At 45.1% G+C, this 72,089-nt stretch overlaps 1 protein-coding gene across 1 annotated transcript; it reads right to left on the reverse strand.

Annotated features, from left to right (window-relative positions):
* Positions 1-15,788: 15,788 nt before the first annotated feature.
* On the reverse strand, positions 15,789-53,415 carry lgsn (lengsin, lens protein with glutamine synthetase domain). The gene is made up of 7 exons (XM_041187356.1): positions 53,351-53,415; positions 51,692-51,784; positions 51,213-51,277; positions 45,063-45,145; positions 28,268-29,006; positions 19,859-20,031; positions 15,789-16,967 (listed from the first exon to the last, which is right to left on the reverse strand). Exons 1-7 carry the CDS (start codon positions 53,413-53,415, stop codon positions 15,789-15,791), a joined length of 2,397 nt encoding a protein of 798 aa, XP_041043290.1.
* Between the last annotated feature and the right edge of the window lie 18,674 nt (positions 53,416-72,089).

Consider the following 72,089-nt stretch of genomic DNA (forward strand, 5'->3'; position numbering starts at 1 on the left):
TGTGATCAGTGTGGAGATATTAAGAACTGGCCATCCCCCCGCGGAGCTCAGGGGTGTTAGAGTCTGAGTGCCAACTGTCACTGACACTGGTGCCGGCCAAGGGGGGAGGCGGTGTAGTTCCAAGTCAGGATGGTATGTGGCTTGGATGAGATCCTTCAGGTGGTGGTGTTCCCATGCATCTGCTGCCTTTGTTCTTCTGGGTGATAGAATTTGTGGGGTTTAGAAGGTGCTGTTGACAGAACATTGGTGAGTTGCTTCTTGAGTGTTGTGGGAGCTGCACTCATCCAGGCAAGTGGAGAATATTCCATCACACTCCTGACTTGTGCCTTGTAGATCGTGGACAGGCTTTGGAGAGTTAGGAGTTGAGATACACGCCAAAGGATTCCCAGCCTCTGACCTGCTATTTTAGCTACGGTAATTATATGGCTGGTACAACTAGGTTTTTGGTCAATGGTAACCCTCAGGATGTTGATAATGGGGGATTCTGTGATTGTAATGCCATTAAAAGTCAAGGGGAGGTGCTTAAATTCACCTGATAATTCTCTTTTACCCATGTTTGGTTTATTTAAGTGACATAAAACTAAAAGCAGGTAACAGAAATGTTATTGGAAGAAAAAGAGAGTGAAAAGGTCACATTGCCTGTGGCACTTTTGATGGTAGCTTATTGCATTTCTCTGAAAAAGGAGTAATGGAGATGAGAAAGATGATTTATGTAGCACTTTCTACAACATCATGATGACCCAAAGTGCTTTACAGAAAATTAAGTGTAGTCACTGTTGCAGTGTAGGAAACCACAGCAGCCCATTTGTGCACAGCAAGCTTCCACAAAAAACAAGATGATGAGGTCATCTGTTCTATTCATGTTGATTGGCAGGACCGTGGGGGAGAACCCCCATGATCTTCATTGACATGGTGCCACAGGAGCTTTTATATCCACCTAAGTGGGCAGAGGGAGCCTTGTCTCATCTGAAAATAATTGGGTGACTTTCATTTTAATCAGATTGGCTGGGTTCGTCCACGTGACAGAGATACTTTTTAAGCTCAAATAAGAATGTAATACTTCGAATAGTTCATTTCTCGAAGGATAGAATTGAAAAGCAGAGAAGCTATGTTTTACTTTTATAGAACCTTAGTTAGTCCTCACTTGGAGTACTGTGCACAGTTCTGATACCCATATTACATAAAAGGATATAGAGGCACTGGAGAAGCTGCAAAAGATGGAGAAGGGTGATGCCAGAACTGAGAGGATATATCTGTCCCGAAAGACTGAACAGGGTTCTACAAGTTTTAATGGGTTCAAATACATAATTAGTCAGCTTTGCACATGACCAGAATTAAAAAGTGTCATGTAGTTACAAAATAAAGAACAAAGGTAATTTGATAGCTTCAGCTGGAAGGGAGTGTTTGATGGTGCATGAAGTCTTTCTGTCTGTGCAGCTGTTGGTAATAATTTTTAAACAGTTCAAAGGCATTTTCTGCGAAAGCCCAAATGTGAAAACAGCTCCCAGGAAGAACTAGCACTTAAACTAGCTGTACTCGCATCCGCAGGACATCCCGGAGCGCTTCTCAGATAAAGAAGTACATTTGAATGTAGGAAACACAACTGCCAATTTGAAAACAGAAAGGTCACACAAGGAACCATAAGATAATGACCAGTTTATCTGTTTTGGTGGGATGGCTTGAGAGGTAAATATTGGTCAGGACTTTGGGGAAAAGTTCACTGCTCTTCTTCAAAAAGCACTGTGGGATATTTTATATCCCCTGAACAGGCAGATGTCTCATCCGCGCTGGTCATATCAACAACAACTTGCATTTAAGCAGCACCTTTCATACAGGAAAATGTCCTGAGCCACATAAGTAGATATTAGGACAGGTGACCAAAAGCTTGGCCAAAGAAGTAGATTCTAAGCAGCATCCTGAAGGACAAGAGATAGGTAGAGTCCCAAGAATGAATAAATAAATCTTGTGTTTGCAACATTGCCCAACACCGAAATTTGAAGATTTATTGAACAGACAGCTAAAGCTACTGAAGCAGAGTTTTTTCATTCCATGACCCTATCAGATTGACTGAATTGCTCTCTGCTGAATCAACCATTCAGCCATGAAATAAACTAATTCTACACCTATTTTCCCACAGAGACCTTGTTGAAAAGACAATCTGACCTGTTTTGTGATTGTGTGGGACTGGCCGGGTGGAAGGTATTCAGCGGTTAACAACTGAGTTCACCTATTGCCATTGAAAGTGTTCAGTAAACAATTAACAATGGATCCATGGCTGGAGGTAGCCTCACCTCAGCTCGGGAATGAGCTTGAAAAGCCAAGAAAGGCTGGAAATCTGATACAAATAAAACAGAAAATGCCGGAACCACACTCGGCAGGTCAACCGGTGCCTTGTGTACAGAGATAAGTCTACTTTCTGGTCTCAGCCGTTTGTCAGAACTGAAAGATGTCAGAGAAGGGGAGGGGAATATTACCCTCACCCTTAACCAAGAGCAGAAATTGAGGGGCCAGTAAAATATTTAAGTCAGCAGTTCCCAAACTATGGGTCATGACCCCAATTGGGGCCACAGAAATAACAAATGAGATTTTAAGTTCCCCATCCTTGAGCCTGCACCCTACAACGGCGCCAAGGGCCAGGCAGCATCTAGCCCTACCCTTGCCCTACTAGTCTCTTGGTCTCTCTCCCTCCAGGCCATGGGCTCCTGTCCTTGGCTGCTTCACTGAGTCTCAAAGATTAGCCCCCACCATGAACTCTACAGCAATGCTTCCGCTGCTGAATTGCGGCTTGTCTGAACTTAACCCCATCATCCTGGCACTATGGAACAACCTGACATCATGAAACCAGTTTGCAATCATCCGCTCTATCCGTCAATGGCGGGCCACGTTTTCCACCGTTGGACACTGGTAACCTCATTGTATTACATCTGTATATCATTATAAATCCAGCATGCTGCAATCATCTCCCCAAAGCTGGATCATCCGAGCTACGTATTTCACAACTATACATAAGCGACATGCACCTGGCGAGCTGTATTTCACCTTGGACCTTGAGATTTGTTTGCCTATTTTGCTTTGGGCAGCAGTCGCAGTCATCAGCACCAGCCTTCACAGAGAGCACCACACCACTTTTATGGGGCCTCTGGGGCCGATCTCTGCCTACCAGGCCAGCCATAAGGCAGGGATGACTTCTCAACAGCTGTGGGGATAGGGCTTGCTTGGAGAAGGGGGAGAAGTGGCCTCAGGCAAGGGAACAGGCTGCAGGGCGGGGGGCTGTAATGAGGAAGGGGGTATACCAGGATGTGTGTGGGGATACAAGTTGATCTGTGCAAGTTGCCTCAAGATGCTGAGGCTGAGGAGGCAGTCCTAAGAGGACATCAAACCAGATGGAGATGTGAGGTTGTGTGTGAGAGAGTGAGTTATGATGTCCCTTGAGCTGGCAGTGAGTGAGATGCCAGTGAATGTGTGATGGGCTTGTGAGTGTGTGAGTTTAGATTGATGAGATGGTTGTCTTACCCTTGTGGCACGGATGAGATCATTCATCCTTTTTCTGCACTGGGTGGCCAACCACTTCTGTGCAGCATTGGCACTGATCACCACTGCCATCGCCTACCAAGCCAGAGTGGTAATATTGCTGCCCCTCCAGCGGACAGAGTGGGGGTGGAGAATACCATGGCGGGCCTCCATGGTGTCCAAAAGGCACTCGAAAAACATGCCACTAAACCGAGGGGCTGCAGTCTTCTTGACTTTTGGGGCCATGTCTTCCATGCCACAGCCCTGGGCTGGAAGCACTGAGTGGTGTGTGCATAGCTGCATTTTAAATGTGGTGCTCGTTGTGTTGAAGCGGCGAGGTTATGGCATGACGGGCGAATCAGAGCCTGCCCATCGAAATGGCTTGTTTCCCCAAAATGCATGATTAATGAGGCGGGATTGGAATGATACGGCATGAAAAGCTGTCATTGTGGCCGATGGGTAAAATATCCTTTTGCCCGCCTGTAACCGCACTTAGTGCAAATCTGGGACCATTCCCCCCAAAGTTTATTGATGGTGGAAGTTGGGATGTCAGCCAGGAGACCACTGAAATATTCATATCTGGAGGTGACAATGGTATATATGACAGCTTCAATGGAAAATGGGCTGTTACAAAGGTGGGAGTAGGCAGTACCAGTGATAGAAGAGGATATGGAATTAGAAACTTAGCTCAGGGTGCTATTGTTGAAAATAGTCGGACTCAGCTGAGACCATGCCCTGTGAGAGGGGTGGAGCTGGTGCCAAGGGTGCTAAAGAGTTTGTGGTAAAATGAGAGACAAGTGATTCCAGTCTTTCCAATGCTTAGTTACAGATCATTCAAGACTGGATGTTAGACAAGCAGTCAGACAACACAAAGATAATGGAAAGGTGGTGGAGCAGTTAAACTGGGCATCAATTAGTGGATGATACAGTCAAGGGGCAGTGTGTAAATCAGGAAGGGAAAATGACTAAGGGAAGAATTTTCCATTTGGCGAGCGGGGACGGGGCCTGCTCGCAGGCACGTAAAATGATGCGTGATGATGTCGGGCTGAACTCCCAACGTCACCCCACCCCATTTCAATTTTCAGGTCGGCAGGGGCACAGCCGAGTCAGCTGTGCGCCTGCCAACCTGTCAATAGCCTACTGAGGCCATTCAAAAATCAATTAAAGCAATTAGTGGACCTGCCCGTCCAACCTTAAGATTGGAGGGCAAGTCAGGAGCGCCGACAGCCACCTGGAAAAGCATGAAGCCTCATCCATAGGCAGAATGAGGTTTCATGACTGGACTTAAAAATTAAGGTTCACTTCTATTTAAAGTTATGTCCATGTCCAAACTCATGCAACATTGTTACATGAGGCGACATGGATGGTAAATGAAATTTTCGACAGAATAACTTTTTCACTTTGGGAGCCAATCTCCCTGAGGCAGCACTTAGTCTCAGGAAGATCGGAGTGCTCTATGGCGCACATGCGTGAAGGAGTGCACCTCCGCATTTGGCATTCACCCCCACCCGCACAGGGAGTGCATAGCATTTCCATGCGGATGTCACACTGGGCGGGCCTTAATTGGCCCGCTCACAAAAAATGGCAGCTCGCCCACGATCGGGGTCGCCGATCGGAGGACCGCCCACCCACGCCCGCTCCCACACTTCCCCCCCAACGGGGGGTGTGGTGGGGGGGAATGTTGCCCTAAGAATGGGTCCTTAGGAAACCATGGAGAAGAGGAAAATAAGCCCATGAAAACCATTCCTTCCAAGTAAACCATGAATGATATGTACTACTGTGGTTTTTACTGACTTAATTACCTGAAGGAGTTCCAACAACTGGTGGAAAAATTGCCAAAAGATAGAAAAAAAACTTGTGAAGTCTCCTACAAAAATAGAAAATGTTGGAAAAACTCAACAGCATTTGTGGAGAGAAAAACGGAGTTAACGTTTCGTGTCAGTATGACTCTTCTTCAGAGCAGACTGCTCTGGAGACTCCTCCTGTGTCAGGCATGCATGGGTAGCATCTTTCCTCTGGATTCATATCCCGCTTCAGAGACTCCAACCTAGGTTGGCACTCCAGTGCATTGCTGAGAGAGGCTGCACCATTGGAGGTGCCATCTTCAGGATGCGATGTTAAATGAGTTGCCATCAGCCCTCTCTGGTGGGCTTTGATAGGTCTGGGAACAGAGGAGTGAGCTGGACTTGGTGCGGTATAGAATACAGGCAGCAGAGCTTTACAGTCTCATGGAAGCTTATGGAGGATGAGGGGTCAGCCAGGTACCCAATAGAATTGTGGAATTTGGAGGCCCAAAGACATGGGCGAGGGGTTCATCAGTAAATAGTCTGAGGGATAGAGGTAGGTGATCTTACATAGGTGGAAACGGGCCATTCTTGTGCTAGAGATGGTGCAGGATTAGAAGCTCATCTTAGGGTCAGATAGAATGTCAGGGTTCCAAACAGTCATAGAATCCAATAGAATGGTTACAAACCCGCCATTTTGTCAGTGAACTCCATGCCAACTCACTGCAAGAGCAACCCAGCGAGTCCCACTCCCCCCTCTAACTCTGTAATTCATTTTACCTTCAAGTATTGAATTCCCTGTTGAAGGCCATGATTGAATCAGCTTCCACCTCACTCTCAGGCAGTGTGTTCCAGATCCTAATTAACCATACACAGTGTAAAAATGTCTTTCCCCATGTCATCTTTGATTCTTCTGCCAATCATCTTAAATCTCTGATTCTTCTGGTTCCACCAATGCAAACAATTTCCCTCCATCTACTCTGTCTAGTCCTCTCGTGATTTTGAACACCACAATCAAATCTTCTCTCAGCCTTCTCTTCTCCAGGCAAATGAACTCTAGAACTGAAGTCCCTCGCTCCTGGGAACCATTCTTGTGAATCTTTTCTGCACCCTCTCTAAAACCTTCACGTCCCCCCTAAAGCGTGGTGCCGAGGATTATCCACAATACTTCAATTGTGGTTCAGTGAGTGTTTTATAAATGTTCATCATAATTTCCTTGATTTTAGACTTATGCCTCTATAAAACCCAGAATCCTGTATGCCTTATTAACTGCTTTCTCAACCTGCCCTGACACCTTATGGACAGAGAGTTTTCACCTCAACGGGCAGATGCGCGTCAGACCCGTTCGAGCATGAAATGACGTGCGATGACATTGGGCGAGCATCCCAATGGCAACACACAGTCGCGCGATAATTTGATCGATGGGCACGCACAGGAATCAGCCCCAGGCCTGCCGACAATTAAAAGGCCTTAATTAACTTAAATTTTTCACTGCCCATCCAACTTTACGGTTGGCGGGCAGGCAAAAAGACCAAGCGGCCTTTGCACTTTTTAGTAAACCTCATCCACGGATGAGGTTTCCAACAGCAAATAAAAATAAAATAAAAACATTCATAACAGGCCCTTGCTAACGTGACAGAATCACATGAAGGGAAAGGTATTTTAACAATTAAAAATTCTTTATTTTTGTTTTTCAGAACTCTTCACCTGAGGCAGCACAGGGTGAAGTTCCCCACTCGCCCTGCTCACCCTCCTCCCCCCTCCCTCTGCACAGACAGCGCTGAGCACTGCAGCAGGCATTTCACACCGGGCGGGACTTAATTGGCGAGCCCTTCCAACAAGGACAAAATTCTGCCCTATATGATTTGTGCACACATACCCCCAGGTCCTTCCACTCCTGCATCCCCTTTAGAATTGAATCCTTTATTTTATATTTCCTCACCTCATTCCTCTTACCAAAATTTATCACTTCATACTTCTCTGCACTAAACTTCATCCGATGCTTGTCTGCCCATTCCACCAGTCTGTCTATGTCCTCTTGAAGTTTATCACTAACCTCCTCACAGTTCATAAGACTTCCAAGGTCTTTTTTTTGTCACCTGCAAATTTTGAAATTGTGCCCTGTACACCCAAGTTCAAGTCATTAATGTATATCATGAAAAATAATTGCCCCTGGGACAACGCCTTTATTACCTTCCTCCAGTCTGAAAAATTACTTTCTGTTTCCAGTCAATTAACCAATTTTGTATCTGTGCTGCCATTGACCCTTACAATCCATGGACTCTAACTTCGCTTACAGCCAATTATGTGGCACTTTGTCAAACAACTTTTGGCAATCCACGTGACCTGAGTTGGTCCAAGTCCAGTGGAATGCCTGAGGTGGCGGCTGCGGCTAAGGGCGATGCGCCCTGCAAGGTGCTGAAGCAGTCATTGACTAAAGTCAGCAAGAAGCTGCCCAAGAAGTGAAGGAAATCTCGCAAGCAGAGCTATTCCACTTACGTGTACAGGGTGCTAACCCAGGTCCACCTTTCCACCAGGATCTCGTCCAAGGCCACAAGCATTATGAATTCCTTCGTTATCAACATTTTTGAGTGCATTGCTTCCGAGGCCTCGCACCTCATTCACCATAACAAGCACCCATGCCATCTCTCCATGGCAATGCCTCTCCCAATTAGAGTCCACTTGCCAACCAATCAGCACTCTCTTCTCATGAAGTATAAATTGTTCTTCCTCCGTAACTGTTGGTAATTTCTTGTGAGCTATCCTGATGAGTGCAAGACCACAAGCTTTGATCGCATGTCATTTATCAGCAATACTCAAGTTCTGTACTACCAACTGACTAGTTGTTAATTTTGTCCCGGATTATTTTATTATCAACCTGACATCTGCCACCTGCACCTTTTTTTCTGCTCCATCTTACTCACTATATCTTTTGTCATCCAGGGAACTTTGGATTTCTTTGCTCTATCTTTCCTCCTCATGGGAATGTACCTTGATTGTACCCAAACTATCTCCTCTTTAAAGGCAGCCTATTGTTCTAATACTGTTCTGCCTTTCAATTTTTGATTCCAATTGACTCAGGCAAATCTCAACCTTCCAATTAAGTATTCTTACTCTGGATTGCTTTTTCACCTTTTCCACAGCTAATCTAAACCTTATGATATACTATGAGCACCAATCACTAAATATTCCTTTACTGGCACTTGCTCTATTTGTCCCACCTCATTCCCAAGAACTTGATCTGACAATACCTTCTTCATTGTACTGGAAACATACTGATCAAGAAAGTTCTTCAGAACACACTTCGGAAATTTGGATAATCGAAGCACTCCATCATTGCTACTTTATAGTTTTTACATTCTCTGTAATCTCTCTGCAAATTTGCCCCTCCATATCTTTCCCACTAGAATACACCCAACAATGTACTGGTACATCTATTGTTTCTTAATTCTGTCAAAATAGATTCAGTCCTTAATCTTTCCAGGACTCCCTCTGTCTCTAGCACCGCAATATTCTCCTTAATCAATAATGTGAGCCCTCTTCCTTTCTCACCCTCTCACCCCCATGCCTCACCATTACCCTCGTCCCTTGCCCTCACCCCCTAACTTGCACTCACCACCTTCTCCCTTGCTATCACCCCCTCCCTCTCCCTTGTCTCTGCCCTTCTCCCTCACCCCTTCCTCATTCCCTCCTTGACCCTCGCTCCATCTCCATCACCCCCAACTCGCCCTCACACCGTATCCCTTACCATCCCTTCCCCCCCCCTCCCATTGCCCCAGTCCTGCATTCTGTGCCTTGTGGTGCTCCAATCTCCAGCCATTGTCAGCCAGTCTATCAGGATCCATCTCAAATCTGCAGTCACAGAAATGACTGTTTGTTCCTCTAACAATTAAATTCACAATCACTATTGCTTTCTCAATCTTCCTCCTGCCCCCCTGGACTGCCATGGAGCTGTGGACTTGGCTCTGTCTGCACTCCTCTGAGAAACCACCATTCTCACCAGTCTTCAGAGCTGAATACTGGTTGGAGAGCGAGATGTACTCATAGGACCCCAGCATTACTTGCCTGGTCCTCCTTGTCTGTCTGACAGTCACTCATTTCCTCTCTACCTGCACATCCTTAAGCTCTCTGGTGATTACCTCTAGAAACATGCCATCCACATAGCACTCAGTCTCACGGACGTGCCACAGGGATACTAGCTGCTGTTGAAGTTCTGAAATTTGGAGCTCCAGCTCCTCCAGCTGACGACGTGTCCTACACATGTGGTTGCCCAGAACATGGGAAGTATCGTGGATTCCCACTTGGCGCAGGATGTGCATTCCAAAGGACTGATGCGTTCTGCCATGCCTCTATTTGTCAGATTAAATTTTAACTAAAATGAACTAAAGATTTATTAAGGAGCAATATAAAAAACCCACCAGCTATTTATCAATCAGGACCTTTCCTTGCACTGATGTCACATTTAGTTTTTATTTTACCTCAATCCCTCTGGATTCCAGCCACTCTGCTGCACCTCTACCAAACTCCTTCAGGTTTGCTCTCCTGACCTCTGGATTCTCCAAACTTGTTTAATGAAAGAAAGAAGTACCTCTTGTTTACCCACCCTCAGAGCTCTACCTGCATACTTGCCGTGATGTCAATGTTGATGTCACTCTATATGAACACTGAGAATCCACTGATGTTTGAGCTATTTGAGTCCATCACTGCCGTTCCATTTTAAACTTGCTGGGCTCCCCCCTCAATGCTCCATGTTAACTCTCTTCAGTCTCCCCACTGATGGAGATTGTGGCTCATCATGGACTGGATGTTGGACTAGCTGTGGGGCAGCGGAGAGGTGGAGAGAAAGTGGAGACCCAGTGCTGGGTGTGAGCATACATTGGGAAGATGACCCTACATCTGAAGATCGTGTCGGCAAGATGCCGCAGAAGAAATAAAAGCTAACATGTTGGAAAAGCACAGCAGCAACAACTTGTATTTATATAGCACCTTCAATATAGTAAAACATCCCAGGGCCCTTTGCAGGAGCATAAATTAGGCAAGTTTGATGCCACGTCACATAAGGAGATATTAGGAGAAGTGACCAACATCTGGGCAAAGAGACAGGTTTTTTAGGGAGCACCATAACAGAGGTAGAGAGCTGAGAGATTTAGGGAGGAAATTTCAGAACTTAAGGCTGAGACAGCTGAAGAATGGTAGAATGGTGAAAATCAGAGATGTGCAAAAGTCAAGATGGAGGAACACAGAAAGTTGGAAGAGTTAAAAAAATCAAAACAGGAAATTCACAGCTTAGAAAGGGGCCATGTGGCTGGGGGAGGTTACAGGAATTTGGAGGGGGTGACACTATGGAGAGATTTGAAAACAGCGATGAGAATTTTAAAACTGAGGTGTTGTCAGACTGGGGCAAAAACAGGAAAGATAGGTAAATGGGACTTGATGCAAGTCTGGATTCTCAGGCAATGGTCAACCCGCCTGATGGATGTGAAAGACCCCAGGGAACTATTAGGAAGAAGAGCAGAAGAGTCTTCCCCAGTTTTCTGGACAATATTTATCCCTCAACCAACATCATTAAAGAGCACATAATCTGGGAGCTTGCTATGCACACGTTGGCTGCAGCGTTTCCTACATCACAATATTGATTATTCTGCAAAAATACTTCACTGACTATGCTTTGGGACATCCTGAAGTCATGAAAGGCACTATGTAAATGTAAATTATTTCTTACTTCCATTCCTTCTTTTCTCTTTCTCTCAATCTCATGTGTCTACTATTCTATTTACAGTAAATCAGCCTTATCATATTCCTACTTAATGCACAATAGAAACAGCAGAGACATTCACAGCCTCTCTGCTTTCTTTTTTCTTGGCATCTATTTGAGCCTTTGTTCTAAATACACCCTTAACTGATGGTAAACAGTGCAGTTGCTGCTGGTGTCTGATCTGTAACAAACAGGCTCTGTCCTTCTATTGTCTGATAGAGAAGCAATTACTGCCAATACTATGTCAAGGTTGCCCTCTAGTGATAGCTGCATTTTTAATCTTCGCATACAAGACAGCCTCTGTTCGTTGCCTCGTAGTTTACAGTTGCCTGCTGATGCAAGTAGCCTGTTTACATTCATGCACAGCTTGCTGCAGCTGAGTTACTCTGGTGTTCCTCTGATTATCTGGAGAATAGAGAATAACACAAAATCCCACACGCGCCCAATAGTTAACAAAGGCAAATAAATTACAACACAATGCTAATTGTACCACATCACAGAAATGCACAACAAAGGGATATACCGCAACACAGAGATATTTCACAACATAGAGATATTCCACAGCACAGAGATATTCCACAGCACAGAGATATTCCACAGCACAGAGATATTCCACAGCACAGAGATATTCCGCAACACAGAGATATTCCACAACACAGAGATATTCCACAGCACAGAAATATACAATGCATAAATATACCACAGCACAGAGATATACTACAGCATAGAAATATTCAGCAGCACAGAGATATACCGCAACACAGAGATATTCCGCAACACAGAGATATTCTACAGCACAGAGATATTCCGCAACACAGAGATATTCCGCAGCACAGAGATATTCCACAGCACAGAGATATTCCGCAACACAGAGATATTCCGCAGCACAGAGATATTCCACAGCACAGAGATATTCCACAGCACAGAGATATTCTGCAGCATAAAGATATTCCACAACACAGAAATATTCCGCAACACTGCGATATTCCGCAACACAGAGATATTCCGCAACACAGAGATATACCACAGCTCAGAGATATTCTGCAGCACAGAGATATTCTGCAGCACGGAGATATTCCGCAACGCGGAGATATACCACATCACAGAACATACAATGCAGAAATATACCATAGCACAGAGATATACTACAGCACAGAGATATACCACAGCACTGAGATATACTGCAGCACAGAGATATAGCATAACACAGAGATATACTGCAACACAGAAATATACAATACAGAGATATACTACAACACAGAGATATACCGCAGCACAGAGGCATACCACAACAGAGATATACCACAAAATGGAAACATGCTACAACACAGCAATTTATCACAATACAGAAATTTACCACAATACGGCAAATACCACAATACACAAAACACAGATATACACCACATACACCCACAAAAAAAAATGGTATTCCTTTTACTACATCTTGCAGTCTGTTAATCTTTTATTGTACAGGAATCGTCCTTAATGCAGAAGTAAACCAAACTAAATGTCTTGTGTTCTGAGCATAGGCTAAACAGTTAAAGCAGCTCAAAATTGCATAATTGTAAAAAAGTCCAGGAGAAAAGTAGCTGTGTTTCACTGATGGTTGAAATTCACACTCAGGCTTCATTCCCTCTGCTCTTTGGCTGGAACTGGAGGGAGGAGTTGACTGAACTGTATCAGTTCTGGCTCTGTCTGGTAGCTGATATCTTGGAGAAGGCAGAGAGACATCCTTCTTCCTCCTGTGCCTTGTTTGAATACTTGTAGCTTTTGAAAGAGCTATCAAATTAGTCCCAGCACCCCTGCTCTTTCCCCATAGCCTTCCTTTCAAGTCTTTAGCCAATTCTCTTTAGACAGTTACTTCTGAATCTGCTTCTACCACTCTTTCAGACAGGGCATTCCAGATCATAACAATTCACTTAATAAAAAAACTCATCACCCCTTAGTTTCTTTTTCTCATTATCTTAAATCTGTGCCTTCTGGTTACCAACCCTCCTACCAGTATCAAATACCCAAGTAATTTTGAACACCTCTATTAAATCTCCCCTAACCACCTCTGCTCTAAGGAGAACAATCCCAGCTTCTCCAGTCTTTCCACGTATCTGAAGTCCTCAGTTTCTGGTACCATTCTAGTAAATCCCTTCTGCACCTTTTTGAAGGCTTTGACATCCTACCTAAAGTGTGGAGACTGGGACTGAGCACATTTCTCCAGCTGGGGCCTATGTATCAGAAAGGTTTAGTGTAATTTCCTTGCTTGTGTACCCTATGCCTCTATTTATAAAGCCCAGGATCCCAGATGTTTTTTTAACAGTCTTATCAACTTGTCCTACCTCCTTTAAATCACGACCTGCCTATGCACTCTAAGCTTCGTTATGAACTGGTCCTCTATGATGTTCAAGTAGCTGATTGTATTGTGGTAGTTGTGTCACCAAACCCATATTCATTCCAGAGACAATGGCCTGTAGTTTCCCAGGCTATTGAAGAAAGGCTTGGAGGCAGGGGGCCAGGAAAATAGGGGGAAGCCAAGCCAGAACTGCTCCCTGTTGCATTCCCACCATTGGAGCACCCACCCCACCCCTGCATTTGTAGTTGTAGAAGCGGCCTCTCGGCAGCAGGTCCGGATGCCGTCGGAGCCAGAAACTCCATGTCCCAATAAAGACGTTGCAAAGGCAAAAGGTCTCTGCCCTGGTCAAAACTGATCCTGTGAGGCATTCCCCCTCCACACCAATGGCCCTACATGCCATGGACCTCTTAAATCTAACATTTGCAGAAGGCATCAGAGAGCACATCCATGTTGATGAGCCCTCACCCTCATCAACCTGCCTCAACAGTGCCCACCGCTTCCAGTGGGGCTGCCGGTGGGACACGGCTGCTGGCCCTCCTTTAGTAAATCTCACTTCCCTGGTCCACCCACCATTCTTAATTGACAGCTTCTTAATTGGCTACCCCCGAGGAGATTGAGACCAATGTCCCGCACAGCCACTTCCAGGCTGCTAATCCAGAATTGAGGCCAAAGTCAGGATCACAAGCCAACCAGGAAGATCTAACCCAGTGAGTTCAAATTCCACCACAACAACATGAGAATCATATTTAAGTTTGAAACAAAGAATCTTGAAATACAAAGTTTGCATCAGTGTAAGTGACCATAAAACCCAACTGGTTCATGCCCTCCAAAGAAGGAAATCTGCCATCCTTACCTGGTCTGGGTTCATTTGTAACTCCAGTCCCACATCAATGGTGCTGACTCTTAACTGCCTTATGAACTGGGCTAGCAAGCAATGTTGCCTTAAGTCAACCCACAAGGTTCCCACACAAGCACGTATAAATCAGCCCCTTTAAGTTACAGCATGTGCAAGGCCATGCAAAAAAATCTATATGGACCCTGCATTTAAATAAATCACCCATACACACACCAAACAAAAAATAGAGGGAACATTATGAGCACACTACTCAATTGGACCAAATCCCTCTCAGGCATCTATAGATGAGCAATAAATGTTAGTCTTGCCAGTGATGTCCACATCCCAAGAATGAATATATAGAACAGATCAGCTACCTGAGATATATTGTTTAGTAACTGGTTCCCCATACTTTCTCTGTGTCCAGGATACACTGTTGTCCATAAGATAACTGACAATGGTTGCTACACCCATTCAATGAAGTTGAGCAGCCCTCTGTACAATTCACGTTTATCAGTGTTGTATAATTACAATATTTCAAAGCCTTACCTTTCCTTCATATGACTAATGCCAAGGTTTGAATATGAATTCAGGACTCAGTTTTTGTTCATGCCCTCCCCCCATCTTCCCGTGCAAGTCTACAGAAATGCCTCAGGACTCATTTTTATAAAGTGCACAACAGTGCTTAATAGTTTTTGTTTTAATAATTTCATTGGACCATTTTTAGATGGTGGCAAGACTCAGAGGCACTTTAATATGAAGAATCCATTCCTGCTTTCTGGGAACCAGGCTCCATCTCTTTACTCTTGGGAACTGTTTTATTAAACTTAATGCCTGGAGGAATCTATGGTCCAATATTTCTCATATATCTCCTAGTATAAAAGCAAAATCTGCCACTTTTCAAATAGAAATAACTTAGAAGTAAATTATAAAGAAAAAATAATACCTAATCTTCCCATTTGCTTAATCCATCAAAATCCACTAAAATGTTACGTCATACAACTTTCTAATGTATTGTAGAAGTATCCATGACTCTATGACTCCATGACAGAACCAGAATAGAATTCGAAAGAAAATGATTTCCTTTCCAAAGGTCAGGCTGACAACCCAAATTCCTCATCATCAAATCAAATGGTATAAGGACTCCTAATGTAGGGATTTACACCATCCTGCCAGCACATCCCAAATGAAAGAATGACAACTTGTTTTGTGAATGGAGAACTTTGAAACATTGTTATAAAGCAGTATGATCTTTTATATGTGATGTATTGTACACTAAATGTTGTATGATAGTGTATATAACATGTTGCGTACTATATTTGATATATTGTATATTATATATTACATGTGAACTGTTGTATATGATAAGCAATATATAGTATGTAGTGTGTGGTATGCTGTAAATGACATATTGTATACTATATCTTACCTGTGATCTGTTTTATATGATTTATTCTGTCTTATATATTATGCCTTATATATTCTATATAATGTGCTGCATATGATGTGGTATATGAGGTGTTGTATATGATATATTGTATGGTATCTATGGATATTTTACTAAATGAAGTACTCTAGGTACTTGTCATCCTCGCCATCCAATGCCTGTGTCTTCAATTCAAATTGTTTGACAGCAATGAAATGTTGGATGAAAGGCTCGCCCAGTGCCCTCCGGATGCAGTGGTCATGTTCTAGCGCATTGAGTGCATCCTCCAGTCGAACGGGAATGGCACAGGGTTTCAGCGGGTGAAGAATGGGTGCAGCCCGTGTTGCACTTTCGGATGACCCCCTCCTGAGCCCATCCAGGCCCGCAGCCACAGTGGCGGCAAGGACAATGTAAGGATTCGCCACTGCTGATGCCAGGCGGTTTTCAAGACGGGCGCCTCCGCCCCCGTGGAACTTGGCATTAAAGGCACAGCTGTTGTCATTGGACCCGCAGGTCACGTCAACAACCCCTTCACCTTTCCCATTGCTGTAGCGCTTGCGGCAGCATGGGCTAGGCGCCACCAGGCAACTGAGGGCTGCAGCATGCTGCGCCAGGCCAGCCTGCCACCTCTTCCCAATGCCCGACAGCTCCTGTGCTGCCGTTGGATCACAGAAGAGATTCTGCCTCCCATTCGCATCCCACAGGGTGTGGGCAAATGTCCCCGAGTTGCCAAAGCCCGAGGGCGTGAAGAAGCTGGCAGCATTATCGTGTTTCCTTGCCAGCTCTTTGACTCCAGTCCTGAATGTGAAGGCATTGTCTGCTGCACCCATTCCAAATTCAGCTCGAAGCGAGACCTCCATTTGACCAGGCCCCCGGGAAGAGGAAAAGCTTTCAATGTCGACCCCAGCACCATACATGCCATCGAATAACTCCTGCACAAAGCTCTGGTCATGGTTATTCAGGAGGGTTGCAGCAGGGAAAGGTGCCGGTGTGTTTAATGTCTGAGCAAAGCTGTAAAGCCAAAACTCGTAAGTGAAAGATGAATGCAAGATGAAGCCATACGCCCGAAGCTGGTTCAGTTGAAGCTTTGCTATTTGTCTAGGGGACGTCAGAAGAGGGTTGCCTGTTATTGAGCAAGAATCACAAATGACCCTGGCTGTTTTTTCAGCCCATGGGAGGACTCTGAAGGTCGATATGTCGGGCATTAGGAGTATGTCACTATTGAAGCTGGGATGATCTACTTCATTTTCCTTTGGGCTCAATGTTAGCTCCAGGTAACCTCTTGGGAGGGGCATGCCATGAAACACTTTCTCCTGTGTAGGAAGCAAAAGTTTGACTCAGTTAATCTCCATGCACTTCTCTTACAATTCAAAACCATTTAGTGTTGGTAATTTAAAAGAGTTTTTACATTACCAGTTTAGTACATGGTAAAATGGTTGGTTGTCTTGATGTCCCTACAGAGTTAAAGCATTGTGTGGGTTTGTCTGGCAAACAGTACTGGCAGCTAATTTAATTGTATCTGCAAAATTAGATGGTTAAATCCAGCACTCTTTCAGAATCAAAGAACTACCAATGAGAACACACAAATAAGCAAAGGCCATTTGGCTCATTAAGTCTATGCTTTCTACTGACGGAAATTCATGTAATGGATTCTGTGTAAATATTCCTAAACCCCAAAGCTCAAGCAATACTCCAGAAAGAAGATCCATTTTCATTCTCCAACCCTTCAGTCCTGGCCTGCAAGTCACGTTCCTCACTGCACCCATTGCATACCCTCCCCAAACACACCATCTCCTTATATGCTGCACAGAACTATTGTGAATTGAGGAGTATTTAATTAGGCACATAGAAACAGGAGTAGACCGTTCAGCCCTCAAACCTGTTCTATCATTTAATTAGATCCTGGCTGATTTGCATCTTTACTCAGTTTACAGGGAGATGGTGGTGTCGTGGTAATGTCACTAGATGAGTAATCCAGAGGCCCAGGCTAATGCTCTGGGGACAAGGGTTCAGATCCCACCGCATCAGCTGGTGGAATTTAAATTCAATTAATAAATCTGGAATATAAAGTTAGTCTCAGTAATGGTGAAGGAAACCATTGGTGATTGTTGTAAAAAAACCATCTGGCTCACTACTGCTGTTTAGGGAAGTAAACCTGTCATCCTTACCTGGTCTGGCCTACATGTCAGTCCAGATCCACAGCAATGTGCTTGATTCTGAAGTAGCCTAGCAAGGGCAGTTAGGAATGGGCAACAAATGCTGGCCTTGCCAGCGACACCCACATCCCATGAAAGAATAAAGGGAAAAAACCTGACTTGATTCCCTTAATACTCTCAATCTCAGTTTTGAAATTTTCAATTAGCCCAGCCTCAAAAGCTTTTCGGTGGGGAGAGAGTTGCAGATGCTCATCTACCCTTTGTGTGAAATTACCCCAGTCTGCAACTAATGGCAAATGAAATATCAGGTGACTAACAAAACACTTGTTTCTACCACGCAGTGTGAAGACCTGTTCTATGTATGCATATTGTTGCCTCAAGGAACTACTGGCTCAGCTGTGACAAATAGAAGGCAAAATGGTTGCTCCAAACAGGTCAGTGCAAAGGATTGCAAAGACAATGATATAAGACACCCAGGGCTGATCAGGTGCTCTCTCTCCCTGCTAGGATCAGCCATGGCTCAGTGGATAACACACTTGCCTTTGAGTGAAAAGGTTTTTGGGTTCAAATCCCACTCCAGAGACTTGAGTACACAATCTAAACTCAGACTCCAGTGCAATACTGAGGGAGTGCTGCACAGATAGAGGTGCCATCTTTCAGATGAGACATTAAACTGAGGCCAATGGATGTAAATGATTCAATGGCACTTTGTGTAAGAGCAGGAGAGTTCTCCTGGTGACCTGTTCTAATACTTATCCCTCAACCAACATCACTAAAAGACACTTTCTGGTCATTATCACATTGTTGTTTGTGAGAGCTTGCTGTGCACAATTTGATAGCTGTGTTTCCTACACTATAACAATAACTGTAATTCAAATGTGCTTCATTGGCTATAACGTTCTTTGGGATATACTGAGGTGATGAAAGGCGCTATAGAAATGCAAGTCTTTCTCAATTTAAATTAAAGTACAAGATAAGTGTAGCATGCTTGGAACAAAATAGATGACTTTGCACCTCTGATTCCCAAAGCTCCCCATCTCAGAGAGTTTCCTCGCCTTATGGTTGGGTTTGTTCTAGACTCGTTGGTAGAGATTTCTCCCCTGTGATTAATCAACAACTTAATTGTCATTGTGACCACCAGGATGGTAGAAGCCAGAAATAACCTGGTCTTTTTTGGTCTAGTAGTCCCTATGCCTGGTCCAGAAATACAGCACGCTGAAATTCACCGGTGCTAATATCCGTCAATGTGTTAAACTCAAAAATAATTCAAGACAGTTGTTCATATTGTTTGAAAATGGCAGTACAATGAGTGGATGATTAGTGTTAAATATATCTGAGATACAGGTCTGTATAGAAACTGTGCCTGTTATTTCTATATGAGTCTTCATGTTTTATTCCTCTCATTTATTCTTTTCCTGAGCCTCAAAGCTGTAGACCTCTGTTCCTCCTTCCAGCTTCTCCAACTCCCAGAATTTGCAAGCTTTGAAAACCCAAAGATGGTGTCATCTAAACATGACTTATTGAATTGTCCTGTGTGCTATCATTGTGTATTCAACTTGGATGGGACAGCCTGAATTATGGCCTCTGCCCTAGACTTCACAACATCAAAAATTGTGAAGAATCATTTCAAAGTTCTTTGTATATATTGAGCTGATTTAAGACAGGGAAGCATGGCACCAACAGGGTCCCATAATTAACGCTGAAATGAATATTGGACAGGACATTAAGAAAGTTCCACAGTCTTCAGCACAGGGAGTCAATGACTCACCAGATGGATCACAACTTTTTCAATATTACACTGAGGTAGGTTCGTTTGTGCACTAAATCCAAACATAAGGTTTGATTGCACAACCTTTGCACTCAGAGGTAAGGGTGCTCCCAACAAAATAAAACTACATGACAAAACTTGTCTGCTCACCATTGAACTGAAACATTAAACTGCCTGTGTAAATATGGAAGGGATTTGAGTGCGTTACCTTACATTTCTAAGGGGCTCTCTTCAATCGGTCTTCAACCTTGTCCAGTTAAATGCAAATGACATACCATACCTGAAAAAAACGAGATGGAACAGTCTTCGATCTTGAAATCCCATGAAAGTCACTTGCTTCAAAACGGATAAACCTAATGTCTTCTCTTGTGATCTGTCGCTTCACTTGCTCAATAGTAGTGCTTGTTTGTGAAACAGTTGTGCTGTTATTCATAGGTAGTTGCCTCATGTTATCTGTAAGATAAAAAGAGATTATTACAACATTTATGGGCCTACATTTTTCGGTTGTCGGCATGCGCTATCAGCGGACCTGGGAGTGGCCGAGAAACAGACTCCTGACCGTGATCAACCCCCGGCTGTGATTTCACACTGGCCGGCCAATTAACAGCCAGCCAGCATGAAACGCATGCTGAAAAGTTCAGCACTGCCGGGCTGCGGGAGGGAAGAGGGCAGAACGACAACCTCACCACGGGCGTGGGTGAGCCCTGTGAGAGAGCTCTCTGAGACAGACAGCTGCCTCAGGTAGCTGTAGGCCTCCACAGAATAAGGGAAACAAAAATTTGCAAAGTATGTCCATGCAGCACAATCAAGCACCTGAAAGCATACTTCATTAAAATGCTGTCCCCAGATATTTATTTTTATTTTTATTTCCTAATGGAAATTTCATCCCGCCCTTGGATGAGGTTTGGTGAAAAATGTAAAGGCCGCCTGGCCAATTTGTCCATCTGCCAACCATAAGGTTGTATAGGCCACTAAAAATCGCAGACAATTGTACCATTAATGGGCTTAATTGCCTGCTTAATTGTCAGCGGGTATGCTTCCGACTTTTGCCTGCACCTGCTGAGTGAAATGTCACACAAGTGCGCGATGGCATCAGGACGCTTACCTGACCTCATCTCGTGCGATTTTATGCCTGATCAGGTCAGGCACGCGCCCACCCGCCCACAGGACATAAAATTCTGCCCCATGGAGTCTACAACACAGAAATAGGCCGTGCGGCCCAATAAGTCTATACTCATGACAAGCCTTCTTATATTTATAGAGCATATTTTACAACTTCAGGACATCTCAAAGCACCTTACTGCCAACAAAATACTTTTAAAGCGAAGTCACTGTTGTAATGTGGGAAACATGGCAACCATATTGTGCACAGCAAGCTCCTTCAATTTAGTAATTTGATAATGACCATCTAATCTGTGTTTTGTGATGTTGTTTGCAAGGTAAATATTTGATACATCAGTGACAGGGGAGAACTCCCCTGCTCTTCTTTGGAATAACAGCTTGGGGTCTTCCATGTCCACATGAGAGGGTAGATGGGGCCTCAGCTTAATGTCTTCTCCAAAAGGCAGCATCTCCAAGAGTGCAGCTCACCTTTGGTACTGTTCTGGAATGGGACTCAAACTCACATCCTTCTGACTCGGTGCTAACTACTGAGACATAGTTATGGCAGATTGTTGCTTCTGGGGAACTGCTATATCAGCATTGCACCTTACACACAGTCGATGCCAACTTTGCTAACAATCAACCTGTGAATGGGGAATAGCACCAGTCCATATAAACTAAGGCTGTATTTCCTTGGGTACATAAGACTGAGGACTAATACTAATTGAAATGCTTAAGAGCTGTTTAAAATGAGTAAAAGAATTGACAGGGTAGATAGAAACTACTTCCTCTGGTGGGGGAGCGCAAGGAATACATTTCAATGCCTGAAAGTACCAATCACACCAAACCTCGGGAGGTCATCTCCTCATTTAGGAAAATGTTCCTTTTGAAAGAAATCATCCAGTCGAGCTTCAAGTGCTTTCTTTGAGGCCAGACCGGAAAATCCTGGTCAAGACAAATTGCCATCTTCTGCAAGTGAAGAAATGGGGCAAATGGTTTTTAACACTTCTTCTCTATGGTTTCTGCCAAATTTATGTCAGGATATATCCCTCCATGGCCTCACCCCTTCCCTATCTCCTCCAGTCCTACAAGTCTCCAAGATATTTGCATTGCTACAAATTTGGTCTCTTTTGTAGCCTTGACTTTTCTTTATCCCACTATTGGCAACGGTCTCTTCAACTGTGTCAGGCAGGTATTATAATTCTCATGATATTATTGCAATGTATTGTGAAACAGAGTAATAGTGGGATATGTGTCTGTGTGTGTGTGTCTGTGTGTTTGTGTGTGTGTGTCTGTGTGTGTGTGTGCGAGTGTCTGTGTGTGTGTGTCTGTGTTTGTGTGTGTGTGTCTGTGTGTGTGCGAGTGTCTGTGTGTGTATGTCTGTGTCTGTGTGTATGTCTGCCTGTCTGTGTGACTTAATTGAATTAGGGGTAGCTAGTCTGGGTGCTTCGTTGTAAGAAGAGAAATTAGGCAAACATGGGGAAGTTTAGAAAAATAGTTGTCAAGGGAATATTTTCATTTTTAAATAAACCAGATTAGCTTGTCTTCAAAGGAGGGGTGAAATGTGTCACCCAGCCATGTGACATTTAGAAATGCTGGGTGGAATTTTCCGAGCCCACCAGCAGCAGGCGTAACAGGTGGCGTGCGTGGTAAATATGGCATGAAGGCAGGTCACAATCTTCCGCTCAGCCCTCTGACATCGGGCCACAATTCCCACCATCAATCGGTGAGGAGCTAACTGTAATACATCAGCATATAATTAAAAGGCCACCCCACCAGGGTCTTGGAACCCGACGCATCATCCATCCATGTCAGTGGTAAAGCACGCTGACGTATTTCACTACAGGACGCAGACAGCGTGCACTTTGGGGGAACTGAGGTGAGTGAGCAGCAGCGTTCACCACAGCTTGCCGCTGTTTACAGACTTCAGGGGCGCCAGGGTGTGGTGGCAACTGATGCCTGGCCCTGGAGGCAACTGCTGAGGGGTGGGGGGGCGGTGTCAGGGGGAAAGGGCCGCCAGCCTCAGAGGCGACTGTTGTTGGTGGGGGTGGTGGGCCAAGTGCTGCCCTGGAGCTGCATCCCGCGCACAAGCAACTGAGGCAGAGGGCAGGGTAAATGAGGGTACGCATTAGGGACACCTGTATAAACTGACCAGGCCTCTGTAACTGAGACAGATCAGGCGCAGCCACAATGATATGATTGGGGTCAGGCTCCTTGCCTGCCTGCCCACGCAAGCAATGCAGAGGCACCAAAGAGCCATCAAGCACTCCAGACCTTACCCCACTTCCCCCCACCCTCCCGGTGAGTCCGTCACCGCTTTACTGGACCACAGAGCAGTTGGACTGCACACGTTGTACCATCTCCTCACCACCGCTGACCATGTAGCAGTCACTGCTGGAGGCGCTCACAGCCTCTTGCAATCTCAGCATCCTGGTTTGGACCAGTGTCCCCCATGTCGCAGGTTGACAGGGCAGCCAAGCAGCGCACTCATCTCTGGCCATCCGAGGGGTGACAAGCACTCTCCGGTAAGTGGTCCCACAGGGCCAGGAAAGGTGCTAAGTACAGCTATAATAACCACGCTCTCTTTCTCTCTTTCATGCTGCAGGAGGACCACATGAGGATCATGGATCCTGGTGAACTAGCTGTATGCCTGATGGCCTACAGAGAGCAGAGAAGATGAAAAAGACAGTGACTGAGGCTCCAGGCTGCGCAAAGGCAGGAGCAGAAACCTCGTGAGGAAGGGGCAGCAGGAGCTCCCGCACACACTGCCCAGGAGCAACAGCGAGCCGTGGCTGGTCAGCGCCTAGAGACACCCAGGGTCTATAGACACCGTCTGCCATTTCTGCAGATGACTGAAAACCAGTGTCACCAATGGCTGCACATGTCTAGGGACCTGGTGGCTCACATCTGCCATTTACTGCAGGACCTTGCCCCCAGGGGAAATGGAGGGCATCCACTGCCAGTGGCTGTGAAATGACTGCAGCGCTCAATTTCTATGTCAGTGGCTCTTTTCAGGGCTCCACAGGTGACCTCCTGTGTGATTTCACAATCTGCCACCCACAAATGCATTCATGAGGTCACAGATGCATCTTCTCCATGACTTACAACTTTGTGCATTTCGCCCAGGGCTGGGACAGCCAGGATGCAAGGACCATTGGATTCGCCCTGATCTCGGTATTCTCACAGGCGCAGAGTGCCATTGATTGCACTCGTGGCACTCGGGTCTCTATCACTACACTCAATCTATCACTACACTCAATGGACTTCATCAACTACAAGGGCTTCCACTCACTGAACGTGCAGCTGGTTTGCAACCACCAGAAACGCATCCTGCAGGCATGCGCATGGTTTCCAGGGATTGTGCATGATGCCTACATCCTGAGTCACTCGCAGATCCCTGCAGTCTTCCAGGGTCCACAGAGGCTGCAGGATTGGCTCCTCGGGGACAAGGGCTACCCGCAGAGGCCGTAGCTGATGACACCCACGCAGTGGTCTCAGACTGCAGCAGAGCGACACTATAATGAGGCTCATGCAGCAGCTCACAACTTGATGAAGCAGACCATCGGGATGCTGAAGATGAGGTTTCGGTGCCTGGACTGGTCTGGTAGAGCCCGGCAATAGTCCACTGAGTATGTCACGCATCGTCACCACCTACTGCGCCCTTTACAACCTGGTGCTGCAATGGGGAGAGGACCTGGCTGAGGAAGGGATGGAGGAGCTGCACGTCTCCTCAGATGAGGAGGACACCAACAGGGATGAGGGTGACAGGGTCCTCGGTGGTGACGATGACGGGTAAAGGCTCTCACACTGGTTAGACGAGACAAGCACACTTGGGAGGCCCGCATGGCTGCCAGTCTTGCGGAGGATGATAACAACATGCGGTGAAGTGTCCCCATAGATCCTCACATCGCAATTGTGAACGTTTGACTCCAGTCTGGCTTATGGCCAATACCCCCTGAGAGAATGCTCCTGTCATGGAGATGCGGTGGAAGCCCTAATAGTCGCTCAATTGCAGGTGGATGATGACAACATGCAGTGAGGACACTCCATAGATCTTCACATGGCTTCTGAGAATGTTTGACTCCAGTCTGGCCGAGGGCAGATCGCTTGAGCTCCATGATCAGAGAAGCAGCCATGAAATTTTAGACGCATCTGATGCTGTGTCCGCCTTCAGCACTTCAGCCCTTCAAGAGCTGGTGCACAGCATCACTGTTTGCAGATGCTGGTGTGATGGAGGCCAACCCCATCCTAAAGGTGCTGAAAGCACACAGACAGTGTGAGAGAACTCTGTGGCATCCGCCCACTACATTCTGGCAACAATGACCAGCACAGCCGAGGTGCAGGCATCAGTAATGTTTCCAGGGGGTGTGAGGCTGGACCATTACTGTGGTCTGAAGGCTGCACAGAGCACAAGGAAGAGGCCCTGGACTGAGACACCTGCCTTTTATCTTGTGCAGAAAGGTTTCACATCTGAATGACAAGCACATTGCTCATCAGAACAATGAGCCACAGACAGGGAGACATTCTTAGGAGTTTATTGGCAATAGTGAACAGTATGTACAAGTGATTGACACCCTCCTTAGCCTGAGAAGCTGCAGAGGTCACAGGAAGAGGGCATTCGGAAGAGTCACCTGGGTGGACGGCCCCGGAGTGTGAACTTGCTGATCATCTTCCCTATGGGTGCCTGAGGGCCCCTGGGTGATTCTGTGAGCGGAAGGGGTAGCTGGAGTGAGAGCGAGCTGCCCAGCACCTCTCTCACATACACACTGTTGGAGGCTAACTATGGCATCAGCGATGGAGTTGAGCCCACGCAGCAGTGCAGGAGCAATGTCCTGGACCAAGGTTTCCATGGTGGCCATCAGCCTACCAGTGTTGACCTTGTTGCAATGCCAGCTCTATCACCTCAGACTGAAGGCGGACAGACTCCTGCATCATGCCTTGCAATCTGAGGAATGCAGTGGACATCCCTTCCTGATGTTCCCAATCTTGCCTTTGCAGCTCCAGCAACTGTGACATGACTGAGTTCAGAGCCCGTCATCTGACTCAGACTCAGCAATGTTCTGGCCTCCAGCAGTCCTCTGAGTGCCGGGGACCTGGGAAGATCCTGCCTCTGCCTGCTTGGATCAGAAAGTGCAATGTGCTCACTAGAATGTGATTCCAAGGCTACTCTAAAGCTAGGTCCCACCAAGGCGTGTGTCTCTGCGCTGGTGGAGGGTGTGATTGAGTGCTGTGATGGGACTTCAAGGAGGGTGCCTCCAGGTTCCTCTTCAGGGGTTTCTTTGGAGATTGATTGGAGGCCTTGGGTCATGGATTCTGTCAGCTGTTTGTCAGATGTGCCTGCGAAAGCAAGGGGAGATCATTAATGCATGGCAGTGGCCTGTGAAACAGGGCATATCACCCACAGCATGGTTATCTGATGGATGTTGCACTGCTGGATCCTCACTTGGTAGAGCAGCACCAACCTCACCGTCAGCACAGGACTGGTCCCGGTCATCGCCGGCCAGCTGGATGGCTCCGTTTTCAAATTCTGTCAGAACTTTGAATTCCGGCATCCCTCTACCTGCCTGCAACCTTTCCCTCCTATTGTGAGCCAGTTTGTCCTGCATGGATAGAGATGGGGAGAGTGTATCAGGAGTCCTGCCAGGCCAGATGATAAGTATGTCTGGCCTGTGTGGGTGGTGAGTGGTGCCATGGACGGGATGAGGACAATGACGGTGTGTGTGAAAGGGTGAAAGGTGATGTCCCTTGCAGTGGCAGTGAGTGAGAGCCCTGTGGATGTGTGCTGAGTTTATGAGTGTGTGAGTTGAGAGTGATGAAAAGAGTGACTTACCCTGGAGGAACAGAGGAGATCATTCATCCTTTTGCAGCACTGGGCGGCTGACCTCCTCTGCAGGGTCGCGCTGACCACCGCTGCCATCACTTCCCAAGCCAGGTTGGTGACATTGCTACCCATCCTGTGGCCAGAGCGGGGATTGAGCACACCCCAGCAGGCCTCCACGACATCCAGCAGTCACTCGAGAGAACCATCATTGAAGCAGGGGGCTGCAGTGTTTTTTCCTTTATTGGCCATGTCTCCCAGACAGCGGTGGTGAGCTAGTGGCAATGAGCACTTTGCTGTGGCTGCGTTTTAAAGATGGCAGCTGGCGTGATGCAACAGTGGGGTAATGGCAGATGGGCAAATGAGAACCCGCTCGCCGTTGAAATGGCATGTTTCATGGGAGTCAGTAAATAATTAGGTGAGCTCGGGACAATACGACGTGAATACCTGCCATTTTCGTCGGCAAGTAGGAATCCATTTTACCCTCCCGCTACCGTACTTAGTTCAATTCTGGGAAAATTCCACCCAGTATGCCTATTTTTCCCAAAGATTACGGGTAAAACTTAGTGCTATGAGAGGGTTTTATTATCAGGAAGATAAAGTTGAAAGACATCGTGAAACAATGGGTTTTTGCATTCAAAGAGGAAAATATGTATAAAGAAGAGAAGACTGTTTGTAAGGGAAGGCATTTTTTATATCTACAAATGTCAGCATCTATGCCTCAAGCTGCTGTCTTCAAAGGACTGAAGTTAAGAAAACTCACTTTGATTTCAACTTGTTCAGGGTATCATGTTTCTTTGCCTGGGTCTTTTAAAATCTGTGTGTCTTACTGTTGCCTTAACGAAAGTGTAACTGGGAGTTAAATTGATTAGGGAGTTTAGAATTTATCATAATAGTAATTTGTAGATCTATGTATATATTTAAAACTCATTTCTCTTATTAATAAATGTTTAATTTAGTTTTATAAAAACCTATAATTCTTGGTGGTCTTATTACTACTAAATTCAAGGCATGCATCTCGAAATTCATACAAATTGCAAAACAAGTTGTGGCAGTTGTTTCAAGTTTCCCTTTGGGATTTGTACAACTCAGCATTTACCAATGGTTGTGCCATAACAACTGCCAAGGCCCCAGGCTCTGGGATTCCCTCCCAAACCTCTCTACCATTCTACCCCTCTTGGTCTTTTAAGGCACTCCTTAGAACCTGCCTGTTTGACCAAGCTTTTGGTCATCTGAACTAATCTCTCCTTATTTGGCTCAGTTTCAAACTTTGTTTAATAGTGGTCCTGTGAAGTGGCTTGGGACTTTTTTACTACATTAAAGACGCTTTATATAGTTTGTTGTCATGTTGAAGTTGGGAGATCGTCATGGAAATTCTCCCCCTAGAAGTTTGATTGATTGCTTTATATTGTATTTGAATTGGCTGATTGCATTAACAGAAGAGTAAAGCACTAACCACGGATGTCTTGTGGTGCAGTGAATAGCGTCCTTACCTCTGAGCCAGAAGCTCTGGGTTCAAGTCCCACTCCAAGGCTTGATGACCAAGGAAGGTGTGGCCAAACAGGTTGAGTATCAATTTGAAAACACTTCCAACACATTACCATTGGCAGGTGGTAAGAGTGGGAGAGATTCCTGGTCAGCTATATGTTGGAAAGAAATTGGAGCCACTACTACCACTATCCAAAGCTCCAGACTAAAGCATGCATGTAAGAATGACGCCACAGCAACAGTACAGAGTGTACTGTAATATACAATTACCAAGGTACTAACCTGGGGCTTTTGAACCTGAGTCGTGCTTTGAATCTAGTTTGCTGTCAGTGAGACTAGATAGCTCTGATGTCTTCAATGCCACTGCTTTGGTGTTGTCACTGTCTGAATTTTGGGCATCGGAAGTAGCCACTGCTAGCTTTGGTGGCTCATTGCCACCAGATGTCTCACTTGGTCTCTGTGCTGTCATCTGTTCAGGGACCTTCGAATATGCTTTTGAGGAGGTGGCATGTTTACCTTCTTCCTCTCTGGGCTTCTCTTCAGGGTTCTGCACCTTCAAACTGGAGGGCAAACAACTGCTTTCATTGTTCACTTTTTGCCGGCTGGTAATTAAAGGGCTCTCCTTTAGAAGGGCTTTCAATTCATCCATTGTTTCTTTTGAAATCCCAACCTTTGAAACAAATATGCCACGAGTCTTTTCCTCCTCATTGCTTGTTTCCCAATCCTCTGTGGTCTTCTCTCCTTGCTTTTGACTGTCTCCACCACATTGACTACATTTTCCATCCCCACGTTGCTCACCTGTCACTGGGAATTCAGCTGGCTTGTGAAAGCATGGCCCTGTGACAACTGACTGACCTGGCCAGTGAAGGTAGGAATGACCTGCTGAGCTCGATATGTGTTTCCTTTCAACTCTCTCCCAGTCCAAGGGTGGCATGTATTTCCCACTGACTCTGACACTCCTCTTCTGCCCAGTGCAGGAAACTCCACTACCATCAATTTCATCTGTTCCATCAGTCACTTCCTATCAATAAGATATTACAATGGGTTACTAATTGGAAAGAACACAATCGCTTGAATGAACCAGGCTGGAACAAAACATACTCATCCCTGAGAGAAAAAAGCAATAACTAAAAGCCCAATTTAAACTTGTATAAAATGTTTTGGAAGGCATTTCTAAAATCAATTGAGGTTCATCATTGAGTCAGGGACAGAATATCAAAGCTTCTTTCAATTTTTAGGCACAACACAGCCACAGGCATGATGGGCTGAATGGCCTCCTCCAGCCCGCTATCATTCCATGGTTCTACGATGCTTTATAATTTCACTACTTGACTTGATTAAGAGTAGCAAATTTTCAAAGTACAGCATAAACCAAAATCATAATACCCTGTTTTCACGTCGGCCTCTCTTTTCCCCTCTGCGAACGGGTGTGTTCACATGCCTACTTTCTAGGCTAACAGACACCAGGAAGTTAACATAAACCAGTAACAAGTGAGCTTGAACAGGTCAAAAAACAATGGTGCTAGCCAAGAAAAAACTTCTCAACATCTATTATCATAGTAGCAGGAGGGGGTCATTCAGCCCCTCCAGCATGTTCCACCATTTCATTAGATCATGGCTAATCCGTATCTTAACTCAATTAACCCATCGTAGGTTCTGTAACCCTCAACAGACTTTGTCAAACAAAAATTAGTCACTCTCAGTTTTGAAATTTATAATCGGGACTTTAGCCTCAATAGCTTCCTGAGAGACAGAGTTCCACATTAGTTCTATCTTTTCTGTGAAAAAGTGCTTCTTGGCGTCACCCCTGAAAGACCTAGCTTAATTTTAAGATATCGCCACCGCCCCCCCCCCCCATCAGAGGAATAGTTTCTCTCTATCTGCCTCATCAAATCTTTAAATCATCTTCAACACCTCAATTTGATAAACCTTTAATTCTCCATACCCAAGGGTTATAAGTTACCCAAGTTATAACTTAAGCAACCGGTCCTCATAATTTTAGCCCTGATATCATCAGGTATTGCAACCTAAAGTAAATGTCAGAGTCAGAGCTCAAACTAGAATCAACATCACAAAGAAAATAACAACTTCCATGTAATATTTAATTAAGAAAATATTTTGCAAATGTTAACATTATTATCAGTTTATTATTCTGATTTTCACTGCTCTGTTCTACATTCAAGTCCTAATTTATTTTCTGCCTCTACTTATTCTGGTCTTCTTCAGCCAAAAGTAACAGCAATAACTTTCATTTATATATGAGCTGGAGTCTGAGCTCCGGACCCTGTGGCACATCCGGGAGGGGGAGATTAACCTGGTTGCTTTATTTCAGGAGGCGGTCACACCCAGTAGATTAAGTACCTCAAGTTTGGTCAGTGGTCAGGGTCAGCAGGGTGTGACTGTAAGTGAGGCAGGTAGAGGGATCCTGTGTTCAGAAACAGAGGCGCCTCAGCTCTTGACCTGGTCCAACAGGTACGAGGTAATTGCTCCCTGTGTGGATTAGGAACAGGGCTGTAGGGAGGATGAGCCAGCTGACCACTGCATTGTGGTACAGGAGGCCATTCAAGAGGGGGGAGCAAAAAGACAAGTGGTAGTTGTAGGGGATTCTATAATGAGGGGAATTGATAGCATCCTTTGTAAGCAGGATCGAGAGTCCTGCATGGTATGTTGCCTGCCCGGTGCCAGGGTGAGGGACAACTCTGACCGGCTTGAAAGGATATTGGAGAGGGAGGGGGAGGATCCAGTTGTTGTGGTCCATGTCGGGACAAATAACATAGGTAAGACTAGGAAAGAGGACCTGTTTGGGTATTATCAGGAACTAGGAACTAAATTAAAGAACAGGTCCTCAAGGGTTATAATCTCTGGATTACTACCTGAGCCACGTGCAAATTGGCACAGGGACACGAGAATAAGGGAAGTAAGCACATGGCTAAAGGAATGGTGCGGGAAAGAGGGGTTCCATTTCGTGGGGCACTGGCATCAGTATTGGAACAAGAGGGATCTGTACCGTTGGGACGGTCTCCACCTGAACCGATCTGGGACCAATGTTCTAGCGAAAAGGGTAAATAGGGTGGTCAACAGGACTTTAAACTAGAAAGTGGGGGGAGGGGGGGGTGCAGGGAAGGGTAAAACTCCAAGAAGTATGACTAATGGGAAACAAAGCAGCAGGTTAGCATGTGGGGGGGGGGGGTGGATTTAACTTCATGGAAAATTATGAAAAAACTGAAAAGAAAGGAGAGCCCAGGAGAGGCTATTAAAGTCCCCAGAACACAAAATAGGACAGAGTGTTTGGAAAGGGCTACGAATCTAACTTCAGGCACATCAGGTAAAGGGATAACAATGAGAAAGGGGACGGGAAATACAGGACTGAATGTGTTGTATCTGAATGCACGCAGTATACGAAATAAGGTAAATGAGCTTGTGGCGCAGATTGAAATTGGTAGGTATGATGTGGTGGGCATCACGGAGACATGGCTGCAAGGGGATCAGGACTGGGAGCTAAATATCCAAGGATATACATCCTATCGAAAAGATAGGCAGGTTGAGAGAGGGGGTGGGGTTGCTTTGTTAGTAAGAAATGAAACTAAATCGATAGCAAGAAATGACATAGGGTCAGATGAAGTAGAATCTGTGTGGGTAGAGTTGAGGAACTGCAAAGGTAAAAAAACCATAATGGGAGGTATGTACTGGCCTCCGAACAGTAGTCAAGATGTGGGGCACAAGATACACCAGGACACAGAAAAGGGGTGTAAGAAAGGCAAGGTTACAGTGATCATGGGGGATTTCAATATGCAGGTAGACAGGGAAAATCAGGTTGGTAGTGGATCCCAAGAAAAGGAATTTCTGGAATGTCTACGAGATGGCTTTTTGGAGCAGCTTGTGGTGGAGCCCACTGGGGAATAGGCAATTCTAGATTTAGTAATGTGTAATGAGGCAGATTTGATAAGGGAGCTTAAGGGGAAGGAACCCTGAGGAGGAAGTGACCATAACATGATAGAATTTACCCTGCAATTTGAGAGGAAAAAGCTGGAATCAGATGTAATGGTATTACAGTTGAATAAAGGCAACTACAGAGGCATGAGGGAGGAGCAGCCAGAATTGACTGGGGGATGAGCCTAGCAGGAAAGACAGTGGAACAGCAATGGCAGGATTTTCTGGGAGTAATTTGGGAGACAAAGCAAAAATTCATCCCTATGAAGAAGAAGCATACTAAAGGGAGGACGAGGCAACCATGGCTGACAAGGGAAGTCAGGGACAGCAGAAAAGCTAAAGAGAAAGCATACAATGCGGTGAAGAACAGTGGGAAACCAGAGGATTGGGAAGCTTACAAAGACCAACAGAGGACAACTAAAAAAGAAATAAGGAGGGAGAAGATTAAATATGAGGGTAAACTAGCCAGTAATATAAAAGAAGATTGCAAGAGTTTTTTTAGATATATAAAGGGTGAGAGAGAGGCAAAAGTGGACATTGGGCCGCTGGAGAAGTAGTAGTGGGGAACAAAGAAATGGCGGAGGAACTGAATAGGTACTTTGTGTCAGTCTTCACAGTGGAAGACATGAGTGACATCCCCAAAGCTCAAGAGAGTCGGGGGGCAGAGGTCAGTATGGTGGCCATTACCAAGGAGAAGGTGCTAGGAAAACTGAAAGGTCTGAAGGTGGATAAATCACCTGGACCAGATGGATTACACCCCAGAGTTCTTAAGGAGCTAGCTGAAGAGATAGTGGAGGCATTAGTGGTGATCTTTCAGGAATCACTGGAGTCAGGGAGGGCCCAGAGGACTGGAAAATGTATAAGAAGGGAGTGAGGTATAGGATGGGAAATTACAGGCCGATTGGCCTGACCTCAGTCGTTGGTAAGATTTTAGAGCTCATTATTAAGGATGAGATTTCAGAAAACTTGCAAGTGCATGGTAAAATAGGGCAAAGTTTCATCAAGGGGAGGTCATGCCTGTCAAATCTGTTAGAATTCTTTGAGGAGGTAATGAGTAGGTTAGACAAAGGAGAGCCAATGGATGTTATTTACTTGGACTTCCAGAAGGCTTTTGACAAGTTGCTGCACAGGAGGCTGCTCAGTAAGATAAGAGCCCATGGTGTTAGAGACAAGGTACTGGCATGGATAGAAGATTGGCTGTCTGGCAGGAAGCAGAGAGTGGGAATAAGGGGGTCCTTCTTAGGATGGCGGCTGGTGACTAGTGGAGTTCTGCAGGGGTCAGTGTTGGGACCATAACTTTTCACTTTATACATTAATGATCTAGATGAAGGAACTGAGGGCATCCTGGCTAAGTTTGCAGATGATACAAAGATAGGTGGAGGGACAGGTAGTAGTGAGGAGGCGGGGAGGCTGCAGAAGGGTTTGGACAGATTAGGAGAATGGGCAAAGAAATGGCAGATGGAATACAACGTGGGGAAGTTTGAGGTCATGCACTTTGGTAGGAAGAATAGAGGCATAGACTATTTTCTAAATGGGGAGAGAATTCAGAAATCTGGAGTGCAAAGGGACTTGGGAGTCCTAGTCCAGGATTCTCTTAAGGTTAACTTGCAGGTTGAGTCAGTAGTTAGGAAGGCAAATGCAATGTTGGCATTTATTTCGAGAGGACTGGAATATAAAAGCAGGGATTTGCTGCTGAGGCTTTATAAGGCTCTGGTCAGACCACATATTGTGAGTAATTTTGGGCCCCGTATCTCAGGAAGGATGTTCTGGCCCTGGAGAGGGTCCAGAGGAGGTTCACGAGAACGATCCCAGAAATGAAAGGCTTAACATATGAGGAACATTTGAGGACTCTGGGTCTATACTCGATGGAGTTTAGAAAGATGAGGGGTGATCTGATTGAAACTTACAGAATACTGAAAGGCCTGGATAGATTGGACATGGGGAAAATGTTTCCATTAGTAGGAGAGACTAGGACCCGAGGGCACAGCCTCAGTGTAAAGGGAAGACCTTTTAGAACAGAGATGAGGAGAAACTTCCTTAGCCAGAGAGTGGTGAATCAATGGAATTCATTGCCACAGAAGGCTGTGGAGGCCAGGTCATTGAGTGTATTTAAGACCGAGTTGGATAGGTAAGGGGATCAAAGGTTACGGGGAGAAAGCAGGAGAATGGGGTTGAGAAACTTATCAGCCATGATTGAATGGCGGAGCAGATTCGATGGGCTGAATGGCCTAATTTCTGCTCCTATGTCTAATGGTCTTATGGTCTTATATCACCTTTAAAACATGGGGCAGGATTTTTCTCTCATCGGGCGGACATGTGCCCGACCGAACGAGAGTAAAATAGTGTAGGATGTCATCACGCACTCGCAATGTTTTGCTGGGCAGGTGAGCATGAGAGGCGGCAGGCGCGCCAGCTGGCAATTAAGAGGTCTATTAAGGCCTTTAATCAATTAATTAAATCGATTTTTCGCTGCCCGTCCAACCATTCAGCTGGCGTGTGGGGGAATTATGAAACCTCATCCACAGGCGGGATGAGGTTTCCAACAGGAATTAAAAATAAAAATATTTAAATCTCATTAATAACATATCACTGCTCATGTGACTCTGTCACATGAGGGGATTTGTTCATCTTATTTTTTAAATCTTTATTTGTACTGTTATAAATCTTCAGCTCCCTGAGACAGCCCTGTGCCTTTAGGGACCTTTCAGTGCGCACACCCATGCTCATGCACAAACTTCCCCACTTGCCCTCCTCCCACCCCCACCCCAGCAGCGCTCAGCATTGCAATGCACAATTCACACTGGCTGGCCATTAACTGGTCAGTGCCTGATCGCAGGCAGCGGTCGGTTTCGCAATCGCTCCTGGGCCTGACTGCCGCGGTAAAAATCCTGCCCATAGTAAAGCATCCCAAGATATTTCCAGTTACGCAGCAAACTGCATCCACTTTGAACCAGTTAGCTCAGTAATGCCCATGATGCAGTATAGGGCAACTCACCAACTCTAGATTAAATTCAGTTTGAATCTCTGATTCGTGCTTCACAGAAGTATTATCAGACAAAATTTGACACCAAGCCACATAAGAAGATATTTGGACAGGTGATCAAAAACTTGGTCAAAGAAGCAGGTTGTAAGAAACATCATAAAAGTGAAGAGAGAGGTAGGAAGGTAGAACGTTTTAGGGAGGGAATCTAGAGATCACAACACAACAACTTACATTTTTATTTCTTTAGTATAATAGGATATCCCTCTACTCTATGGACATGTTATTAAAGAAAACTGGCAACAAGTCATAGGAGAATATATTAGGAAAGGTTCTCTTAAGTTTGGTCAAAGAGGTCGGTTTTAAGTGGCATCTTAAAGGAGAAGAGAGAGGTGGTGAGGTTTAGGGAGGGAATTCCAGAGTTTAGGCCCTAGGCAAGAGGAGGTCTTGCAGCACATCCAGCATCCCTACATCTGGGCCAGAAGCTGGGGGTTCAAGTCCCATCTCAGGACTTGATGGCCACAGAAGGTACGTTCATAACATGGTCAAACAGATTGATAATCAGCCTGTAAATCCTTCCAATACAACCTGATAGCAGGCGGTAAGAGTGGGAGAGCTTCCTGGTCATCCATACTGCAGAAAGCAATGGCAAACCACAGCAGTACTTCGCCAATCGTACTCATGGACCAATCCGATGGAAGTCATGGTCTCCAATGCCCTCTGAGGGAATGGTACCTGGAGGAGACCTTAGGTAGTTGAAGGTATGTGCCATCAATGGTGGAGTTACGAAAAGAATTGGAGGGATGCAGATCTCTCTTCGGGTTTTAGGGCTGGAGGAGATTACAGAGATGGGGAGGGATTTGAAAATAAGGATGAAAATCAACCAGATGTGTAAAACAGACCTGGAGATGATTCACCCTCTAAAATTGTTTTCCCCTCCCATATGTGACTCTATATGACTGTTTCCCATTGTGTTAGGACTGAGGTATGGAGCTCAGGATTGGGAGTGCAGAATCCGCATCACATTGCCCAAGGCACCACCCATTGGTGCCCTAATGCACTGCACTGCTTGACTACTGATCCGCTTTTTACATGGGGTAGAATCTTACCTATGTCGGGCAGGCTGGGCAAGAACAGGCGGGGCGGGCATGGAGCCGATCATTACCCACAATCAGTTGCATGCCGCCATTTTACACGGGCGGGCCAATTAAGGTCCGCCCAGTGTAACGCGCGGCCTGTAGTGCTCAGCGCTACCTGTGCAGGCAGGGGGAGGAGGGAGCTGGGGCCTGCACTCTTTCACACATGCACACAAAATAGCGCAGCAATCTCCCTGAGGCAGCTCTCTGCCTTAGGGAGATTAAGTCAATAATAAAAGTTTTTAAATAATAAAGTCCCCTCACGACAGTGTCACATGAGCTGGGGCATGTCTGTGAAGTTCACAAAATTTATTTACCAATTTTATAAAACCTTCATGAAACTTCAACCCACTCGTGGATGAGCTTTCCTGGAAAACACGAAGGCCGCTTGGACTCTTCACTTGCCCACCAACCTTAAGGTTGGACAGGCAGTGTTGTTAATAAGGTCAATTGCTTTCATAATGTCCTTAATAGGTTGTTGACAGTTCTGCAGGCATGCACCCGCCAAAAACAATATCGAAACGGCATGCGATGACATCAAGACACACGCCGATGGTAATATTCTGCCCGTGATTTCTGCTAGTCAAACAACTGCACAAAAAAGGTTCTTCAAATGATATGGTCTCAACATGAGTCCATCCAGCCTACTAACAGAAAGACAGAGTGGCATTTGTTGAACACATTTCATCAACCTGAAGAAATCATGAGATGTTTTACATTCAATGAACTACTTCAGCTTAGTCACTTTTATGACAACATCCAAACACGATCTCCCAGAAACAGCAACATGATAATGATCATATAATCTATTTTAGCAACATTGATTGAGGGATAAGTATTGTCTAGAGCACTGGGAAAACTCCCCTGTCCTTCTTCAAAATAGTGCCATAGGATCTTTAATGCTGAGAGGTTTAATATCTCATAAGAAAAACAGCACCACTGACAGTGCAGCACTCTGTCAGTACTGCAGTGGAGAATCAACCTAGATTTTGGCCTGGATTTTCACTCCCAAGGTAGCTGTACAAAGTTTAGAAATTTTCCACCTTGCCACAATCACCTCAGGAAAAAGTGTCCCCAATGGCGGGATCCTCATTCTGGGGGAATGAGGGTGGGTGTGTGCTGGAGTTGGGCCAGCTGCCCTTAGAAATAGTTCAGAAGTGGCCACTGGGCTGCTGAGTGCCCAGGTGAGCTGGGTAAAAGGCCCTCCATGTTTCACTGGGATTTCATCCCAATTCTGTTGTTCAATATTATGCCCTCAGCCCCCACACCCCCTTGACTCCACCCTGCCTACTCCCCATGCTCAAACTCAACTTCAACTCATCAGCCCATGCCTCCCACCCATCATCAACAGCCCCACATACCCTGCATGCCAACCCATGCCTCTCCGCCTACCCCAATGGCCCATCATACCCCTCATGCCAAACCATGCCCCTCCACTAAACACCAATGGCCCCAAATACACTCCATGCCAACCCATGCCCCTTAATAGCCTTATGCCAAGTTAGTGCCAGTTCACACCAACCCGTAGCCCTCACCCACCATCCTTTTCCCTTGTATCCTCCATGCCAACTCACCCAGTATCCACCATGGGTGGGCCTCAGGAATCGTGGTGAGATGAAATAAAATAAAGTTCTAAGTATCTATTACAGACTTCACTATATAAAAAAAATTCTCATTCATAAAAGCCCATTCAATATATTTAAATCACCAGGAGTACTTAATCCCTTATAAAAACAAACTTTTGTATTCCTAACCCCACATCAAAGACAGCTAATCCTTTAATAACCTCTTGAAGCTATTAATCAAACTGTGAACTTATAGTCCCCCACTGTGATAATGACAGTTGTGAAAGCAGTCAAGCATTAATAATGCTATAATGATAGCACCTAGGGTTATGGCAACAAATACCTATTGAAACTGAAAACGCAGATTTTTTTTCAACTCACAGACACAGGCAGGCTATTTTCCCAACATTTAAAGGGCAGGGCATTTAAATAATATCACAGCTTTATAGTTCCACAGGCCTTAACAGCTGTTTAAAGCACTGAGTTCAAAGGAGACCAGGAGGTTTCTCCCTTGTATTCACAGAATCACACTGTGCAGAAGAGGCCCTTCAGCCCATCGCGTCTGCACCAACACGTGAGAAACACCTGACCTACCTACCTAATCCCATTTTCCAGCACTTGGCCCATAGCCTTGAATGTTATGACGTGCCAAGTGCTCATCCAGGTACTTTTTAAAGGATGTGAAGCAACCCATCTCCACCAACCTCCCAGGCAGCGCATTCCAGATCGATACCACCCTCTGGGGAAAAAAGATTTTCCTCACATCGCCCCTAAACCTCCTGCCCCTCACCTTGAACTTGTGTCTCCTCATGACATCCCCTTCAACTAAAGGGAACAGCTGGTCCCTATCCACCCCATCCATGCCCCTCATAACCTTGTACACCTCGATCAGGTCGCCCCTCAGTCTTCTCTGCTCCAACAAAAACAACCCAAGTCTATCCAACCTCTCTTCATAACTTAAATGTTTCGTCCCAGGCAATATCCTGGTGAATCTCCTCTGCACCCCCTCCAGTGCAATCACATCCTTCCTATAATGTGGCGACCAGAACTAAACACAGTACTCCAGCTGTGGCCTCAACAAGGTCCTATACAACTCCAACTTGACCTCTCTCCTTTTGTAATCTATGCCTCGATTGATAAAGGCAAGTGTCCCAAATGCCTTTTTCACCATCCCACTAACATGCCCCTCCGCCTTCAGAAATCTATGGGCTCACTCACCAAGGTCCCTTTGTTCCTCAGAACTTCCTAGTGTCATGCCGTTCATTGAATACTTCCCTGTCAAATTACTCCTTCCAAAGTGTATCACCTCACACTTTTCAGGGTTAAATTTAATCTGCCACTTATCTGCCCATTTGACCATCCTGTCTATATCTTCCTGTAACCCAAGACACTCAACCTCATTGTTAACCGCCCGGCCAATTTTTGTGTCATCCGCAAACTTATTAATCCTACCCCCCACATAGTCATCTATGTCATTTATATAAATGACGAATAATAAGGGACACAGCACAGATCCCTGTGGAATGCCACTGGACAGGGGCTTCCAGTCACAAAAGCATCCTTTTGTCAACACTCTCTGCCTGCTACAACTAAGCCAATTTTGAATCCACCTTATCAAATTACCCTGTATCCCATGTGCATTTGCCTTCTTTATAAGTCTCCCATGTGAGACCTTGTCAAATGCTTTGCTGAAATCCATATAAACTACATCAACTGCACCACGCTCATCTACACACCTGATCACCTCCTCAAAAAATTCAAATTTGTTAGGCATGACCTCCCTCTGATAAAGCCATGCTGACTATTCCTGATCAAACCTTGCCACTCCAAGTGGAGATAGATACTCTCCTTCAGAACTTTCTGCAATAGTTTCCCTACCACTGACGTGAGACTCACTGGGCTGTAGTTCCCTGGCTTATCACTACAACCCTTCTTAAATAGCGGAACCACATTAGCATTCTCCAGTCCTCTGGCACCTTCCCCGTAGCCAGAGAGGAATTAAAAATTTGGGTCAGAGCCCCTGCGATCTCCTCCCTTGCTTCCCTCAGCAGTCTGGGACACAAATCATCCGGACCTGGAAATTTGTCCATTTTTAAGCCTGCTAACACCTCTAATACCTTGTCACTCCCTATATCAATTTGCTCAAGATCCTCACAGCCCTTCTCCCCTAGTTCCATACCTTCATCCTCATTCTCTTGGGTGAAGACGGATGTGAAGTATTTGTTCAATACTTTACCGACTACCCATGTCCTCTGGTTCCATCCACAGATTGCCCCCTTGGTCCTTCATGGGCCCTTCTCTTTCCCTGGTTATCCTTTTCCCATTGAAATACTTATAGAATATCTTGGGATTTTCCCTACTTTTACCAGCCAGAGCTTTCTCATCTTCCCTCTTTGCTCTCCTAATTGCTTCCTTAAGTTCCACCTTGCACGTTCTGTACTCCACTAATGCCTCTGCTGAGTTGCTTCTCTTGTACCTGCTAAAAGCCTCTCTTTTCCTTCTCATTGTAATCTGAATATCTCTGGTCATCCATGGTTCTCTGGGCTTGTTACTCCTTCCTATCACCCTAAAGGGAACATGTTGAGCCTGTACCCTCCCCATTTCCTTTTTGAATGTCCCCCAATGCTCCTCTGTAGATTTTCCCACAAGTAGCTGTTCCCAGTCTACCTTGGCCAGATCCTGCCTTATTTTACTAAAATCCACTCTCCCCAATCCAAAACATTTTTTTGCAACTTGTCTATTTCTTTGTCCATAACAAACTTAAGCTGTACCATGTTGTGGTCGCTATCACTAAAATGCCCCACCCCCCTCCCCACCACCACCTCAGCCTTTATATAAAGCCTGGTTTATAAATTGTCCATTTGTCATTTGATGATGACACAGTCTAATAAGAATGTGATCAAGGAGGCTACAATGATCCTACCTCAAACACCAGGCTGCATTTTATCAGTTCATCTAAGTTGGAGTTAACCAGTTTTATTGTCTCTCAGTTTTTTTTTTATTCATTCACAGGATGTGGGCATCACTGGCTAGGCCACCATTTATTCCCCATCCCTATCTGCCCTTGAGAAGGTGGTGGTGAGCTGCCTTCTTGAACCGCTACAGTCCATGTGGTGCAGGTACACCCATAGAGCTGTTAGGAAGGGAGCTCCAGGGTTTTGACCCAGTGACAGTGAAGGAACGGCGATATATTTCCAAGTCAGGATGGTGAGTTACTTGGAGGGGAACCTCCAGGTGGTGATGTTCCCATGTATCTGCTGCCCTTGTCCTTCTAGCTGGTAGTGGTCGCTCAGTTAATTCCCTCAATTATATTGAACTCAGAGTCGCCTATGATATGGCCAAATAGTCTGGCATTCAACAATTTAGGCTCATTGAGGGTTGGTACAGGCAGCAGCTAATCCTAGAATCATAGAATGTAACAGCATAGAAGAAGACAATTTGGCCCCCATCGTGCCTGTGCCAGTTCTTTAGTAGAATTATCCAATTAATTCTGTACCCCACCCATGGAATTGTGCCCTGCCCTGAGTCAGTGTAGGGATATTGAAAATGTTAGAGCCCAAGTACCTTCAGAAGACAAGGACAGGATGAGTGAGCTCACACCAGGACAAACATCTTATGCCAACATTAGTTTCCAGGTACGCCACTGTACCGTTCAAGGCTTGCTCTTGCATATTCTGCCCCTTGACCCAATGACCCCATAGTAGGGTCAAAGACAAAGGCCTCAAAATGTGGCTACATAGCTTTAACAGGAACAGCTGAAATGGCAGTGCACCACTTCCAACCACTTCTGGCACAGCCAGCTCAACGTCCCAAGCTTGCAAGGGTGTGAGTGTGGGTGTGCCATGCGTGTGCTGGAAGCATGCACAGTGGGTGGATCTTGATGTCAAGGAGTCTCTCAGGTGGATTTGATGCACATTCTGCCAGTTTGGACTATGCAGGTCCTGTTCACACCCTCTCCTAATCACTCCTAGCTGAACAGGTTTTCAGCTGCATGGAGTATGAAAGAAAACTAGCAATAAACATAAAAACAGACAGTAAAAGCTTCTACAAGTATATAAAAAAGAATAGAGTAGCTAAAGTGAGCATTGGTCCTTTAGAGGGTGAGGCTTGGGAATGAATAATGGGAAACAAAGGAAATGGCAGGAGCTTTGAACAAGTATTTTGTATCTGTCTTCACAATAGAAAAAACAAAAAGAAATCCCAAGAATAGTAGAAAATCAAGAGACAAAGTGGAGGGAGGAATGTAAAACAATCATGATCACTAGAAAAAAAGTACTAGGAAAACCAATGGGGCTAAAGGCTAACAAGTCCCCTGGACCTGATGGCCTGCATCCTAGGGTCTTAAAGGAAATGGCTGCAGAGATACTGGATGTGATCGTCCAAAATTCCCTAGATTCTGGAAAGATCCCAGCAAATTGGAAAACTGCAAATGTAACACCTCTGTTCAAGAAAGGGGGGAGACAGGAGATAGGAAAGCATAGGACAGTTAGCCTAACATTTGTCATTGAAAGCTGTGGTTGCAGTGCCTCTGGGTCTGAAATACAAAGGGAGATGTAGTACAGGCTGCAGAGAGGGGAAACTATGAACAGAGGAAGGAGGAGGAGGTCTCTCCATAAAGGCACTACCCACCAAGGGTTTTCATCAGGAAAGACATCTCCTACCTCCACCTCACCCAGGAGCAGTGTCTGAGGCACCTAAGATTCACCAAGGAGGTGGTGACTGAACCGAGTTAACCCCAAAAGTTCTCATCCAAGTCCTTTTTCATGATGAGAGGCTGAGTAAATTGGGTCTATACTCTCTGGACTTTAGAAGAATGAGAAGTAGTCTCATTGACACATCTAAGATTCTGAAAAGGCTTAACAAGGTAGACAGTGAGAGGTAGTTTCCCCTGACAGCGCCTCTGAACTTCAACATTTACAAGTTCCCAATGAAGGCCAAGAGCTACACCAGACTTCTGATGAGGAAGCATTGTCATTTGATCTGACAATTCAGCCACCAGTTCAGTTACTGACACAGGCTGTACTTTAGAGGATAGGAGAAAATCAGGATCTGCACATGGTGAGTCACTGGGCATGAGTGAGCTGCAGCCAAGCCAGAGGGAATAAGTAACTCATGGGCCTGTTCACAGGAGCATGAAGTCACAGATGAGTTCTGCCAAAACCTGTCAGGGACAGAGACCTGACAGGGGAACTTAGAACACAAGGACACAGTCTCAGGATGAGTGGCCAATCATTTTGGACTGAGATAAGAAATTTCTTCGCTCAAAGTGTTGCGAATCTTTGGAATTTTCTACCTCAGAGGGTTGTGCGTGCTCAGCTGTTAATATATTTAAGGAAAAGCGCAATGGATTTTTTAGTCCGTAAGGCAATTGAGGGATACAGGAAGCAGAGGGCAAGGGGGATTTGGAGCCAAAGATCAGCCATGATCCTACTGCATAACAAAACAGGCTCTAGGAACTGTATGATCTACTCCTACGCTAATTTTTTATGTTCTTATGTTTCTCATGAGGCTGCTGTGGCTGGCCAGATGGCAGGTCTTGGGTACCTAAAAGCGGAAAATGAGAAGAAGAGGGTTGGGGTGAGGGAAGTGCGGGGAGAGTTAGATTTGAAATCAAGAGGTCCATGTTCACACCACCTGCAAAATGCACTTCATGCCACATAGCAGGATGAGGGTGAAGTGGGAGTTGAGAATGGCCATGAGACAGGAACATGCCATCATCCTGAATGTTCTCGTTGACACCTGATGCAATAGGTTCTTTCACAGTCAGCCGCATGAAATGGAGAACTGTCCACTCCAAACGGTTCGGGAGATGCAGACATGCCTGTGATGAGGTTATGGTGCACTGAGCAGCATTAGAGTTATTGTGGTGTGGTGGAAAGTAGATGTCATGTGAAGATGCATGCCACTGACCTTGAACATGCGTGTCAGGTCATTGTACATTTTATGGCACCTCTGACAGGTTTTCAGGGCCAGACTCCAAAAACTACCTGCTCCCTTTTCTTGGCATCTGGCCCCCTCTGCTCCTGTCAACCCCCTGGACTAAGGCCTCTTGTGCCACATTGGAAAACTTTTCTCCTGCCTGTCACTCCATTTAGTGTGCTTTTTCCTTGTAGCCAATTCTTCAGTCTGAAACAGTTTCCTTCTAATGAGTGCAGCTTCCCTTTAAGAGGGACAGGCAGCCTTTAAGAGGTGCAGGCTGGCTGAAACACCAGAAAGCCACACATGTTGTTGGACCTCCTGTTGAGCATTCAGCCAGTCAGCAGAGTGCTGAGCTGCAAGCTGAAATCATTGAAAGCTTACGTGCTGCCTCCCTCAACAGGACAGGCATCAGACGAATCACAAATCACAAGTTCTGAGCCCGAGAAATGAAAGCAATTGTGCCTTTCCCCACAGATCCATGGCAGACAATAAGATTGCACTTACATGAATTTTTTGGGCCAATATATTCTGTCCATTTGCGAGTTTAGATCTCCGACTCCAAGATCAAATGGGTTTCTCTGACTATTCTATTAACATATGAATGTATTTTAACATGAAGATCTTACAATACCTACTTACATTTATATAGAACCATCAATATAGTAAATCATCTCAAGATGCTTTGCAAATGTGCTGAACCAAGATTTGGAACCAAGGGAAGGAAGAAGTTAAGACAAAAACAAAAATACCTGGAAAAACACAGCAGGTCTGACAGCATCTGTTGACGTTTAGAAGTTAGTTTCAAAGAAGTTAGGACAGGTGGGCTAATGTTTGGTCAAGGAATCTTAAGGGAGGAGAGAGAGGTGGAGAGGTTTAGGGATGAAATTCCAGAGTTCTTGGCCTAAACAGCTGAACTTGCAGCCATCAGTGATGGAGGGAAAGAAATCAAGGATGCACAAGCGTTCTCAAGGCGTTGTAAGGATGGAGGAGGTTACAGAGATAGGGAGGGACAAGGCCATGGAGGGATTTTGACATTCAGACTAGAATTTTAAAAGCAACGTGTTGTCAGACCATGGATGTTGGGTGAGCATGACATGATGCAAGTTAGGATACAGGCAGCAAAGTTTTGGATGAGTTCAAGTTTATGAAGGTTCAAGGGGGAAGGGCAGCCAGGAGGTTATTGGAATGGTCAAGTGTAGACATTAATAAAGGTATGGATAAGAGTTTCAGCAATGGAGGGGCTGAGGTGGCACAGAGGAGGGCACCATTACTGAGGTGGAAATGGGCATTTTTGGTGATGGAGCCGAAATGGGGCCAGAAACTCAGTGAAGGGTCAAAATAGGACTCAAAGGTTGCGAATAGTGAGCGGTTCAATCCCCTACGTAGCAAATAAAGGAATTAAGGCTGCCTGTTACCAATGGTTATCAATAAGGCTGTCATTTTAAAAGTAATTTAGATTTCTTTTCTCAAAACTGATGAGTAACAAAGCTAGAGATTGAAACTAGCTCCATGAGAGATTATTAAAAGATTGTCCTTCAGCATCATACTTGCTGCCACTTCAATTCTTGCTCTACAGAATTTCCATTATATCTGACAGCGAGATGACCCTGGAATTCAAATTCATTGTGACCTGAAACATGAACTCAGCAAGAAGAAGAAAAATTGAGCAGTCCAAAGCTCAGAATTCAGCTTTTCACCTTCAGTGAGTGAAGAACCATTAAATCGATTACGCTGACTATACAGCACAGGCCATTCAGCCCAATTGGTCCATATTGGTGTTTATGTTCCACATGAACCTCCTTTCATCTCTCTTCACCTCATCATATCAACATATATTTCTTTTCCTTCCTCCCTCATGTATTGAACTAGCTTCCCCCTAAACGTAACTATTCTATTCATGGCAACCACTCCATGTGCCACATCATAACCATTTCTCCTGAAATACCTATTAGAAATATTTTAAAGTACGATGGGATTCGATAAGGGAGCTGAAGTGAAACTTTCCACTTGTCAGGAAATCCAAAATCAGTGTTTCTAAATAAAAGATAGTCACTAATAAATCAGTTTACTGCCAAGCGCGTTCAGGTTTCCTGCAGTTATTACTTCTCAACCCAATGTCATCCTTGCCAATTTATTTTTGCACCTTCTCCAGTGCCTCTATCCTCCCCCTCCTCCAGGTACCATGCCCTAAGAGGAAGTTGGAGACCATGAGCTTCCATTGGATTGGTCCATGATTATGCTTGGCAAAGTACTGCAGTGGTTTGCTGTTACCTTCTGCAGTAGGGCTGACCAGAAAATTCTCCCATTCTTACCACTTGCCTTCGGCGTAGTGAAAGGATTCACAGGCTGATAATTGACTTATTTAGTGCCTCTATATCTTTTTACAATAATGGAGAGTGCAAATGCACTTTCTCCATTTTTGGTAAACATATCATCATTAAATAGAAAAATAATGGGAAATAAACATTGTTTTCAAATAAGTAGACTTTATACGTTCAGCATTGTTTATCCTATGAATGACCGGTGCACTCGGGATTGTTGCTTTGTCTACACACCTCCATATCCTTGTCTTAAATTCAGTATTTGAGCTTAAAGGGAACAATACATTCTAGATACAGGATGTTACAGAAATGTCGCAATCCAAATGGAGGCAGGAGAAGGGATTAGGAGAGGGAACTTATTCTCCCGGCTCTTGGCTCTCTTTCAGGCCACCTTTCGGGATGCCAATGGAGTGAGGTTTCTTCCAGCTGCTGCCCCTCCATCATGCTGTCACAGTCAGAGACGGGGACAGCTGGGTCGACTGGGAACTCCAGCACTGCTGCCTACGATACCTTGCGAGTGCAGTCGGTCCAACACGCACACCTTCCCCGTACTCCCAGTGCTGCCACTTCCGAATCGGGAACTGTAAGGTTCAGATACCCAGGCTTGGAGTTTTCTCCCTGGACCAAACTTCTACGGAATTCAAAGCCAAAAATGTACCTAGTGTTGCATTTATTTTTCCCCATGTCAAGTTACAGCCAAGTATCCTTCCAAACTTAAAATATGCGCAAATCAGTATAAACAATTGAGCCCAGGGAACCCATACTAGGAAATTTTCATGCTCACACAAGAAATACAAATTCCAACTTGCTCATCCATCATCCATACTCATCAGGCACAACATGTTTATGAACCGGCAATTGGGGCAGCTTAATGTGACATACACTTATTTCAGATAATTATGCCAACATTCAAAGGTAATACAAAGCAAGGTCAGTGAGAATAAATGGTTTAATTGGCGAAGAAGAAATTGCAATTAATAGACCAGAAGAATGACTTTCATTCTTTTTGTGTCTGAAAATGTCTCAACTAATAGACCATTAGTGAGGGTGAATACCAGAATAATCGACTGCCAAAGCATCATCACCAAGTCCGCAATCCATCCCACACCCTGATCCACATTTAGGCACTTCCAGGAGAGGAGAGGAGGGGGCCACCGTATGGAGATCAGAAACAGGAATCCCAGCCAATTGCCCCTTCATTAAGCGAGGGGATGCTGAGTGCCGATTGTAGCTTCACCGCCCCTGGCACTGATTGAGGCTAACTAACTCAGCACATACCTCAGGTAACACAAACCTAAGACACTTCTGATCTGTAGTCACAAGATAGGCTCATTGAGCCAACCAGGAAGCCCCAGGGCAACATTGGTACAATACAGGCAATTGCTTTTTGTCTTACTGTCACAGTGAGGATCTCCTCTTCCTCCATATCTTGCATCTCCTCCATTCAAATCACCATTCAACATAATGTAAATTGGGCAAAACATTGAAGGAATAGATGTCATCTGTCGAATATTTATAGATAGCTGAACAATGGTGAATTGATGGAAAATTCTGCGCTTAGTTTAATCAGTGACTTTTTTTTGTTTAACCGGACAGCGTGATGCCTGAAAGGAATTTAGTCCCTCCCAAAACATCTGACTCCTTTATAACAAAGGCAATGACTAATCCAGCTGATTTGCCCTGGAGACCAGAGTGGAAACCTCCCGAAGCCCTGACACTGTTCAACAAAACAGGATCATTGTGACGGGGCAAAAATACAACTTGTTAAAGAGACAGTGCAGCAACCAGGACATTTCTATCTGTTTCTAAGTGAAAGTTCTCTTTTCATTCAGCAACAAATGAATCGAAATTAAGCTGTACTTTGCAAAAATCTACTTGGAGGGGGGGAGGGTTGCAGCAGGTTCCTGTACTGTGGGGCCCCACCTGACTTTGCATGATCATGTGATAGCAAGTTCTCAGCCCGCCTTATAGCTTTGTTCCCATTAACTTTCATTCCCTGTAGATTCTCTGGCTGGGAGGAGTCGGATCTGCTCAGACGTGGATACAAAATTGGCTGAGGGATAGGAAATAGAGAGTAATGGTTAATAGGTATTTTTCAGGCTGGAAGAAGGTTTGTAATGGAATTCCCCAAGGGTCAGTATTAGGACCCTTGCTCTTCCTGATATAAAAAAAATGATCTAGATCTTGGTGCGCAGGGGACAATTTCCAAGTTTGTGGATGACACAAAACTTGGGAGAATTATGTGAAGAGGACAGTGTAGAACTTCAAAAGGACATTGACACATTGGTGGAGTGGGCAGATAGGTGGTACATGAAGTTTAATGCAGAGAAGTGTGAGGTGATACACTTTGATACAAAGAACATGGGGAGACAGTATAAAATAAAGGATACTATTCTAAAGGGTGTGCAGGAGCAGAGAGACCTGGGTGTATATGTACATAAGTCATTAAATGTGGCAAGACAGATAGAGAGAGCTGTTTCTAACGCATACAGTATTCTAGGCTTCATTAATAGGAGCATAGAGTACAAGAGCAGGGAGGTTATGACACTAGTTAGACCTCAGCTGCAGTATTGTGTACAGTTCTGGGAGCCACGCTATAGGAAGGGTGTGAAGGCATTGGAGAGAGTGCAGAAGAGGTTTACGAGAATGGTTCCAGGGATGAGACACTTCACTTATAAGGAAAGATCGGAGAAGTTGGGACTGTTTTCCTTGGAGAGGAGAAGGCTGAGAGGAGACTTTATAGAAGTTTTCAAAATGATGAGGGGTCTGGACTGAGTAGATGGGGAGAAACTGTTCCCACTCGTAAACAGATCGAGAACCAGAGGGTACAGTTTTAAAGTGTTTTGCAAAAGAAGCAAATACGAAGTGAGAAAAAACTTTTTCACACAGCGAGTAGTTAGGGTTTGGAATGCACTACCTGGAAGTGTGGTGGAGGCAGGTTCAATTGAGGCATTCAAGAGGGCATTGGATGATCATTTAAATAGAAACAATGTGCAGGGTTACAGGGAAAAGGCAGGAAATTGGCACCAAGTTAAAATGATCAGAGAGCTGGTGCAGACACGATGGGCTAAATGGCCTCCTTCAACACCGTAACAGTTCTGTGATCCTGTGACTTTGGTCACGGTGCCTCACTTGACCCACCGGCTCCCACTGTTCTTCCTCCACTTCTACTAATAACAGTCGAAGAGAATCATAAAATGATACAGAACAGAGGGAGGCTATTCGGCCCATCTTTCCTGTACCAGAGAGAGTGATCCAATTATTCCAATTCTCCTAAAATAAAAGCAAAACCCTGCAGATGCTGAAGATCTGAAATAAAATCAGAAAATGTTGAAAAACCTCAGCAGGTCTGGCAGCATCTGTGGGGAGAGGAACTGAATTGACGTTTTGAGTCCAATATAACTCTTCTTCTGAACTCCAGAGCTGCAAAGAAGAGTCATGTTGGACTCAAAATGTTAACTTTGTTTCTCTCTCCACACGTGCTGCCAGACCTGCTGAGTTTTTCCAGCACTTTCTGTTTTTATTCCAATTCCCCTCTCCTTTCCCCATAGCCCTGAAAATTTTTCCTTTTCAAGTATTTATCCAATTCTCTTTTGGAAGTTACTATTGAATCTGCTTCCACAACCCTTTCAGGCAGAGCGTTCTTTAGTATAAGGCTGTTAAGGCAGAGCAAGGATTTATGTGGGTCCGGGGCAACAATAGTGCCCATGAAATGATGTATAGAGAGACATGATGGTAGACTGTGAGCTGTAGCTTCCTCAGAATGGCAATCAGCGTCGGATTGCCATTCTGTGCCCACTTAACTATGCCAAATTCCTTCTGTGCCTATCACGCCCGATCTTCTAACTCAGGCTGGGCGAGATCCAGGCAGCGCAGCTGTCTCCGAAATCCAGCGTTGAAGTCCACCACCATTGAACTGAAGCAGGACATGCCCCCTTTTTTACAGCACTAGCTGCTGTAAAGGAGATCAGTTTAAAGATCCCATTGAAATTTACAGGCCAGGGAGAAGGTAATTGCCTAAAGTAAGTGAAAAGGATTTTGGGGAGTTGGGGTGTGTGGAGGTTGGGTGGGGATTGGGGGAGAGGGATTAGGTAACAGGGGTGCTGGGGAGTGGTCAGATGTCAGGGGGTGCTGGGGGGGGTCGGGCATCGGGGGGGCTGGGCTGGTTGGACATCGGGGGGCTTAACGCAGTTTCAAACATCGGAGAGGGGGTAGCGCAACAGGCTGGACATTATGGTTGTGGGGGGCTGGGGGCAAGGGGTGTCGGACATCAGGAGAGGGTGCAGCGGGCTGACATTCGTGGGGCTGGAGTGTTTGGACATTTGGGGGGGCTGGGAGTGTCAGACATACGGTGTGAGTAGGAGGGTCAGACATCGGGAGGGGTTGTGGGGGGTTCCGAGGTCCGGGGGGTGGTCCGAGGTCGGGGGGGGGGGGGGGGGGGGGGGTTGGGGGGGGGCTCCTGTCGAGGCGGGGCGGCGTGGGTGGGGTCGGGGGTATGGGGGATTCCCGTGGGGTCAGTCTGGGCCTTTACAATTGTTACCCAGAAGTTAGAAGAGGTTTTAATTCTTCTAACTTTTTCTGGGTAACTATTAGCATAACACCAGCAGAACCATCCGAAGTTTGAGATTTAAATCACATTTTCAGGAAGTTCCCAGTGCGGCGCAATTATCCAGAGGGAGTGTGCACTTCTTGGTAATTGCCGTGCAAACCCTTACTTGGGAACTTCCCTGAGGGATTCCCCAGCGCAGCTTTGGGGTACCCCTCAAATCCGACGCTGGGGAGCACGGAATTTATGGGCCTGTGCATAGAGACTGGAAGGAGCCAGCATGAAGACAGCACAAGGGCATGGCTGTACCTCAGAGATGTATATAGTTATGGGTTACCAATAAATGGTTTATGTTCAACAAACCTTCAGACCTCTAAGTGAGACACCAAACAACAAGACAACACATTCCAGGAGCTGAACTTTTGTGGCCAAAAACCAGCAAGAAAAGAGGCAGGCAGCCAAAAAAAAGTGGCACCCACTGCCTGCGTGCTGGGGTCAGCCACCTTTGTTCACAACACCATTGATATTCATGCGTGCAGGGGAAGGGCGGGTTAGCAAATTTGCCCACATCCACCAACAGGCCAATCACTATTGGGAGCCAAGAAGCTTGTCTTCTTTACTGCTGTAACTTGCACGGAGGTGGGCTGGTGGCCCTCGGCCGCTGACTGCTGCAGACCAGCTCAGCCAGGGCGGGGACAGGGTTGGCTGTAAGCTTATGTGAAAAGATACAGTTCGAAGTGGCACCTGAAGATGCTGAGCATGGCAGAGGGTCCTACCCGTTTATAGAAAGCTCACTGATCTTAAAAGAACACATTACCAGCTTATCCTACCCCAGGCTCCAGGCCTCCTGCTGCCCTCCATAATGTGGGAAACTTTAAATTTGCCAGCTTTTGACCTAAAACAATAATGCGTAAACAACAGCCACAGCAAAGGCTGACAAAGCGCATCACAAAGTAGCCCGCATTTCCACTGACCCGCCTCTGTTCCCAGACCCCTGGCTACTGATTGGCTGGTAAATCCGTTCCCAGTCCATTGACGGGTCATCTCCACAAAAATTACAAGAAGCTTCAACTTCCTGTCAGTGGTGGGTTCATGACCCGGAACTGAACCAGGCTCCTCCAGGAAAATTCAGCCCCATATCATCACGACTCATGTTCAAAAAACTATCCTCATCTTGTCCCTGGTTCTTTTGCCACTTATCTTAAATCTGTATCCTTAGAATGCTGACTCTTCTGCAGTTGGAAACAGTTTCTCCTTATTTATTCCAGGAAAATTGGAACCAGTGGACAGGCTATTGCAATACTTTCACCTTTTCAGGAGGCTAGAAGGACTTTTGAGTCCTGAAATGCATTTGGCATCCAACACTATTAAAACTCTGGATGGCAAAACCAGCAAGAGAAGACTGCAACAAAAAGATTGAGAAAAAATAAAAACTTTACAATTTTTGTCAAAAGCACCAAAAGGGAGCTGAGGAGAAATGTTTTTATGGAGTGAGTTGTTATGAACTGGAATTCATTACCTGAAAGGGTGGCAGAAGCAGATTCAATAGCAACTTCTAAAAGGGAATTGGATGTAAATTGATTGAAGGTCATGTGAGGGTCATGAATCATATCATTAACTGGTCCAATAGCAGATGTACCTCATCTGCCTGCCCCTTTAAATAGCACTAGTGAGAGTTTCCTCATGCTGCTAAACGCACCATTTATTTGACGCCATGGTCTACCAACATCAAGAGCTTCAGGCGTATGTACAGCAGGTCCGCACAATGTCTTCTCAACATAGGCACCGATCAGGCCGCATCAGAAGTGGCCACAAGCACAGCACACAAACCATATTGGGCATTCAGGCTTCAGCAGTACCAGCACTAGCAACTCTATGGAGCCTAATTTCACAGCCTGAGTTCAATTTCGGTCCTCTCGCATGGTTGAAGATATTGGGCCCTAACATCCAACTAGTGTCGGAAAGTGCTGGCCCACAGGAATTAGAAGAAATAAATACCTACTTATCTGGTCTTGAAAATTACACTGATGGTTCCGTTCATTGAAGCTGCTTGGGGCCTGCATGGAAAGGCTCTTCGCAGGCCCCAGCGAAGTGTAGCTCCAGCGTATTCAAAGAGGCCATGCTCCTTTAATATGGCACTTGCTGGAGTAAAGCAGGTAAGTTTAAAGGGCCAAGGAAATTGACAGGTCAGGGAGAAGATAAATGTCTAAGTGGATTGGATTTGGGGTGGGAGTGTCTGGGGGAAATCTTGGGGGGTAGGTCAAAGTTCCAGGGATGGTGTCAGGTGGGAAGGGGGATCTGGGTGTTCAGGTGGGGGCTGTCGGTTTTCAGGCAGGGTGGGTGTGTCGGAGTATGGGCTGGGTGGAAGGGATGTTGGAGATTGGGGTGATGTTGAAGTTCAGGGGGGTGTGGGAGGTCAGGAGGTTGGAGAGATCAGGGGTGTCGGAGGTCAGGGAGTGGGGGTGTCAGAGACTGGAGGCGTCGGAGGTCAGGGGGTGGGGGTTGGGGGGTGTCGGAGTTCGGGAGGCAGGGGTATGGGGAGGCCAGGGTGGTGGGGTTAGGGATGTTGAAGTTCGGAGGAAGAGAGTGGGAGGTGTTGGAGGTCGGGGAGATGTGTCGGAGTTCTGGGGGTGTGTGGGAGGTCAGGGGAAGGGGATGTGGGGGGTGTTGGAGGTCAGGGGGTGTTGGAGTTTGGGATGTGGAGGGTGGGGCATGTCAGACATCTGGGTGTCGGAGGTCACGGCGTGGAGGCATGGGACATGTCGAAGGTTGGGAGTGTCAGAGGTCATGGGGGCGGGAGGTGGGGGTGTTGGAGGTCAGGTGGGTTTGGGCAGAGGGTGGGGGAGATCAGGGGTTGGGGGTGATTGGCGAAGGGGGGTTGTTGGGGGTGTAGGGGGTGTCCCCTGGGTTTGGTCTGGGTTTTCACAATAATTACTTAGAAGTTAGAAGAGGTTTTAATTCTTCTAACGTTTTCTGAGTAACTATTGTTGTAACGCCGGCAGACCCAACCGAAGTTTGCAATTTAATCCGCATTTTCGGATGTTTCCCAGAGCAGTGCAATTTTCCGGAGGAAATGTGCACTCCTGGGCAATTGCCGTGCAAACCCTTACCTGGAAACTTCCCAGAGGGATTCCCTAGGGCATCTTTGGGGTACCTCCCAAATCTGACGCTGGGGAGCATGGAAGTTATGGACCAACAAGGATTTGGAAATGGTGCAGAACATGGGAACAAGGAAAATTCTAAATTTAAGGTACCTTAGTGAATAAACAGGCTCAAAATGCTGGGACTCTACAGTTTGGAGAAGGTGAGCCTTAGGGCTGATTTGATCAAAGTTTTATCAGATAATGATGGGACTTTGATAATTGTGTGTGCGTGTCGCCAATTGTTTCAACTGAATAGGTTAGGGAGGATCAAGGGTCACTTTAACAAGTTAAGACAAGAACTAGGTTAGATGTCAGGAGGTGGTTCTTTTCTTTTCCCAAGTTAGCAGCTCGTGTGGTTAACATTGATTCTCTCGATTGTTTCAGGCAAGAGCAGGGCTTGTTTCTGGCTGGAATGAAGATCACCTCATACAAGAGGTAAGTCCCTGGTACATTAATAAGTGACCTCCTGACCTAAAGGGGTGCAGACAGGATGGTCAAAGGGGAATTTTCCAGATATTTCTCACCTAATTCACCAGGATGTTTATCTGGTATTTCGTCCTTCCAAGATGACCATATGGGTTGTGCAGTGTACATATTGTGATGTAATTTTATCCCAACACTTTGTAACAGTATGAATGGACCAAAGTGTCTTTTCATAGAACACAATTGTAGAATGGTTACAGCACAGGGGGAGGCCATTTGGCTAGTTATGTCTATGTTACCTCTCTGCAATAGCACCCAGCTAATGTCACTCCCCCACCTTTTCCCATAGCCCTGCAAATTATTTTGCTTCAGGTAATTATCCAATTCACTTCTGAAAGCCATGACTGAATCTACCTCCACCACACACTCAGGCAGTGCATTCCAGATCCTAACCACTCACTGCTGGTTCTTTTGCCAGTCACCTTAAATCAGTGCCCTCTGGTTATCAACCCTTCTGCCAATGGGAACAGTTTCTTCCTGTCTACTCTTCCCTTTTATGATTTTGAATACCTCTATCAAATCTCCTCTCAGCCTTCTCTTTAAGGAAAACAACTTTAACTATCCACATAACTGAAGTCCCTCATCCCTGGAGCTATTCTCATAAATCTTTTCTGCACCTTCTCTACAGCCTTCAAATCCTTCCTAAAGAGTGGTACCCAGAATTGAACATAATACTCCAGTTGAGGCTGAACCAGAGTAATATAAATGTACACCATAACTTCCCCGCTTTTGTACTTTGCCCCTATTTTTAAAGCCTAGGATCCCCCATATGCCTTTCTAACCACTTTCTCATCCTACCTGCTATCTTCAAAATTTATGCACATATACCCACAGGTCCCTCTGTTCTTTCACCCCCTTTAGAATTATACCCTATATCTTACATTGCCTTTCCTCATTCTTCCTATCAAAATGAATCACTTCACACTTCTCTGCACTAATGTTATCTGCCATGTAAATTACATTGTTAAGGTTTTGCTAATGTCTTGTTAATTACATTGTTAAGTTTAAGAGAAACAGGTGATAGGTATTAATTGTCTTTGACCACATATAATTAGGGGATAGCTGAGACACTGGGTTGAGTGGGAGGAGACCTGTGAGACTGAGTAAGTCAATAAACACTTTCAATAAAGAAAAGTTCTGTGTCTTGGTTTCAGCTTCAACAATCAGCTTGGATCCTATTAACACCATGTGTCCACCCATTTGACCAACCTGTCTCTGTCCTCTTGAAGTTTATTACCCTCATATTAACCTCATATTAACCTCATCAATCCTTTCTGTTATCTCACAAAAAAAGCTCAAGCAAGTTAGTTAAACATGATTTGCCTTTAGCAAATGCGTGCTGCCTTTCCCTACTTAATCTACACTTGTCCAAATGAGTGTTGGATTTGTCCTGGATTATCATTTCTAAAAGCTTTCCCGCCACTGAGATTAAAATGACTGGCCTGTAGTTACAGGATTATCCTATATAAATGTAACATTTGCAATTCTCCAGACCTCTGGTACCACCCTGGCACCTAAGGGCGATTGGAAGATTATGGCCAGTGCTTCCGCAATTTCCATCCTTTACTTCCCTCAGTATCCTTGGGTTCATCTGATCCAGTCCTGGTGACTGATCAAATTTAACTTATCCTGTCTGTCATTTTCCATAAATATGTATGGAGTCAAGGCAGTTTCTTTGGTCTTAGGTCTAAGGCTGGGGAGGAAGTCACATACACTAGACAGCTGTACTTCTTTAAAATTTGTAAACACCAGTGCTTACTGAACTTAGTTAAATTTTAACTGATAAATACACATTGCTCGGATTTACAGAAGGAGAGAGGAATTTTACCTGCGGTCTTTCTTACTGTAAAATCATGCATCACTGACTTAAAGCCAATTAGATCGTACAGCAATTACTGAGTGACATTTTAATGTCTTGATAAATACATTGTTAAAATTTCTAACTTCCCCACTTTACCAAAGTCCTTAGGTATTAGGGCACATCTTAAAGGAGGAGAAAAATGCAGAGAGGCCGAGGGACGGAATTCCAAAATTCAGGACCCAGGTAACTGGAGGCACGGCTGCCAGTAGTGGAGTGATTAAAAAGGGGGATACAAAAGAGGCCTGAACCACAGAAGCACAGAGATCATGGAGCTGGAGGAGGTTTTATTTCAAATTATTCTTTCATTGGATATGGGTGTCACTGGCAAAACCCACATTTGTTGCCCATCCCTGATTACCCTTGAATTGAGGGGAGTTAAAAGCCAACCACACTGCTGTAGATCTGTAGTCACACGAAGGCCATTCCAAGTAAGGACAGCAGATTTCCTTCCCTAAAGTGAACCAGATTTTTTTTTATACAGAAAAATGATAGTTTCATGGTCACCATTACTGAGACTAACTTTAAACTCCAGATTTTGTTAATTGTATTTAGATTCCACCAGCTGCTATGGCGGGATTTGAAACCACATCCCCAAAGCAATAGCCTAAGCATCTGGATTATTAGTCTAGTGACATTACCATTACACCACCATCTCCCTTAGATTATAGAGCTAGGGAGGGACAAGGCCATAGAGGGATTTGAACATGAGGATGAGAATTTTAAAATCCAAGTATGAAAGGATGAGAGGAAAGGGGAGAGGTGAAACAAAAAACAAGAAATTAAAATTGCAACAACCTTCAGTCGAACAGTGGTTTGAAGTGACTACTTAAACAATTAAATCTTCAACTGCCTCGTGACCTGACCTGTTACATTCACCTCTGCCTTTTGTTTCAATAGGGGATTTGCTGTTCACCCTTCATTAGTTCAGATGAAAATTCTCCACCCAAAATGTGCACCTAATTTCTTTTGCTTTCCACCTGCCATGTGTGCAATTCTGTCTTCATTGTTTGAACAAGGATGTGACTGTCCACCAGCTGTCCCTGAGCACAGTCTGCAGCAGGTGGAGCTCTTCAATAACTCAGCTGTAAGACTTGGCCTCAAAGGCTCAAGCAGTCAGTTTGATTTAAACCAATATCCACTAAAAACTTCTCTAAGGGGGGAGAAAAGGAGAATTGGAACATTCAATGAAACACATCCATCCACGGCAATTGCTGTTGTGTTCATCATCGTTACATTGTTCGGTAGCTACCTCCTGCAACATGTATCATTTCTGTCCTAAGAAAGAAAGGCTTGCATTTCTTTAGCATCTTTCATAACGTCAGGACATCCAAACCACTTTACAGTCAAAATCCTGGAACTCTCTCCCTAACAGCACTGTGGATGTACCCACACCACATGGACTGCAGCAGTTCAAGAAGGCAGCTCATCACCACATTCTCAAGGGCAACTAGGGATGGACAATAAATGCTGGCCTAGCCAGTGATGCCCACGTCTCATGAATGAATTTAAAAAAAACAAAAGAGTAGTCACTGTTTTAAGGTAGGAAATGCAGAAGCTAATATTTCACAAGCTCCCATAAATAGCAGTGAGATAAATAACCAGATCATCTGTTTTTGTGATGTTGGCTGAGGGATAACTATTGGTCAGGATACTGGATGGTGGGGGCATCTCCCCTGCTGTTCTTCAAAATAGCACCATAAGGCCTTTAACATCCACCTGAGAGGGCAGGATCCAGGGCCTTGGATTAACATCTGGTTCAACAGGGGCACCCCTAACAGCACTCCCTCCATACCAGCACTCTGAGTGTCAGCCTGGATTTTATGTTCAAGTCTCTGTTAGGCTTATGAAGGACTATGAACCCACTCCTTCTACCTCAGAAGCCACTGATCGCAGCTGAGACAGAAGATGGGCATTTAAACTGCATGGTAAAACTCCATGGTACAGATCAGCCACAATCTAACTGAATGCTGGAACAGGCTCAAGTGGCTAAATGGATTGATCCTGTTCCAGATCAAGGAAGTTATCTGAAAGGAAGGCAGATGTGGGGACTGGGGGGTATACATATCAGGGACACATCTGTATTCCTCGATAGGAATAGGTACTTCGCTTGGAAATAATCAGACCCCACAAATAAAGTGGAGGTGTCGACAGTGATTAAGTTGAAAGTCGCTGACAGAACATCTTTAAATTATTGCCAGGCTCAGATAATATCTAGAGGTTAGCTGGATAAACAGAGGCTCATGACAGGCTTAAAGACACTGCCTTTTTAAGTCATGTTGAACTGAGTCACCAGCGCAGTAATCTGGATTATGTTCTTTATGCCTCACTGTTACATTCAATGAAGGTCAACATGATGTATTGGTCTCATGCACTGGTATCAGGTTGTACTTTCTACAGTCTGTTTATCTTTCCCCTATATACTCAAAACCTGGCTATTACTATCTGCATAATCAAATTCATACACAAGACATATTTAGATCTGACCTTTGTTTCTTATGTGTTCACAAAGAAAAATGTGACTTTTGAATATATAGCACCGTTCGTAACCTCAAGACATCCCAAAGTGCTTTATAGCCAATGAAGAACATTTGAAGCATTGTCATGCTGGAAATTCAGCAGCCAATTTGTACACAGCAAGGTCCCACAAACAGCAATGTGATAATGATCAGGTAATCTGCTTTTAAGCGTCAGTTGAGGGATAAGTATTGGCCAGCCTAGCCCTTTTACATCTACCTCAGGGGTTAGATGGGACATCAGTTTAACATCTCAGCTAAAGACAAGAGGATGGGAAGCTGATGGAAGCCAGTAGGGAAGCTAGGTAGATGAGATTGTGTGGATAGGGGGAAAGCAGCAGAGTATATTTAACATACGACCAATCAGAAGAGTGTTTAGGAAAAACCTAAAATGGGTGTCAGCCGGGTGCTGTTATTGGATGTGACTGGGCAATGGCACAAAGAAGAAGTAGGCAATCCTGGAGGTTGGCAGAACTCGGCCTTTGATATTGTAACGCTTGTAAGTTAAACCATTTCTTATTGTTATGAGGATCATGTGACCATATAGACCAGTCTGCCCTAAGCATGGGGAATCTTACGGGCAGAGCTTTTTAGCCTTGGTCTTGGAACAAGCATGTAGTCTCCTCCTGAAGTCTGTTAATAAAATTCACTGTTTCTTACAAGAAACCTGTCCTACAATCTTCAACTGGTGTCAAGGACAACTGGCGCCAATGTTGCACCTCGCAGCTGAGAATATTCCAATATTTTAAGGGAAGAAAAGAAAAGTATACTCACCAGCAACGCCTCTTTTTGGTAGAGTTGACCTGTATGACTCATCCACCGAGGACCAGAGTCAATATATTGAGTGATTAGGATTCTACTTTGTAGCCAACAAAATAACGACGGAGAAGAAACAGAAGGCAATTCTCCTAAGCATCTGCTGGAGCAAAACCTATAATCTAATCCGTAGCCTGATGGCTCCGAATGTGCCAAGTTCCAGATCTTTCACCGAGCTAGTCGACCTTGTGAAAGGACATTTTCAGCCTACGCCCCCTGTGATCATGCAAAGATTCAAGTTTAATTCATGAGTAAGGGCTCCTGGTGAGTTGATCGCATTGTACGTGGTGAAGTTAAAACAGTTAATGGAGCGCAGTGACGTTGGTGATACTTTAAACAACATGTTGCGAGATCGTCTAGTTTGCAGTATGAATGACAACACCATTCAGCACCGTTTGCTTGCAGAAGTTGAGATAGACCTGAAGTGGGCCACGGAGATAGTGCTAGCAATGGACAGCGTTAAGAGAGACTCGCAGGCTTTGCACAGTGTGCAACATAGTGCCGTTTTGCAGCTAGGGCGGGAACCTGCAGGCGGGTGTGGTGTGAAGATCAGGGAGGCTACCGTGAAGCGGAACACGCTCCCTACCGCTGGAGAAACAAAAGGAAATGCTGGAAGAACCTCACCAGTAACCCAAAAGTTAAAATGTTACTGTTGTGGTGGAAACCATGCACCCAAAGTCTGTAGATTTAAAGAGGCACTACTGCCACAAAAAAGGGCATGTTGTTAAACAGTGCGAAACTCAATCAAGACAGCCATTCAGACATCAGGTCAAGTTAAATGAAGTGCACAATATAGAAGAGCCAGGAGTTACTGAGGCTGATGTTTATTCCCTACACAATCTGAAGGCCAGGAAAACTGAACTAATCACTGTTACGTCTCAAGTAAATGGAAAGCCTCTGCTTATGGAGGTGGATACATCGACTACAGTGGTGGGAGAACACATCTTTAAATACCTCAGAGAAGATACCCAGCCATTGATTTGGAGAAAACCGCTGCTCAGTTAAAACATATACAGAAGAAGCAAAACAGGTGAAAGGCATCACCTCTGTACCTGTATCATACAGACAACAGACAGCTCAACTATCACTAATTGTTGTAACAGGAGAAGGACCTAGCCTTCTGGGCCATGATTGGTTGAAGGAAATCAAACTAAATTGGTCAGAAATGTTTCAGGTCAGGACTGGAGGAATTTCAGAGTTGCTGAAAAAATATGACAGAGTATTCAAGATGGGGAAAATCAACGGTCTGCAAGTTAACATATGCGTGAACTCTGAAGGAACACCATGGTTTTTTAAGGCAAGACCTATGCCTTACACTCTGAGAAAAAAGGTTGGTGCAGAATTATGTCACTTGGAGAAATTAGGAATAATATACCCAGTCCAATTTTCAGAATAGGCAGCACCCATCACCCCTGTACTAAAGCCGGACTAAACCATTTGCATCTGCGGGGATTAGAAATTAACAGTAAACAAGGCTGAGAAATTAGACAAATATCCAATCCCAAAGATTGAAGACCTGTATGCTAAACTCACAGGAGGAAGGTCCTACACTGAACTGAATATGAACCATGCATATCAGCAGCTCCAGCTCGCAAATACATCAAGAAGCTATGTTACCATAAACGCACAAGGGCCTGTACCAGTTTACACACCTAACCTTCGTTGTGTCCTCTGCCTGTGCAATTTTCCAGAGAACCATGGAAAGCTTACTACAAGCACTCCCCGGAATTATAGTGCACCTGGACGATGTCCTGATCACAGGATCCCCAGAAGCTGAGCATGTGGCAAAGCTGGAAGAGGCTCTGAAGAGATTTTTAGAGGCTAGCGTCCATTTAAAAAAAGAAAAGTGCACCTTCCAAACAAAGGGAGCTATGTATCTGGGTCGTCGATTGGATGCCCAAGGGTTGCATCCATGAGAGGAGAAAGTCAAGGCAATCAAGGAAGTGCCCTCTCCTACCAACATCACTGATCTCAATTCATTTTTGAACATGGTAAATTATTATGGTCAATTTTTGCCTAATCTGCCCACAGTGTTAACCCCTTTAAACTTATTATTGAAGAAGAACAGCAAATGGCCCTGAAAGGCTCAGCAAGAGGAAGTTTTCACAAGAGTCAAGAAGCTTTTACACACGTCAAGTCTTCTAGTGCACTATGACTCGTCTAAGGAATTGATACTCACTTGTGATGCATCTCCCTGTGGAATAGGAGCAGAATTGTCACACAAGATGGAGGATGGATCTGAAAGGCTGATGGGATATATCTCTAGAACCCTGTCCACAGCTGAGAAAGGATACTCACCAATTGAAAAAGAAGGCTTATCTATCATATTTGAAGTAAAGAAGTTCCATCAATATTTACACAGTCGACACTTCACTATAATATCAGATCACAAGCCACTGTTATTATTGTTTAGTGGCGACAAGGCAATCTCACCGATAGCTTCTGCTAGAATTCAACGAAGGGCTTTAATTTTGTCGGCATATAAGTCACTTTAATGCACCATTCAGGTGTACATATAGCAGACACTCTCGGTCATCTCCCTTTGCCAGATAGTGTTATGCATGTACCTCAAGAGGTAGTATTTGTGTTGAATTTCCTGGATTCCTCACCAGTCTGCATGAGACAGATAAAAAATTGAATAAATCAGGAACCAATTTTAGCAAGAGTCCACGAACAAGTATTACAAGGATGGTCAAATGCACAAGTTTCTGAAGAAGTAAAATCATTCTTTGTACATAGATCTGAACTGAGTTGTCAAGATGGTAAACAAAAACAGAATTACCTGGAAAAACTCAGCAGGTCTGGCAGCATCGGCGGAGAAGAAAGCCGATGCTGCCAGACCTGCTGAGTTTTTCCAGGTAATTCTGTTTTTGTTTTGGATTTCCAGCATCCGCAGTTTTTTTGTTTTTGTCAAGATGGTACCTTGTTATGGGGAGTAAGAGTCGTTATCCCTGTGTAAGGAAGAGAACCATTATTAGAAGAACTTCATAGAGCACATCCTGGTATTTCGAAAATGAGGATGCTCACAAGAAGCTATATCTGGTGGCCAGGTATAGACAGTGATACAGAAAAAATGGTGAAACACTGTCTCCACTGTCAACAACAATAAAGTCACCTGTTTCAGCTTCACTGCATCGGAGGGAGTGGCCTGGTCAACCCTGGGTTAGACTATATTACATATACACTATATAGGTCCATTTCTAGGTACCATGTTTCTTTTGATTATCCACTCACATTCCAAATGGATGGATGTGTTTGAAGTGAGATCACCTACTTCATCTGCAACCATTGAAAAACTGCGCCAGAGTTTCTGTGTTCATGGTTTACCTGAAGTTAATGTGTCAAATAATGGTACTGCTTTCAGTAGTACAGGATTCCAAAGATTCGTAAACCTAAGTGGGATGTTTAATCCCACAGCACCATAACATCCATCTTCTAATGGCTTGGCAAAAAGTGCAGAACAAACCTTTGAAACAGGCATGGAAAAACTATCAGAGGGAACATTAGAAACACAAATTTCAAGATTCCTGTTCAGCTATTGCACAACTCCTCATGTGACCACTGGTTTAACACCTTCAGAATCATTGAAGCGCCAACTTCGTATGAGATTGAGTCTAGTATTCCCTAATTCAGAGGGGAAGGTGGAGAGAAACCAGGGTAGTCAGAAAGTGAATCATGATGTTCACAGTAAAGTTTGAGAGTTTACTGTGGGAGAAATAGTTTTTGTACAAGATTTTGCAGCTGGACCGAGATGGGTTCCTGGTACAATTGTCTCGGAAACAGGACCTTTATCTTATCAGATCAAATTGGAAAACTGGAGATAAAAACAAAAAACTGCAGATGCTGGAAATCCAAAACAAAAACAGATTTACCTGGAAAAACTCAGCAGGTCTGGCAGCATCGGCGGAGAAGAAAAGAGTTGACGTTTCGGGTCCTCATGACCCTTCAACAGAACTCACTTGATTGTTCATAAACATGTGGATCATCTCAGAAGTCAAGAAACCCTCCAACAACCAGCTAATCCACCTGAAATTGAAGTTGAGGCTTCAACACTTGAGGTGGCAGATCAGCAAAAAATAGGCGTAGCTCTGCCGAAGTAAATAATTCTGAACTGCCATTGCCTTGGGATGTCCCTGAAGCAGTTCCTGTGCAAGTCCTTCCAATAAAAGAATCTGCTGATGTAGTTAAAAGCAAAATATTGCAGATGCTGGAAATCTGAAACAAAAACAGAAAATGCTGGAAAAACTCAGCATGTCAAGCAGCATCTGTAGAGAGAGAAACAGAGTTAATGTTTCGAGTCCGTATGACCCTTATTCAGCTCTGAAACTTGAAACACTAACTCTGTTTCTCTCTCTCGATAGATGCTGCTAGACCTGCTGAGTTTTTCCAGCATTTTCTGTTTTTGCTCCTGACATAGTTGTGCTGCGCTACACAAATCGAAAAACCTCCTCAAAGGCTGAATTTATAATGGCATGAAATGTATATAATTGGATATAAGATGGGTTAAGATGTTTTGTAAATAAGAGGGTAAGATTAAAATAAAAGGGGAGGAATGTAATGATTTTAAGTTAAATCATTTCTTACTTTTATGGGAATCATGTGACTGTAGAGACCAATCAGCCCTAAGCACGGAAAATCTTAAGGGCGGAGCTTTTTAGCCTTGGTCTTGGAACAAGCATGTAGTCTCCTCCTGAAGTCTGTTAATAAGATTCGCTGTTTCTTACAAGAAACCCGTCCTGCACTCTCCAAGTTTATTACAGTTATGTAGCTCGGGGTTAAACAGGAGAATGAGCTGCTGCAGAAATGTGCAACAAAGGATCCAAAAATTTAGCAAGTGGACCTTAGGTTGACTGGGTGCCTGAATTCTACTGGCTTCAAATGTGAGACCTGGTTAGCTTCTCATGCCAGACAGCTTGTCCACCGGCTGAATTTTTTGCTCGTTAGGCACCTGCAGACAGGAAATGGGCCCCCAAACGTGATTGGCCCCCAACTGCAATTTCATGCTGGCTGGCCAATTAACAGCCTGAGAAAGGATCAGCACTGCCAGTGGGGGTGGAAAGAGGGCAGAAAGAGGGCAGGCGCCGATGTCACCGCGGGAGCTAGTGGGCACTTCCACTGAGCTGCAGACCTGCACAGAATAAACAAAAACCACAAAAATGCTGCAAAATATGTCCATGCAGCACAATCAAGCACCTGAAATATCTTATAAAAGCCAGTCCCTAGATATCTCTTTTTATTTTACTTCCCCACAGAGATTTCATCCCGCCGTGGATCGAGGTTTGGACAAAAATGTAAAGGCCGCCTTGTCAATTGGCCATCTGCCAACAATAAAAATGGGTGGGCCATGAAAAATTGCTTTCAATTGCCTCCTTAATGGGCTTAATTGCCCGCTTAATTGTCAGCGGGTGCACTTCCAAATGCCGCACACGCCCACCGAGCAAGATATCGCGCAAATGCACAATGACGTCAGGGCACTCGCCCGACGTCATCTTGAGCTATTTTGCAGCTGGACAGGTTCAGGCACCCACCTGCCCATGAGACATAAAATTGTGGCCCACGTTTCAGAACTCATGCAAAAATATCTTATTGAGTACTGGCCACCATTTCCCCCATGGTTTTCGTGCCAGGGTTGCACTTTCTTCTTTCAAATCCTACTTTGATCAGAAACAAGAGTGACATGTTTTACTTTGGAGCTCTTGAGGGACAGCAGCATTGGTCTGTTTCTGTTTTCCTTGCTTACAAAGCCTTTTTAGTATTGTTCTTATTCGAGACATTTTCCAATATTTTTCAAATTTTGAATAAAATGCATATATGAAATGGTTTGGATAATGGTGAGTGAGGTGTTGGGGTGGGGAAGGGGCCTATTTACAAATTAAATGGTTACATTTTAGAATCAATAAACTTAGGGGTTCCGACGCCCAAATCGTTAAAAATAAGAGAGTCTAGGTGTTAAAAAGCTACATTTTGTGGAAAGGAAAATAAAGCACAAAAGTAAGAAGATAATTGTGAACCTATAAATAGGAACAGGAGAAGGCCATTCAGCCCCTTGAGCCTGTTTCTCCATTCAATTAGATCAAGGCTGATTTTAACTCCATCTACCCACCTTGATTCCATAACGCTTAATACCCATACCTAACAAAAAATGACCAATCTCAGTTGTAAATGTTTTAATTGACAGCAGGAGGTTGTAGCAAATGTCCAATATTTCGTAGAACATAATGTACTGTGTGAAGTTTTCAAGATGCATTAGAATAGTACTGGGATCTGGAGGATTAAGTTATGAAGACAGGATGCACAAACTAGGTTTCTATTACTATTCCCTTGGCTATGGAAGATTAATGGAAGATTAAGGGTGATCTAATTCAGCTGTTTAAGATGATCAAAGGATTTCATCAGGTAGCTAGAGAGAAAAAAGGCTGGTTAGCATAAATAAATAACAGAAAATGCTGGAAACGTTCAGCAGGTCTGGCAGCATTTGTGGAGACAGAGTTAATGTTTCAAGTTGAATATAAATATTCTTCAGAACTGAATGGGGGTAGAAATGTGATGGGTTTTATGTCAATGAAAGGGGGGAGGAAGAACAAAAGGAAAGGTTTCATATGGTAGAGGGTAGGAGAGATTAAATGACAAAGATGTTATGGGACAAAAGCCACAGGGAGTGGTAAAGGTTGTAGCAAAGAAACAAAGCATCAGTCCACAGTGAGTGTGAATGGCAGAATAATGAACACCTCCACCCAAAAGCAAAAAACAGAACACGATTCAAACTGGCACCATGGCAAAAAAAATTAGAATTAAAATGGGAGACAGAGTTCATGGTCTGAAATTGTTGAACTCAATGTTTGAGTCCAGAAGGCTGTAAAGTGTTTAATAAGAAGATGAGGTGCTGTTCCTCCAACTTGAGTTGGGCTTCACTGAAACATCGCAGCAGGCTGAGGACAGAAACATGAGCATGAGAGCAAGATGGTGAGTTAAAATGGCTAGCAACAGGAAGTCTAGCCATCACATCTTGCCAACCCAAAAATGACCCATTTATGCCTTCTCTGTTTCCTGTTAGCTAACCAATCCTCCTATCCATGCTGATATGTTACCCCCTACACCATAAGCTCTTAATTAGCGTAATAATCTTTGATGTGGCACCTTGTCAAATGCCTTCTGGAAATCCAGGTACAGTAAATCTACAGTTTCCCCTTTATCCATGTTGCTTGTTACTTCCTCAACACACTCCAATAAATTAGTCAAACATGATTTCCCTTTCACAAAACCATGTTGACTCTGCCTGATTGCTTTGAAATGTTCTAAATGTCCCACTATAACCTCCTTAATAATAGATTCCAGCAATGTCCCTTTGACAGATAGACTAACCGGTCTATAGTTTCCTGCTTTCTGTCTCCTTCCTTTCTTGGATAGAGGAGTCATATTCACAATTTTCCAATCCGTTGGGACCTTTCCAAAATCTAGGGAATTTTGGAAAATTAAAACCAATGCATCTACTATCTCATCTGTCACTTATTTCAAGATTCTATGATGAATTCCATCAGGATCTGAAGATTTGTCAACATTTAATTCTAATTAATAATTTTCTCAGTATTGTTGGGTTCCTTATGACATGAAAGGAAATCCAGAACTTTATTCATTTGCTGTTTTGAAAAAAAATTACTTTCTGCTGAACTAACAAAAATGGCTGCTAAATGTCACTTGACCACAGAGTTAGCCCTTTGTTCTGGGAGCTACCACCAGAAGTTGCTAGAACAAAATAATTATTTTCTCAACTTCTGGAATCTCACACCTCATTGTAAGGATCCCTTGTAATCACAGAGGCTCACACCTCCAACCTCATTATACCTACAGAGCCGCAAATCGACTCATACCATACCTGGGACTGTCCAGGCCCATTTCAAAAGGGAACAACAGGGACATCATTTCTATCTGATAAGCTCACCTTGCTAGTGGAGTCAGTGGGTCTGCCTAGACAATGGCCGCTCAACACCAGACCCTCAATATAGATGGTAACTCTTTCAACAACTAATGACTGGGATATTATCAGCCTTGAAATCAAAGCCAGCTCCAGACACTAGATAAGCATCCCTTTTGAAGTTATTGTGGAGAAAGAAGGTCACATGACTTGAGTGACTATTTTGGAATCTCTATATGCCTTTGAGAACTGAGAAATCCTCATGCTGCTCTTTTAACATCAACTGGAAAGGACTGCAGCATCCTGGCTGAGTAAGTGGTCAGTTACCAATTCCCAACTCCACGAAGCCTGCTTGATTTCAGAAATCTCTAATCAATGTCTGCCAAGTGGTCTAAGCACAGAAAGCCCATCGTGCTGCAGAATCATTCACTTCAAGGACTTTCGTATTGTTATTTCCAACCAGAAACCCATCAGAACTGAACCCCACCACAAAGGAAACATCCTATGGACTTTGACTTCTCGGACTTTGAAAATCACATGAATTAATGTTCATTTCTATGGCTCTTCTACTGTGAAGCTCCTTTTTTTTATCCCTACACGCCCCCACAACACCCCTCCACGTCTGTCTGTGTGTGTGCATGTGTAACGGAGTAGAAAGTTGCAGACACTCCTCCCCTCACTGTTGAGGACCTGCTTCAGGACTTCAATGTCTTGGCCATGGTCTGCAATGGATGCTCATCGAGGCAGTGGAGAGGAAGGTGTAGGTTTTATTGGGAGAGGAAAGTTGGGAGGGGGAGGATGAAGATGTTGGGGTTGAGATTGGGTGGGGGGGTAGATGAAGGTGTCAGGGGGATGAGGTGGGGGGGAGAAGGGTGTAACGGGGGGAAATATAACAACTGGGGAAGTAGGTATAAGGTAGGTAGAGAGGTGTAAGGGAAGGGGCCCAGAGAGGGGAAGGAGTCTGGAAGGTTTTTGAATGTGAAGTGGGTTTTTGAACATGAGTAAATAAACCTGAGTTAGTCATAACACAAGTTTGCTGCAGATTATTAATAAATTGGATCATACAAACCAAGGGATTGGAAAAATATGCCACTGCATACTTTAAAAATAATTCAGAACACCTTCTGTGTATGGACAGGTGGTGAGAAGAAATTGATGCAGTTTGCCTATCTCTCTCTCTGTCTTTCTGTAACAGTATCCTTTCCCTGGTAATTGTAATTGTTTTAAATACCTCCTTCCCTCCCTTTCACCTCATATGGGCGTCATTTGTATCCTCTACAGTAAAGCCAGACACAGAATATCTGTTCAATTCATCCACCATTTCCTTATTTTCCATTATTAGTTCTCCATTCTCACTCTCTAGAAGAACAAGGGCCTCCTTAATCATTCTTTTCCTGTCTAAATATCTGTAGAAACTCCTGCTATCTGTTTTTATATTTCTAACTAGCTTTCGCTCATACTCTAATTTCTCTCTCCTTATTAATCGTTAAGTAATTATTTTCTTTTTTTATACTCTGTCCAATTTTCGAAACTGCCAATCACCTTTGCTGAGTTATTCACATTTTCTTTCAAATTGATACTATCTTTAACCTGCTTAGTTAGCCACAGATGGTGCATCATTCTCTTAGGGCAGAATTTTTTGTGCCCGCTGGTGTCGGGCGTCATGATGGGCGTGAGCGGACAACATGGCAGGAAGGCCAAAAATCAGTTTCACGATGTTGTGAAACCAGTTTGCAATCACCCACTCCACCTGTCCATGGCGGGCCGCGTTTCCCACTGCCACACATCGAGAACTTCATTGTGGTACATCTGCATATCATTATAAGCCCAGCTTCCTGGAATCATCACCCACCCCCCCACCACCCCTGGATGAATTGAACAGATATTCTATGTCTGGCTTTACTGTAGAGGATACAAATAACACCCATATGAGATGAAAGGGAGGGAGGAATTTAAAACAATTACAATTACCAGGGAAAGGATACTGTTACAGAAAGAGAGAGAGAGATAGGCAAACTGCATCAATTTCTTCTCACCACCTGTCCATACACAGAAGGTGTTCTGAATTATTTTTAAAGTATGCAGTGGCATATTTTTCCAATCCCTTGGTTTGTGTGATCCAACCGCCCACATAGATGGGAAAACATGCCAGCGTAGAACACATATTGACAAGTGTGATGTGCGTAAGTCAGGACATAGTGTCAGGGCCTTGCTCACATCGCAGACATCGGAGGACCAGAAGGTGGTAAAGCCAGACAGCACCGGGTCCCTGGAGGAACATGCGCATTGCATGCTGGCTAGATTCTCACGGGCATGGCTCTGCTGTGAAGCAGTTTATGGAAGGTGGACCGGATCCCCGTTGAGGACCTGCTTCAGGACTTCATTGTCTTGGCTGTGGTCTGCAATGGCTGCTCTTTGAGAGGGTGGAGAAGAAGTTTGACTGGGAGAGTTAGGTTAGGAGGGGGAGAATGAAGGTGTCAGGGAGGTGAGTTTGGGAGAGGGGGATGGAGTACAGGGAGGGAAGGAAGGTGTAACGGGGGCAATACAGCAACTGGGAAAGTAGGTGTAAGGCAGGGAGGGAGCTGTAAGGGAAGGAGTTCGGAGCGGGGCAGGAGTTCGGATTGGGGCAGTACTTCAGGTGGAGGAAGGAGTTCGGAGCGGGGCAGGAGTTCGGATTGGGGCAGTACTTCAGGTGGAGGAAGGAGTTCGGAGCGGGGCAGTACTTCAGGTGGAGGAAGGGGTCCAGGAGAGGAAGGAGTGAGAGTGGAGAAAGGAGTAAGGGGGAAGGAAGGGACAACGGTGGAGGAAGGAGTAAAGAAATGGGCAGGACTAAGGGGGAAGGAAGGGCTAACAGTGGAAGAAGGAGTAAGGAAAAGGGAAGGAGTAAGGGTGGAGGAAGGAGTCCATAGGGCGGAAGGACTCTGGAGGGAGGAAGGAGTCTGGAGGGGGAAGGAGTCCAGAGGGAGGAAAGAGTAAATGGGGGGGGATGTCCAGGTGAATGTGATGAGGGAGGGGTCTGTGGAGTCGATGATTGTTTCCTGAGGAATGAACGGAGGGTGGACGTGGTAGGAGGGAATGCTGACAATGAGAGAGTGCAGAGTGAGCTGGTAGAGTGAGAGGGTGAGGGTGTGACAGTATCGGTAGAAGGGACCGGTGAGTGTGGTTGGTGGGGACTCGGAGGCAGACATGGACCCTGGGGTGGGAAGGAGGAGGTTGGGTGGTCAACGTGGAAGGTGGTGGGTTTTTCAGAAAGGTAGGGGATGTGCATGTTCACCTGTACATCCCCGAAAGAAAAGGATTCTGGTTGGTAGGTGATGGTGGAGAGGTGGAAAGTGATGCCAGGGGGTCAACATGATGGGGGAAAGGACATGGGTGACTAGGGGATTGGAAAGGATGGGGGAGCTAAAGAGAAATGTTACATGCACCATCCTTCTAAAACCAAAAGTGTTGGACGGGCACAGGTGCTGCATGGGAGTGTGATCAGTGGGTGGGAGGAGATGCAGGTCAGCTCAGATGGACAACCGAAAGAAAACCCCAGCAGGCAGCAATGAAAATGTTTGGAGCAGTGAGATGAGTGTGATGGAGGAAGGCTCTGCGTGTGTGTGAGAGTGCTTGCATGAGGCTCTAATAGGCCCTGCCATACACACACTACTCCCTCCAGAATCACTCGTGGGTTGGCTGCATGTAGCTGAATTGCTAGCTGGGAGTGGGGGTGATGCAAGGGGAGAACTCATGAAACCTATCAATGAAGCTGAAAGACACCATTACACATTATTCAGTGAAAGTGAATATGTTTTCAGATTATAAAGTGACAAAATGTATTCACCTGTGCAACCAATTGTGACCAGAATTTAGTAACTTTTCTAGCCTTTACACTTCTAGGTGCTGCCTTAACATCTGCAGCAGGGGTGGAGACAGCCTGTGCAATGGCTGGCGCTGTTGCCTCTGATGACTTCGGCGTGGGTCCTCTGGAGATCCGAGGTTTGGGAGCCCCGGTTTGCTTTGGCTGTCCTTCTGTCAGCCAGCTGCTCCCTCTGTGGTCACTGAGGATGTGTTTGAGGGGGTCACAGATAAAGGGGACTCAGAGGGAGAGGACAGCCTCTGAGGTTCCTGAGTAGATGACCCAGGGGCATCCAGCTGCCACTCCTGCTCCCTTCAGGTGTCTGAGGTCCCAGGCCTGCCTCTTTGAGGGGAAAGAGCACCTGGAGGGATGCTGAGGTGCCCCATTTCCCTCTCATGTTGCCACTGTAGGAACTCACCCATGGCTACTGTGATGGAGTACAGGCCTGCGTGCATCTCCACATTCTGCTGGACCAGGGTCTTCATGCTGTTCACCATCCTTCCCATGGAGACCTCCATAGACACACAAGTGGGCACCACTTCTTCCGAGAGCAGGCAAACGCACTCCTCCCACTAGTCTGTCAGTGTTGAGGGCTTCTATCACCTCTGCCTGATGCTCTCTCGCCCTCTGTTGACACTCCAGGATGAGTTAAAAGGCCAAATCCAGAGGCTTGTCATCTGACTCAAGTGCCTTTTCCCCAGCAGTCCTCCGAGTGTCGGGAAGCTCGACTGAACTTGCCTCCTCCTGCAGTGGACACAAGTTTGTCCAACAACCATCAGATTGTAAACCTGAGTCTGCTCTAGATGTAGGTCCCACCGAGTGTGTGTCTCTGCGCTGGTGGAAGGTGTGGAAGCACTATGACGGGCCATCCAGGCTGCTTATTTCCAGTTCTTCAATGGAGGAGGTGTCCTCTTTGTTGGAGGTAAGGATGTGGATGGAGCTGAGGGTCTGGCTGGCTGAGTGTGTCGGTCACTTGGCAGAGTGCCCGGTGAACCAAAGTAGAGACAATTAGTGCATGGCAGCAGAGTCAAAAGCAGGAGAGAGAGCACTCACAATTGCGTTGAAAGAGGGTTGATGTGGTGCAGGATCCTCATGTGGGTGTTCACCGCTGACCTCACCATTGCCGCAGGCACAGTCT

The sequence above is a fragment of the Carcharodon carcharias genome, chromosome 5 (genome assembly GCF_017639515.1).
Source record: "Carcharodon carcharias isolate sCarCar2 chromosome 5, sCarCar2.pri, whole genome shotgun sequence".
NCBI classification, from domain to species: Eukaryota; Metazoa; Chordata; class Chondrichthyes; order Lamniformes; family Lamnidae; genus Carcharodon; species Carcharodon carcharias.

Coding starts and splice junctions, on each gene's coding strand:
- lgsn (XM_041187356.1), bottom strand. CDS start 53,415: ATGCGGATTAAATTGCAAACTTCGGTTGGGTCTGCCGGCGTTACAACA. Junction 51,785..53,350: donor ACAATAGTTACTCAGAAAAC/GTTAGAAGAATT, acceptor TTTTTGTTGCAG/TCTTCTCTTGCTGGTTTTGC. Junction 16,968..19,858: donor TTCCATCTCGTTTTTTTCAG/GTATGGTATGTC, acceptor CTTCCTACACAG/GAGAAAGTGTTTCATGGCAT.